Source organism: Ammodytes marinus (genome assembly GCF_949987685.1).
Source record: "Ammodytes marinus genome assembly, chromosome: 16".
Lineage (NCBI taxonomy): Eukaryota > Metazoa > Chordata > Actinopteri > Uranoscopiformes > Ammodytidae > Ammodytes > Ammodytes marinus.
Window position 1 is genome coordinate 5,799,705 of NC_137220.1, and position 72,089 is coordinate 5,871,793.

The window sequence follows — 72,089 nt, forward strand, 5'->3', positions numbered from 1 at the left end:
TTCTCATCATCATACTGTAATTACTGTGTCACGTTCGTGTTTGCACAAAGCACGATAAATATGTCAACAAAACCTTTATCTATTAAACCCAGGCAAGAAATATTCACAAGTGATTGACGGTAAATAGACTGGAATTATAAAGTGCTTGCATTGCTGATAAGTGCTTCACAAAGAGCATTTCATTTACCCACGCATACACTTGTGTTGATGGCAGTGGAGCCTAAAGCATGGCCCTCAGGAGCAACAAGGGTTTGGTATCATGCTCAGAGACACTTCAACAATTAATATCTCCTGATCCACACACACCATCAAACTGGTACTCAAAATGTACAGCTACAAATGACATTTATTTGTGAAAATATTATGATTGAAGGCTGCAGTCAGGTTATTTCTGCTATATATAATCTATGTTTAACAAGTGTATTTCTTTTTCTGCCTCGGTTTCTTATTTTAGTTTTAATTATGAGTGTTACAACCCGGCTCGGGGAAGCAACATAAAGTACTCAAACCAAAGGTAAAGGTGTAAGAAAATGGTGTTTAGTGTAACAAAGGTTTAACAAAAGGGTGAATGGGAGCCATGCTGCAGGCCCTGGCTGGAGAGAGTGAGTCAATTAAGCCTCCAGGCTTAAATAGGCAGCGCAGGTGGCAGTTAACGAGGTGAGGGAGGGGCTTCAGGAGAGGCTTCAGGAGCCCTGCAAACAAAGAGCAGATCTACACATAACAATGAGCTATAGACCTTTTACACTCTGAACCAGCAGGCTGACTCTTAATCAAGTCACCCGCTGTTCTACATACAATACGTCTATTTTCTACTTCAAATGCCGCTGACAGCAGGTGTTCAAATGTTACCGTAGCCATCACAAACCACCACTGATTAACACAGTCTGTACAGTACAGAGGTTATTAGCAAGTACTATTGGTTGTGTTGAATAATGAGGTAAGAAAAAATAGGTTCTGCTGCCTCAAATGGTTATTAAAAAAATAAATCTATGTTATAAGTTCAATCAAAAAGGTTTTGGAGCTATGTTTTAAATTTAAATGTTGGTCCTTCAAAATGAACTTGAAATGATGGCCTCTGTTTTTGCTTATTTTGTCTAACTGTTAGGCCGACTACTTAAACCAGCATATGATACAACCTGTACCCCGGTGTAGGATGGAAAAAATGAACAAATAGCCCTATCTAATATCAATTCATGCAGTATTTGATATTATTTTAGACTTTTGAATTGGTGCCATTTTAGTAAACAAATGTGGGTACTTAATATAAAAGTTGTTCAACTGTAATAAAATAATCCACTGAGCAGGTGCTGAAGCAAAAGAAGGCCTATTACAACAATACCTGTTCTCCTCTAACTAAACAGTTTGTACTTCAGTAAATGTAGTTAATGGATCAGCAACTTCTAACACCAAATGTCTTTATTCTGAAAGTTTTAGAACAGGAAGTTTTGTAATAAAGTGGTGGGTTTCACGCTGCTATGGAGACTTTCAAACAGTAGCAGCCCATAGTAGTTACCGCCTCCTCCTCCTCCTACCTGAGGGACTCACTCACCTGAAGGCAACGCACCTGGCAAACCTGTCCGCACACAGCAGCGGACCAGGAGCGACTGAACAAGGGGGAACTTTCTCTGTGCTATGGCGGAGTCTCAGATGCTTTGCATGGACGATGAGCACGTCAACGAGAAGATCCCGGAGACCAAGCCTCAGTTTTACTATAGCGAGGAGCAGCGCGCGTGCTTGGAGCAGCTGCTGCGTAACGGCGACGGCGCGTTCAAGATGCGGCTCAAAGAGGACAACGTCAAGGACTTTCTATCGGCCAAGGAAGTTAGATGTATCCGGGAAACTTTTAAACTTTATGACATGGGAAGTAGTGACCCTGATTCTGGAACGCTTGAGAAATCCAATGAGTCTTCCTCGTGCGCAGACTCCGGGGTCCACTCCACATACTGGCCCGAGATGTCCGACACAGAGGTCCCGTCTCTGGACATCGGATGGCCGGGGAGTATCGGTCACTACCGGGGGGTGACCCGGGTATCAGTGTACACACACCCGCCCAGAGAGCCAGGGCCGCACATCAAAGAGGTGGTGAGGAGGCTCATACAGGAGGCCAATAAGGTAACGACACCTGTATTAAGATGGGTAGCCTGAAGAGGTGCAAGATTAGATCATTTACTCACTGCAGTAAAAGTAGCCAATTTATACAACTACGTGTTGCCAATTAATCACAACTATCAATAGATTTATCAATTGAAACAAAACAAGGCAAAAACATTAAGCCAATTATCTTTTAATCTCTGGGCATTGCAAAGAGAAGATGACTCTCATACACAAATCTCTTATTAGATGAGTATTCCGTCATTATTGTAAAAGTAGGATTTTAGTGTTGGAGTGGGTTCAGCTGGGTTTTCATTTTGTATTCATCTCCTTGCATTGAGATGAATACATCTATTTGTCCATCAAAAGATTGATTGATGTGTTTTTAAGAATTCCAACGTGACACAATCACAATGCTTGTTTTGTCAAACCAAGAGTCCAAGGCACAACATTATTACAATGATATTACAGTTCTTCACATCAAGAATAAGCAGCACATCTTACCAGTGAGAAAAGATAGATAGATAGATAGATAGATAGATAGATAGATAGATAGATAGATAGATAGATAGATAGATAGATAGATAGATAGATAGATAGATAGATTAGTTTAAAAAGAACGTTCTAGAAGCAAGTTGGATCTACTAAATCCTTTGTGTGATCTCTTTAACAAAGATGTTGAACCTGATGACATATAACTGGCGCTGCCTTCAACAGTCTTAATGTCGTTGCCAAGTTTTAAAAAACCTGACACGCAATAAAACTTATCAGTGGCCTCTCTGTACCTCATTTATTAAAAGCCCTACAGCAGAAAGAGTCCAGAAATATTCAGAATGATTTGCTACTGATGATCATGTATCAAAGACCCTTAAGCTGAGAGCAATTACTGTCAGTCTTCTTTTCTGTTTTCTTAATTCATGAGACATCCTGTAGTTGAAAAAAAGTTTAGATTAACCCTTCTGCTTAAAGCATTCACATCTACTCAAAGAAAATATACTTCCATTTTGAAACTCTTACATGTAGCTACATGCTTTTTGAAGAATTGATATCATCATATCAAAGGCCAAATGTTGTTGGTAATTTTAATTGAGTAATAGTCAAAATGTTGGTGTAGACATCGACCTTGGTAAAAATATAGATCCTTTATAGGACAATTCGGGGCTTTTGACGTCTTTCTTGAGTTTCGTCAATCATTTTTACGATTTAAAAGTTAAAAAGATGATATTGGGCAAATATCAGTGTGCTTTCTCCAGGTATTAGCCTTTGCTTTCCAAGATATATGTAGTATTATTTAACAAGTAATTTTAGCCACAGATATGAAAAGAGGGATATAAAAATTAAGAACATGTACCTATTATAATAATCATATTTAGCACATGCAGAAAGTTCCCGTAAGGCATAAAGACGTGTAGAGGTTAACAAAGCCCAAGGCATCTATACTCAAATCTACATTAATACGAAAGTCGAGTTGTGCAAGTTTCAACAAGCTTGAGTGAAATATGGCGCAAAAAGAGAAGCCTAAGCAACTTTTTAAATGTCAACTTCACATCAGGACTTGCAGCAGCAGAGGGTTAAAGAAAGACTTGTTCCGCCTCATCATTTTTCACCCACCCACTCACTCAGGGATCTTCACAGCTCCCTCTGTCAAGTTGACCTCCTTGGAATGCAAGCTTTGGTTTAGTTAAAGGTCAGCTGTGATTGGTCGGACGGGAAGGAGCAGAGGCCAGTACAGTACAGTTGCCTGGTAGTTTAACAGGATTTAACAGAACAAAGGACATATGTTTCTCTTTTTCAAGGTGTGGACGACAGTAACATAATCCGGATTAGACAGTAGACCGGTTATTCAAAGCGGGCATGTGGCAGCGCTCTTATAAGTAAACAATTGAAAAGATACTTGGATATATAAGTTAATCCTCTTTATTATTTTCCTTTAACAGTAGCCTCCCTGGGGGCCTTGGCAGTTTCATATAAACTGATCACGTGCTGAGATTGCTCCCCCCTCGAAGGGTGAAATAAATCACCTATTAATGGAAGTCTGCCAAACACTTGAAAGAGTACTTTCAGGGCCCTGAAGTTCAAATTGAATCTTATACTGTACTAATATAAAGGCGTGCATACACTTATCTTAAATCAAAAGACAGAGCCCAGCTGTGTCAATTATAAGCCAAAGGATTGTTATCAGTAGAAAAAGGTTTTAGGCATCTCCCTGTGATGGATGGAGAAGTAGGTTTCTGGTTGAACTACATTTGACAGTAAGAGCAGCATTTCAGAAATGTTGAATCCACGTGCTGTTCTAGAGCCTTTTGTTTGAAAAAAGAAATAGTGTTTTGAGTGAAGACTAAGAGCCAGTTGTGCTTGTTCCTTTAAGTGTTATACAAAGTCGCTATACAGTAGAGTCTAAAAATTGTTACTATTGTATAGATATTTCGGTATAGAGCAGAGTGGTAGGCCTAATGCAAAAAATAACACTTTAAGTCCTGAAAGGTAATAAATATTTGAAATAACAAACTAAATCTGATTGACAAAAGAGCTCTAACACTGTATACAGAAAAAAAGTTCATAGACTTTCAAGTAATAAATTGTGGAATGGCCGTTGAAGGCATGTACTGTAACGGTCTCCTTCCCTGGACTAATGTTAATCTCAATACACACAATTTAAAAAGCAGTTAAAATGAGTATCTATTGACACGTGCGTCATTTAGAATCCCACACATTGACTTTTAATGACTGATAATTAAACGAGTAATTAAAAAGGTTTCTACCAAACTAATTCCCCATGGAAAGCTATGTGCTGTGTTGCCAGGAAAACATGTTTGCACACTGTTGGATTAGGCCCAAACACAAACATGTGAGTTCCAATAAGGAAATGGAACACATCCTCACATGATCACTTTAAGTTTCACTCAAGGATAATTCAACATAGAGCACCAGTCAAATGCTTGTCTGCAAATAGTCATCATGTTTGTTTAATGGAGTACAGTATTAAAGCTATTGTGCGTGACTTTGTCATATACAGTAAATGAATGTTGGTTACATTGAAGCTATCGCCAAACTAGTTGATACGAAGTTGATAAAGCCTATCAGCTCCACAAAACTCTGTGTATTCACAGCAGAAGGTATGAAATCAATGCACCATCACAGAAGGAGAAGCTCAAGTTGATGCGCTTACAATGTTGTCGTTATATCTCGGAATTCGTCATGGGAGGAACAGAAATTACGCACTATACTTTCAAAAATGCACTAAAAATAGGGATATGGAAAGTGCATCAGTTCAATGAATTGCAGGCATATTCCTGTGTTGTATCTTGTCTTTTGTGAATGGGTGATCTCTTTTACCACAGCTCTGCTCCTGAACTGTTTTGTGGTTTTTGAACACTGTTGTTGAAATAATTAGTAACGGAAGTTACTAATTAGCAACTGTAGCTGGACTGTGTCCAAACTGCTTAGAGTAACATTTCAATCACCTGGATAAACAGGTTCCACCCACAGAGTGTGTGTGTGCTGAAAAAAAATCTGGTGTTAATAGCCAGCCTAGGCTCTGTAAACGGGTATGTAAACAAAGGGGCCCACCATAGCTAGGACCTTGCCCGTTTACAGAGGCTAGGCTGTGTATTAACACCAGATTTTTCTTCAGCGCACACACAGTACAGACAGGTAGCGGATCGTGAGGAGATACTCACTGATTTTGACAACAAGCGTTCTCCAGAATCACTGACTCGTTTCTCAGTGCCATTATGCTCTATGTGACAGTGGGAGTGGTGAAAAACATTGATGGTTGTTGATGTTGAAATAAAGCATTTTTGCAGCGAGACACTAATTAGAACTCAAACACCCACAAATCACCACTTTTGACATTAGTGAAGTCCTCATTGCTCACAAATATGCAACAAACCTGCCTACAGACAGACAGACAGACAGACAGACAGACAGACAGACAGACAGACAGACAGACAGACAGACAGACAGACAGACAGACAGACAGACAGACAGACAGACAGACAGACAGACAGATAGATAGATAGATAGATAGATAGATAGATAGATAGATAGATAGATAGATAGATAGATAGATAGATAGATAGATAGACAGACAGACAGACAGACAGACAGACAGACAGACAGACAGACAGACAGACAGACAGACAGACAGAGACATAACAGCTGTGGGGGTATGTTTGACATAAAAAAGTTGTGTAACACTGCTTTAATATCCCCTCCCCTGTGCTTCCCAGGTGGTAGCCATAGTCATGGACCTCCTGACAGACCTACAGATACTCCAGGACTTGCTGGATGTGTCTTCACGTCGCGGGGTGGCTGTCTACATCGTGCTAGAGGACATTGGGGTTCCTCACTTCCTGGATATGTGCGGCCGGCTGCAGATCAATGCAGTGCATCTACGGGTGAGAATGACTGAGCTCAGCAAACACTGCAAAGAACAGCAAAGTGCTAAGGTTGCTAAGGCAATAAACCAAGAGCAAATAATCACTGGGAGTTTCAAGGAGATCACATGAGTGAATGTCACAGTTTGACCTACTCTAGTTAGACAGTGGACCTGACTGCAATAGGAATCATGGATTACAAGTAGAGTAATTCGATTCTGGAGAATGCTTGGTGCAAAATGCAAATTCACTTCTTGTTAAATCAGTGAATACAGTGGAGGAAATAAGTATTTGATCCCTCACCGATTTTGTAAGTTTGCCCACTTACAAAAAAATGAGCGGTCTATAATTTTAAAGCTAGGTTTATTTTAACAGTGATAGACAGAATATCAAAAAGAAAATCCAGAAAATCACATTTAAAAAAAGATATAAATTATTTTGCATTTCATTGAGTGAAATAAGTATTTGATCCCCTTCCAACCATAATGAATTCTGGCTCCCACAGATTAGTCCTTGTGCTTTAAAAAAGCACTCCTAATTTCAACTAGTTTCCTGTATAAAACACCTGTCTCAACTTGTTACCTGTATAAAAGACACCTGTCCACACGATCAACAAATCAAACTCCAACATCTCCATCATGGGCAAGACCAAAGAGCTGTCTAAGGACATCAGAGACAAGATTGAAGACATGCACAAGGCCGGAATAGACTACAAAACCATTGGCGAGAAGTTGGGTGAGAAGGAGACAACTGTTGGTGCGATTTTTCGAAAATGAAAGAAACACAAAATGACCATCAATCTCCCTCGGTCTGGGGCTCCATGCAAGATCTCACCTTGTGGGGTATCAATGATCATGAGAAAGGTGAGGGATCAGCCCAGATCTACACGGCAGCTGGGACCACAGTCACCAAGAAAACCATTGGTAACACACTATGCCGTAATGGATTAAAATCCTGTAGTGCCCGTAAGGTCCCCCTGCTCAAGCAGGCACATGTACAGGCCCATCTGAAGTTTGCCAATGAGCACCTGAACGACTCAGAGAATGCTTGGGAGAAGGTGATGTGGTCAGATTAGAACAAAATCAAGTTCTTTGGTATCATAGTGACTCGCCATGCTTGGAGGAAGAGGAATTCTGACTATGACCCCAGGAACACCATCCCCACAGTCAAGCATGGAGGTTGAAGCATTATGCTTTGGGGGTGTTTCTCTGCTAAGGGGACAGGTGGACTTGACTGCATCGAGGGAACTATGCATGAGGCCATGTACCATGAAATACTAGGTGACAACCTCTTTCTCTCAGCCAGGTCCATACAAATAGGTCGTGGATGGGTCTTCCAGCATGTCAATGACCCTAAAAATACAGCAAAGTTAACAAAGGAGTGGCTCAAGAAGAAGCACATTAAGGTCTTGGAGTGGCTAAGCCAGTCTCCGGACCTTAATCCAATAGATCTGTCGAGGGAACTGAAGCTCAAGCGACAGCCTCAAAACCTTAAAGATTAGGAGAGGATCTGCAAAGAGGAGTGGTCCAAATATCCTCCTGAGCTGTGTGCAAACCTGGTCATCAACTACAAGACACATCTGACCTCTGTACTTGCCAACAAGGGTTTCTCCATCAAGTACTAAGCAATGTTTTGATAGGGGATCAAATACTTATTTCACTCAATGAAATTCAAAATAATTTATATATTTTTTTATGTGATTTTCTGGATTTTCTTTTTGATATTCTGTCCATCACTGTTAAAATAAACCTAGCATTAAAATTATAGACTGTTCATTTCATTGCAAGTGGGCAAACTTACAAAATCAGTGAGGGATCAAATACTTTTTTCCTCCACTGTATCTCCTCACAATCCGCTACCTGTCCGTACTGTGTGCATGCTGAAAAAACAGCCTAGGCTCTGTAAACTGCCATGTAAACAAAGGGGGCCCACTGTAGCAACATGCCCATTTACAGAGCCTGGGCTGTTTATTAACACTAGATTTTTTTTTTTACAGCACACAGTATTTACAGGTAGCGGAGATATTCACTGAATCGCTTACCCCACCTTTAAGTTAGTGTGGTATATGATTAAGTATCGCATGTCACTATATTTAGGAAACTCCAGAGAAGTCAGAGTCAATATGACCTTTAAAGGTGTTTGGTTTGGTGGTGTTATAAAAACCCCTCTGGCCTGTTTAAACATGATGATGAAGGAATTGCCACATCACAGTTGTATTCCATAATTGTATGAAAACCAGTTTAAACAGCAATGACTCTCCTGCTGCAGTTGCTTCATGGTGCAAAGATAGTGGCTCAACGTATTTGAAAAAAGTTTGATTTGAGGATGATATGAAAATAAAAAATCCATAAATTGTATTAGCACACAAGTTCAAAAGATTAGCTAAAATTAATCAAATACATAATAAAACTATTTTTTTTAAACACTGGGCTTGAATAAACATTAATAATACTTACTTAATAGGAATCCATGCATGACCCACTTACAAAAAACCTAAATTTCTTAAAAAATTAAAATGGGAGTACAATTTTTAACAGCGGGTTTGGAAAATAATCTTTATGAGTACCGGTAATACCAGGAATACCTTTTTGGAAGTGCAAAAAAGAATCTTCATACTTTAATGGAAGAACATTTTCAAACTGTCCCATGTGCCATGGGAACCTGACAAATGGCGGTGAGAGCTGATGTAGATTCAGATCCAACAGTGGGTCACCATGCCAGAATGTCATCCTATCTCCTCACTCACTAAACAATACCCGGCCTTATCTGACTCTCTGTAGCTCCGCAGTCTAGTTAAACTGGAGCGCTAGAATACCTGGGCCGTTGTGGTGTCAGTTGATACGTTGTGTGAAAGGCCTTTTCAGAGCCTGGGCCTTGTTACTCTTACTTCTTACAAATGAACACTGATAGATCCTGAGAATAGATGCAGTGGCTGTAACGTAATACTTCCACACACACACTGAGGCTGGTTTAGGCAACAGGGGATCAGCCTCCTCCCAGTCTGTCCACTCAGTATTTACGTATTCTCTTCCTTGTTTCCTTTCTCTTCCCTTTGAGTAAACATACTTGACTAAAGGGTTTGAGCAACGGCGTAGGTTTGGTGTCAACATTCGGTTACCCTCTACGTCTCTAAATTCCAATATACATACAGGATATTTCTTAACAATACATTGATAGTGACAAAATATCAAACTGAATAAGAATACATTTTTGTATCATTTATTATATAATTCGTAGGGACAATTCTGTTCTCCCCAAAATATCGGTAGGGATGGGCTGTTCTCTGTGTGTCATCCCCCTCTCTCTCCCCATTTCCACTCTATCTATCACACTGTCGTATAGGAGGTTAAACCTAAACATCATAAAATATATATATATTGGTTGGGACATGTTCTTAGAGTCCATTATGCAAACCTATGCTCTTATATTTGAGTTTTAGCCTTTAGACCTTGAGAAGGTTGACTTTATGTTACAAGGTGTGCCAGCGTAAAGTTCGTCATGCTTGATATAGCGGGGGAAGTTTGATAGGTAGTGCCTGATTGAGTTTATTTAGTCCAATCTGTGTGATGTTAAGTTATGCTGTGATGTGTAATCAAGCGGGTGTTTCTCCACAGAATGTGCGTGTGCGGATGGTGAAAGGTGCAGGGCTGGCCCTCTCCTTTGGAAAGCTGCCCGGCTCCCTCTGCTCCAAATACATGCTGGTGGATGGAGAGAAAGTCATGTTTGGGTCGTACAGGTGAGCATGACTCTGCAGGTATCAGGACATGTGAATGTAACAGTAGAACTAAATATCTTTTAAAACATTTTGTAAGAGATATTTTTTTTTCTTTTTTCTTTTTAACAATTTGGAAGTATTTCTGTAATTTTTAAGGTCTTGTTTTCTTTTATCTTTTGTGTGGACCCAAAGAAGAATAGCTGTTACTACGGTGATAACTAATGGGGTTCCTAAATACAATATATAAAAAAATATCCAGCAAGGCCTTAAACCCACACTTCATAACATCAGAACTGAACACTTACTGTGTCTATCCAGATCTGGTAGATTTGTTTTTTTAAGGACGGCTATGGCTAAGCAGGTAGAGTGGTCGTCCAGGGTCCAGGGTTGGCAGTTGGCATATAATGTGCTTTTACGAAATCAATAAGTGGGCATACACAAATACAAAACTTCAGTAGATCTTGCTCAGCAGAGAAACTTCATAGTTTGCTCAGGTGTCATCAAACTGTTGGTGTTCAAACTTTCATTTTCTCTGAGCACTTTTAAAACAATAGGTCTCATACTGACAGATGTATTCATAAGTGGCACATACAAATAATTTAAGAGAACTTGTCTGAGTTATGAATTCTTTAATTGTGTAGATAATGGCATGCTTTGAACGTGGTTCAAAAGATTTGCATATCTTAAGGAGCACAATAATTATAAAAATTTCTTCACTCATTGTGTCAAACATGATGCATTGCTCTTTTTTAAACTGCAATTTGTTTTAAGAAAAATACAGCTTGTTTCATGTTGAAAGCTAGATGACAGCCTTGTATTAAAGTCTCAGATTGAAATGTTAAGAGGCTGGCGAGCGTTAACTATAAAAACAGCTTTATCTTAGAACAGCACACTGCAACAATATATAAAAATCAAGTTTGCCAGACACTGATAACTCTTCAATGACTTTCTGAAACATATTAAACTAGTGGAATGTCAGAAATGCTTTTTGCAGCCTTATCTACTGTTGGTCCTGCGCGTAAATCTAGTGTTGTGCATCAACACTATTTGTCTGTTATGATTCCTAATGGCAGCAGACGTGTAAAGCCTTTGTGAAATTATAATCACGAGAAAGCTTAAAAACTAGCTGTGCATCACCGGAGTGCTTATTTACAATGATTAACCAGGTTCAGGGAATTAATTACAGCTCTTGCATTCGTTTACCCCTCAAACTCCCATCGTATACAGACAGAGAGACAGAGCTCCTCATAAGCAGCAGTTAAAACGTATTAACTTTTACAAAACGATATTAGTGGAGAACACTTTTTGATAAAAATTTGCAGGATCCATTTTTGTATATTGTTTTACGATGACAAAACAGGTATAATATTCTTTGATTGTATTTAAAACTCAGCCTTAACACAGCCTTAAAATCAGAATTGAAGACGTCAGTTTGCTCAGAGAGAACTAGTTTACTTTGTTGACATATTGTCAGACCACATTCAAAGGCATTTTTATTATAGCTGTTCCAAACGGCCATGATTCGGTTAAATATGGCGATAACGACTCATACTTTTGATCAATATTTTCATGAAAGGCTTTAATGCTTTTGCACTTTGTTGCTAACATTAAAAGTGACAAATACCGGCATGCCTCCTGGTCTGATACCTTTGTGAGATGAGCATAACTGTTTTGGATCGTTACTTTTCAGATGCTGAACATTTCAATCTAACTTCAGCCTTGTAAAATAGTTGTCTCACAATATACTATTTTATGGATTGATTTGCCTTTCTCTACTTTACATTAGCCAAGTTCTCATCAAACTGTGGCACACATTTTTACGACCTTTTCAGGAATTCTGCAATAAAAAAAAGCTTGTATTTAGTTTTGTTTGACAAATGTTATGTTTCCATTGCACTTTGTTGCATTTTCTTAAGTTCGAAGCACTAACTTTTCCATCCCCTCCCTAAACTATCTTTCCACTAATGTTTTTAGGAGCAATTTAAAAAATATTATTCCGAAAAAGGGGACAAAAAAACTGAAGACACCTATATAGACTTTAAGGGAAAGTGTATTTACCAAGTTGTTGATCAATATAAATTCAATCTCGATTAAGATGGGTGCTGCTTATGATTTCCTGGTGTAAGAATTTTGTCATTGTAGGGCAAGGCAAGCACCAACTATTACATATATTTTTAACAGCAATTATGCTGTTTTAAATATATAATATATAAAATAAATATATTTCGTGAACAAGTAATAACAGAATATAGTTTGTTTTATTGTATTAATAGAACATTATACAAATGTATAAGGAATCCTATTGTTAAGGTTATATTCCATTTTAAAAAAGTGCTAAATGTACTGAAATGTTAGAATTTCTTGTGACAAAAAATCCCTTCTTCTCTTGATACTAAATAATACATGCCCCAGACCTGCTTGCCAAAATAAGCAGATTCAAATGTTTTGGATACGACATCTATCTATCTATATACACAATAGAATAGCTAATCTGCTGTATTCAGTAGCTTATGTCTGAACACAGGCGACATGTTTCCACACGTCATGTTCTTCAACTGCAGGCGACTTGTTGTCAACACCCTTTATGAACACATCAGTTTCATTTGACATCACAATTGCAACGCTGCATTCGTGCCAAGTGAAAGCAGCACAGTTATGTTTTGACTCATGTGTGATACTTGATTGTGAAAGGACATTTACGTAATGAAATTTATTTAGATATACTGTAAATTATTTTTAGGTCAAGTTTGCAAAGCTTTTTAAAAACATTTGATAATCTCCTACTGCTGCTTTTTAGGTCTGCCTTATTACAAAATGCTTTAAAGGAAGGTGTGTGAAGGGTGTTGAAGTCATAAATGACTATTGCAGGTGCGTGTGGTTATAAGTGATAGTTTATTTTCTCTCCGGGTTTAAGCTAAAAGTGTAAATGAAGTAGTTAGTAATATGAATCTGGTGCTTTTATTTTGGCTCGGCATTCTGAAAAATCCCATTACTTTATTTATTTGAACCTTCATACCATAAAAAAGGTATTTTCAGAGATGTGTTCACCTGTGTGAACTTTGTTTAGAAAAGTGATGGGGATACTTTTTTCAGGTGAAGATTTAAGCTTCAAAAACACATTCTGGTGACTGGAAAATAACCCAAAAAATGTTTTGTTCTTTGCAGCATTTTCTGTCAAATGACTACTTTTCTTGTCCATAACAATTTCTCTATTGCGTCTGTTATTATTAGTATTTCTAGTTGTCTTGTACATCTATTTCTTTGTGCGCTCTATTGTTCAGAACATTTTTAACAAATTATACTTTTGAAAAGTGGTAGGGACAAAATTGGCCAATTCAAAAAGTTTGTGACATGTCCAACTCTGTCTGTCTAACTCTTGGAAACTAAGCAAAAAAGTGCATTTCCTTAAAATGCTTGTGGTGTAGTGGTTAGAGCGTCCCCCTAGAGGCTCTCGCAGCAGACCCGGGTTCAAATCCTGCCTGGATCATTCTCTGCATGTCACTCCCCTCTTTGCTCCATTTCAACTCTGTTTCTCCAGAATCTGTCTAATAAAGTAAAAAATTATCTTAGAAAAATAAGTCAAACACTTAGTGTCATTATAACACCACAGTTTTTAACTAAATGCCTCTTTTTCTCCCCCAGTTTCACCTGGAGTTCGTCTCGGATGGACAGGAACACCATCACCGTCATGTCGGGTCAGATCGTGGATTCTTTCGACACAGACTTCCGGGAGCTTTACGCTGCATCAGAACAGGTCGACCTCTACAAGGAGTTCAGCATCACCAAACCTCCCATCGCTAAGCCTCCTACACCTAAGCCAAAAGTTGAGCCAATAAGGCCTCCATCCGTGTCAACTTCTCGCTTCCAAGTATCTGTCAATGAGTCCAGACAAACCGACTTTAAGGTCCCAGCTCATAAATACCACAATCCTATATACTCTTTAGTTGTTGGGAACAGTATGAACCACAATTCACGTTCACGTTCCCTACTAGACCTGTCATCTGTGACCGATTCAATGGTCGGTGGATTGGACCAAAGGAACGGTTTGCCCAACATCTCAGATCTACCTAGCAACAGGAATAGCAAGGAGAAGGTGGACCAAGTCTCGCCACAAAGCCCTTCTACGACGACAGAGGAAGATGTGGACGGAAAAGGAGGTGTTACGAAGAATCTGGTCGCCACGGTGAAGAAACGCAGTTCTTTTAGGCACTTCCTGAAAGGCAGAGGAGGAGCCAATCAGAGCACAGAGACTATAGTGGAAGGCGTGGTCACTCCTCAGAGCCCCGCCCCCGGCCATAGAGCGCCAGAGACCAACGGCGTGGCGGGGAATGAGCTGGACGACTCGTTTGAGGTGATGGTTGAGAAACCGGGGTCGCAGAAGTTCAAACTCAAGAAGCCGTCGAAGATCATGCAGAGGAGTGCGTCTCTACAGACCCTCAACACGGGAGACGAGGACGGTATGTACTCAAGTGGTCTGTTATTGTATTCAATTATCATTCTATAAATAACTAAAAATAAATACATCTTCACCTCATCACTTGATAATTGATATTGTGGAAAGACTTGAGGCAGTGGTGGACGATGCCATCTTTAGTAACTAGCTTCTTGTCTTTGGAGGCCACCTTCGCTTCTGCAAATTCTCCCAAAGGGAGGCGTTCACAAGGGAGCGTTGCAATCTAGATTCTCACCACTACATGCCGCTAAAATACTCCAATATTACACACTGTACCTTTAATTAATCTTTCCTTGTCTTTTCCTGAACAGGTTTCAAAAGTCGCCGGCGGCATCAAAAGAAAAACTGCATCCAGTCATGAGATCAAATCACAAGAGGACAGTCGGTCATGTATGAGCATCAGGTGGTTAAACAAGTGTTCACAGTATCAGCTCGGTGGAACCAGTTGAAATGGGAAGAGGCTGTGTCTCATAACTGCTTCAGTTTGAGCTGAAAGGCATCATGGGAGGAGTAATCACTGATGAGATGTTGTTCAACTAATCATGTGAGGAAAAAGAAAATCTCAACTTTATAGCCAAAGTGCTGATGGAGGGAGATTTCAAGGCCATTATTTTGTTTTTTCTATGTTTTTTTCTATTAAATTATTCTCCATTTAAGTGTTGTTTTTATATTTTTAATTTTAATTTGCTTTAACCTGAGGAGCATGGAGTCTCCCAGGTAGTGTGGGTGGATTACATCATTGTCTGCGTGGTAACCTGGTTGCTGTGGAGACAGGAAAAGTGATCAGTTGTCCCCGAGTGTCATCTTACAGAGGGGACACTTTGGTAACAGAATAAGTGTGTGTTCATCAGAGTGTTTTGTACAGGCTGTGAATAATGTACACTGTGCTAAGGGTGCGGTGTTGTTGACACAGTCCTGTATCTACTTGCTGTGTGTGTGTGTGTGTGTGTGTGTGTTAGAGGACTTAGTGTGTGTGTGTGTGTGTGTGTGTGTGTGTGTGTGTGTGTGTGTGTGTGTGTGTGTGTGAGAGAGAGAGAGGACTTAGTGTGTGTCTTTGTGAGGACTTAGTGTGTGTGTGTGTGTGTGTGTGTGTTTGGGGATTTGTGTTTTCTTTGTTCAGGTGAAGTTTGGCCGAGTTTTATAATGTGAATTCTTGAGAACCACTTGTGACACACGTAATCAAATAAAAAAAATTGTATTGTTTTTTAGTTTTTTTTAGCAGAAATGGAATTAAAGATACTTGAAAACCTCAGATACGAAGAGATGGTCTGTGTGATTGAATGTCAATTAAAGTTCTGTCAAAACAATTTAGTGAAACAGCGAGCCTAATATGTCATCTAAAACTTCAATTACCAGGTTCATTTCCCAAGATTCAGAGCAAATTGTCCCTAAGAAAGCTGTTCAGTTGATGTTTAGTACAAACATAGCAAGTGAATATATTATCTGATGGAAAATAAATGATATGGACTATATAAAGTATAAACTATAGAAACAGAAGATTTAGACTGAAGACAAAGTGCATTTCATAATATGATTGATTTAAGGGGTTATGCTTTTTTAGTAACATTTATTTATTTTGCTTTCTACAGACATTAGAGAAACCTTCTCACCTTTTTATGTGTTTAAATACAACGGATTCATTCTGCTGTATTAATGTGGCAGCAAAACAATGAGGAAGAAAAGCCAGTGTCAGTAACCTGTCCTAGTTTATTTGTCACAAGTGATTCAATACAATCACATGATGGCAGAAGACTTTGAGAGGGAAATTTATATCTCAAGATGTTTGTTTTAATAGCATCACACTACAGGAACTGAACAGTAAAACTCTACACACATCGGTTTCCCCTTAACAAGCCAACACAGGGTTTCTCTGTAAGATAACTTCCTACTTCCTACTTAGTAATACAATAATGTCAAGAATATACTCAGAGTGTCTCAATAAAAGTTAACATTTGACCCAGAAACTTCCCGATGAAAGAAGAAGTGACATTGAGCGATAATGTAGCGCCATCTGCTGGAGAAAAAGCCACACAGACAGATTTAGACTAAACCAGTTTATTTAAATTATATATATATATATACTGTAATAACAATTAGTTTGATTTGTCCATCAATCAAGTCATTAATTAATATAAACATATTTCAATGTCATTTGAAAAAAATATTCAAGCTACATTACACATACTGTACAAAAAGTATTCATAAGTTAACTTTAAAAGGAGCTTATTAATGTATGTACAAAGAGTAAAAAGCATATAAGCTAACGTTTAAAAGGAGTTTAGGGACTGAATTTACATATTTCATTAAGGGAATGAAGGTAGGAAAGTAAGAACTGTACAGCTACTAGTTAACTGACCCAAAACCCCTCATGAAACATCACTTTAGGTGTAAAAAGGTGTTTGAACCCAAACCCAACTTCCTCAATTTTTTACATTTCTGTGAAATGCTGTGTGATTAGGTTTTGGTTTGCCTTTTCTCTGAACAGTCTATATGATGATTTATAGAAAAACGTGTCCATGCTGGCGCCAAACCCAGATGTGGTTTCTGCCGATGTGTGGTGTTTCAGGAAGTGTTGCTGATGAGCTTCCTCTTTCGTAGACATACCAGGTCATAGAACGGGTCCTTGGTCATACTCGCCCTGAGAGAGAGGAGTTTAGTTTAGTTTGAAACTCAGGTCATTAACAGTTAACAGTAGGAGGAGTTTTTCAATGTGTGGCTGATTGCCGCCACAGTGACTAATTCCCCTGCCCTGCTACCTGGGGCTGCAACTGATTATTATATTCATCATTGATTAAGCTTGATTGTTATTTTAATGACTGAAATTTCTAGAAATGGAAAACACTCAAAAAAGCATGAAAAAAAGTCCCAGAACCCAAGGTGACATCTTCAAACTTTTCCAAATATCAGTTGAGTCGAAGCTGTAGGCTACTATGTTTCAGCTCTAATTAGTAACTATTAGCATCTTTAAATAGCCAACAGGTTTAACAACAATATAAGAATTATCACGTTAGCGCTGTCATTCTGTGGCATGTTCACTTTTCACTCAGAAACCACAGTCACCAGCTAACCAACAATTTAATTTGAACACACAACAACCAAGTCAAACATAGAATCCTGGAAAAATACAGACCAACGGAAAATCGACCAAGAATAAATTAAAATAAGTAGTTTTGGAAAATGCTCTTAACTGCTTTCTGGTGGAGAGTGAGATGAGAAAATCAATACCACTCTCAAAATTGTTTGTTCAATATGATGCTGGAGCCAGAAAGCAGTTAGCTTAGCTTAGCTTAGCATATCCACCCACCAACATATTTAAAAGCAAGAAATAGATCCGAACATCACCTTCCGTTAAAAAGAAACTGTGGCTTTAGATTCAAACAATGACAAATGATCAGGTGATTTTATCCTGATCATCATTTGTTGCCTGTCTTAAAGGTGCAGTCAGCCATTCTCTAGAACATTTGTTGTTAAAATCACTTATTGTCCAAATCAGTGAATATCTCCTCATGATCTGTATTGTATTTGTGCGCGAAAAAAAATGTGGTGTAAATACACAGCCTAGATTCTTTTAGCTGGTATGTAAACAAAGGGTACGTAAACAAATGGCCCCACTGTAGCTAGCAACATGCCAGTTTACAGAGCCTAAGCTGTGTTAACACTAGATTTTTTTTGAACACCCACACAGAACAGACAGGTAGTGGATCGTGGGGACAATATTCACTGATTTTGACAAAAAGTTATATTGACAAGAAGTGTTCTCAAAGAATAACTGACTCCACCTTTAACTAAAGCAAGAAATAGATCATAAAATAACCTCCTGTAAAAATGAAACAGCGGTTTTATATTTTAGAATATTTTTTCCAGATTTCCCAGGTAACTCACGAGTTCCAGTTCACAACGTCTTGATAAAAACATGAGTCACATAATTGAATCGGTCACACATCGTTCCCATGTGTTTTTTCCGACAGCATTTCTCACCTGATTGCGTCTATCCAGGTGTCCCTCTCCTCCGCGCTGGCTGCACTCAGCTTATAGGACTGGTGTTTACCCTGCACCACGCGCCCTTTGTTCTCCGTCTTGCAGGCCTTGATCTTTTGTCCTTTGGGGTTATATAGCTCCAGACAATGCTGTTCAAACACACACACACACACACACACACACACACACACAAACACACAGTACGCTGTCACTTTATCCATGTTTGTTCGGTTGGTCAACTGATAGCCGCGTGACTCACACTTTTCAACACTCAATTGACAAAATCCATTCAGCAGCTGTTTCATATGGTTCATGTGTGACAGTGTGACAAATAAAGAAAATGATAATTTACCGGTTTGCTCGCGTCTTGTGGCTTCCTGACGCAGAGGTTCTCCAGAGGGATGATCCCGATTGGGTCTTTATCCTGGAGAACAAGAAGGACATTAAAGGTGGAGTCAGTGATTCTGGAGAATGCTTTTTTGCGAAATCACTTTTTTTCAAAATCAGTAATTGGTAAATGGACTTGTATAGCGCTATATCTCCGTTTATCACAGATAGCGCTTTACATTGTTTTTGTACACATTCACCCAGTCACACACACATTCATACACCGATAGCAGCAGCTACCACGCAGGGTAGGCTTAGCACTAGGGTGCTAAGCTAACTAAGCTAACTATCGGGAGCAATTCGGGGTTCAGTGTCTTGCCCAGGGACACTTCGACATGTGGCGGGGAGACGGGGGATCGAACCGCCGACCCTGCACACCAGAGGCGAACTCCCTACACACTTCGCCACTGCCGCCCCAATGATTATCTCCTCACAACTACCTGTTCGTACAGTGCGTTGAAAAAAAAAATGTTAATACACAGCCTAGGCTCTGTATATGGACATGTTGCATACTGTGGTGGACCCCTTTGTTTACATACAGTACCAGTTTACAGAGCCTATGCTGTGTATTAACACTGGATTTGTATGAAGGCAGAAATAATTAAAACTTACTGTGGTGTATTCAAAGTAGTACAAGCAGCTGTCCGTCAGAATAAACCACCTCCTCTTCCAGGTTTTAACTCGGCCACCTACAACACAGAAAACTAAAAGTCAGACCCCAAAATAAAAATTAGTAGGACACATACTTTGCTTCACTGTAATCTCCTCTAAAAGTCTGTACGATTGCTCCATCTCACCCATCTTCAGGAGCCATCCTTCTCTGTCCGGGTTAAAGAACGTCAGCGTGAGGTCGTTCCCATCATCCTCTGGGATTTTGAACGGCTCGCTGCGGATGCTCGCGTACAGTTTCTGGAAGACAAAATCAAGACAGAAGAGGACCTCAGTTTCAACGTAACATACATTTTCTAATAATGGAATTGAAATAGAAATTTCTCCAAATTGATATTCAACCTGTCTTTGCAAAATGTCAAAATGCATTGTGGAAAAAAGGGAAAAATAATAATTAGCAGTCCCCCAGCATTTGACGCTGATAATAGCGACATATCTCATATCCCGATATTTTGGGGAGTCAAATGAATCAAATGATTCTCTTCAGGTTGACTAAACTCTGTCTACAGATAATAACGTCAATGCACTATATCTATCCAAACTAAAAACACATCCCAAAGGAGTTTACTTTCTTTCGAGGAAGTAAAGTTGTTGGGGGTATGTAACTTTACTTTGGTCCCAACAGCTTAATTAGGGGGATTTTGAGCAGGACATTTTTTATTTCCTTTTAATTAGTGTGGTGGGACGTTAGTATTAGTGTAAGCAACCGACCGTGAGCAGCTCGGCGGGCAGGTCCTCCCCGTGGTTGATCCCTCGGTTCATGGTCACAAAGCGCTGCAGACTGGGCTTGTCTTTCACGTTGGGGTTGTGGAGACTCGTGTTGAGCATGATGATGGAGAAAGACAGGATGTAGCATGTGTCTGTAAGGCAAGGCGAGGCAAGGCAATGCATTTGTATAGCACAATTCAAAGAGGTCATTGCAAAAACAAACAGAAACCTATTATAATTTGACTTCAATGGACGGTTCTCTGCATGCCCTCTTTGCATGGGTCAACTCTCTCTCTCCAAATCTGTCTAACAAAAGCCAAATATAGCTGTATTTTTTCTTTAAAAGGCTGTGTTGAACAGGAATGTCTTAAGACCTGTAATACACACGCAACACATCCATGGAACCACAGTGAGTTTCCTTCAGCTGTGTCAATGGCAGCCATTAAAAATAATAGGATTCTTTGAAAACTGCCTGAAAGCTCGTATTGAAAAACGTTTTCGCTGTGATCAATGAAGCAGAGATATGGCTTTTACTCATGTTTTTGTTGAAAGAAAATTAATTCTCCTTAACAGCGCATAACCTTTCTTGCAGTTTTTTTTTTCTTAATGTATGAAATTAATGACACAGTGACAAAAACTTTTTAATTGGCCTGTTAGAGTGAATCAGGCGCGACTAAGCCTAAGCTTTTGTGTTTGTACCCGTGGATTGGAAGACCCCGGGGTTACAGTCACAGTAGCGAGTTGCAAACGCCTCCATCATTCTGTCGATCTTCTGAGCTTCTCCCGGGAGACGGAAGCTCCACAAAAACTGCCTGCAAAGACACACACACACACACACACACACACACACACACACACACACACACACACACACACACACACACACACACACACACACACACACACACACACACACACACACACACACACACACACACACACACACACACACACACACACACACACACACAGTCAAGAAGTTTTCATCAGAAAAACAAGACTAAAGGTGAACGCTGCTGCAATATTTCAAGCAGACTTTCACTCTTCTTTGCGTAGAGTTATTGTAGTTAGTATGGTGAGAAACAAACCTCAACGCCTGCACCAGATTCAGGTCTGAGAATTCATGCAGGTCCACGAAGGCTTTCAGTACCTTCAGGTGCATTTCCTCCCTGTATACAAATCGAGAAAATAATCATCGAAAACTTGAGGTGGTAAAATAAGTGATGGAACACAAGTAAGTATAGCTATGACTTAATACACGGGAGCTTGGACTGTTCACTTGCATCCTTTCAGTAGCAGCTCCAACAGTAAAAAGCTGCTTACACATGGATACATCAGGGTTAACAATCTAATGATATCACATGTTATTATATCAGTCATGGGAAAAAAATTACTGCTGATATTTTAGGCACATTTCGCCAAAATACCTTTGTGCATTTGCTATATTTTTCTTTTAAAGGAGTATTTTTACATTGGTTACATTTGTACTTTCTCTATATAAGGGATCTGTGTCTCACATACTACTGCTATCTTCTATTCAGTCATACATGCTAGCTGTAGTTTGGTCTGGCTGTGTGAGATCTGTTGAGTGGTCTTTTGTACCTATAAATACTTTTCTGCTTTATCGTTATCCTCTATAGCTCCTCATCAAGCCTTCCAAGGTAGCTGTCTCTTTCAAAATGACATAAGTGGTGGCATCAGAGTATACTTATAATCAAAAGCTATAGTCACAATCACATGTTACTGAGTGCAAAGCGTTTTTGTGAGTTCTGTACCTTTCTCCCAGGAAGTTTCCGATGGCTGTCTTGTTCAGTCCTTCCTCTTTGTAGAGAAACTCTGCGACAGACTGAGCTCTCCATTCCAACAGCTCGTTCTCAACCAGATAATGGACGCCCTGAAGTTAGGACGGGGAATTTGGTAAGAAAAAGTGTTTGAAAACTGGGAGCGAAATGTGCATGTTTACACAAAGAAACGTGTGTTTTATGTGATGTAGAACAGTCTGTTCATGCATTAAATCGAAGGTTTAAAGCTATAGTGTGTAACTTACGTCGCCCCCATGAGGAATTCTGAGTAATTACAACAACACTGTCTGTACATCTACATGAGCTAAGCCTTCGGAGATCCCGCATGGGCTTTATACCTACGGCTGTACGTCCAGGTACGTACAGGTAAAAATGTGGCCGCTTCTTGGGAATTTTCTGAGCTCCTGCACCAGTGTCTTGGGGGGGGTGGGGGAGGGAGGGGGCACCAGTTTGTAAACGCTGCCATACTGAGAAATACAGAGAGAGTTTTGTGGAGCTGATAGTCTTAATAGAATTGTAACTTGTTTGGCGATGGCTTGAATGTAACCGACATTCCTTTATGAAAAAGTAAGTTACGCACTATAGCTTGAAAGTGTTTTTTCTAATGTGTTTAATATCAAGTTTCAGTTAAAATATCCAAAAGCTCTGAAGGCTGATTGGTACGTCATATCACACATTTAAAAAAGTTTTTTTCTTTTTCTCCATTTCAGTCACTCAGGTCCTTAATCAACAGGGCAGAGGATGAGAACGGAGGTTGAATGAATATTGCATGCTGCCGTCTCTAAAACCTCAAAGGGTCTTAAAAGGTCTAAATGCTCAAAAATCCTGACCCTCTCGTCTGAGTGCTTACACGCCTGCTGCTGCGTGGGTCTCCAAATCAATTGCACTTAAAAGACACTCTTGAACCCAGAGAAGTTTCTAAACTTTTTTAATTCGCCCACTCGAGCGTGCAGCAGCCGACCTGGGCGCCCAGCAACCACCGGCCGAGGGGACTCAGAATGTAACCGCGGACGCACGCAGAGAGGAAGGAACCAAGAAAAAAAAAGAATGGAGGTATGAAGTAGCGCTTTCTACCCCACTTCAGGGAACAGGATGTGGTTTTTCTCGCTATTCACTCGTCTGTGACTGTGTCTGTCTGTGCACAGTTTGCATTAATGCACAGCACACACACACAGACACAGACACACACACACTCAACGCTTAAATCCAATTCCACTCTGTGTGACTTAACTCCGGTTTTTAAATGACTGTTGACCTTCAGATCCAGTGACTTTCACCTACTGTACCTTTAACTGTGTCTCAGACAAACATTGGCTCTTGAATCCAAACAGTCGAATCAAATGGCAATGCAGCATGTCAGGAGCAATAAAGGCAATATAACACGCTTGGACATGTATGGGGACTTTGCTAAGGTAGCGTTTCAAAGCTGCACAAATACTGTATGCTGCAGGTCACACTAGAGTCCGCTAAAATTACAAATAACAATACTTTTCTGACCTTGACAGCATTGATACACTACCACAACATCTGATACCTTAAGACCAAAAAATCAACTGGAACTATAGACAATAACTCTTCTTTTTTTGTTTACCGTACATTAAAATATTACAATAGAAACTCACTTTTTTGGGATCCATGTTGAATTTCTTTTTCCCCCGTATGAATCTTCTGTTCCTCACGTCAGTTTTACTGTGACCAAAGTAAAACATCAAAATGTTATTGTATAATACAATACATACACTTTATCAAATACTCAGTTAATGTTCTTTTCAATTACAAATTAAACTTCAAATAAGAGTTGTTCAAAATAACATTGTTTCCTTGTGTGAATAATAGGCTTTACGACAACACATTAGACGGCTTACTGAATTTCTTCTTTTATGTAATATTTATATAACTTGTTTGGTCTTGAAGGTTGGGTGTATTTAAATGCATGTGTGCACAAATAAAGAAATGTCAACCTCTAAACAATAGACTCAAAATGATGCCAAGCAGTTTAAAAAACAAAATGATTCATGAGCCAATGCTATAAAATAAAAAGAAACACAAAATTCTCACAATTAAAAGTTTGAACAAGAAAATATTTGGTATTTTGAATTGATATTGAATCATCCTGTATCGAATACATTTCCTCACGATCAATAAATAACTCAAATAAACTCATCAGAACATGTCCACGTTGTCCTCCATATTTTATCAAGTGTTGTGTGTTTGGGTGTGTGGAGTGTTGGTGTGTGGGCAGCAATTCTGTGAAACTGTGGTTATTATGCCAGTAATACAGTCGTAGCAAAAAGCAGTGTCACGCCACTCACATACTGTTATCATATCTGAAAGCAGCAACAAAAAGCAACAGGAAGTCCAAATATGTCCACGCACCAATTACAGAAATGTTGCACAATGTTCTCTCTTCAATGTCTCTGTGCTCAGTAACTGTGTTTGTTATGCACATAGTTGCAGAACATTACAAAATGTTCTCCTACGTTACTCTGTACACATGCCAATTGTTTATTAGTGATTATGTAAATTCAAATCATACTTCTGCAGTTGCTTGGGGGTATGTGGAAACAGTGTGCATATCCTCAACTCATTAAAAAAGTCAATTAAAGTTTTAATTAAAAAGAAAAACTTTAAAGCCATATTGTTGAGCTATAACACCTTAACACCATGTATTGAGAATGTGTGAAACTTAGTTCTTAGGAGAAGTTGAAATGGTTAGCCTAAAGTCATGGATAGATCATTGATAAAGATGGATACAAGTATTGATAAACAGTTGAATAAGTTAGTTAGCAAAGAGTGATAGATACAGTTGAAATGGTAATCTAAATGAATAGAAATAGCATTAAAAAACAAAGGACCTGAAAAAGTAACTGACACAGAGTTGAAATGCTAAAAGTAATGGATCATCTGTGTAAATTGTAAGCTAAGGATGGATAAACAGTTGAAATTCATAGCAAAAGAAAATAATGGGTGAATGGTTAAAAGCCGATTGAATAGTGTGTGCAGTATATATGGTAGGCCTTTATAATATTAAGCTTTAAGTAATGGATAAATGGCTGAAATATATGGGCATGTGGGTACAAAAAGGTCAGGAACCAATATATAAGAAGCATTTTCATGTATGAAGCGTATACACATCAGCTTGAAAGGGTTTAAGTAGCTGGCTTTAAGATTCTTAGCACTGGCAGAGGCTGCATTGAAACAATTTTGACTTCTGACTCAAGCAAATAAAAACGGCAATAACCCTGCTTGAATGACTTTGTCAAAGTGTACGGAGTGGGAGTGTGAACTGCCATATAGTGGAGTGGAGGGGTCACTTAAATAAGAGGAAGAGGTTGTACACTGACTCATAGCATATAGCTTGCTTCATAGCTTTGCTCATACTCACTTCTGCTGTTTGGCTTCAGGTCTGCGGATCTCTGGCATGACGTGGTTGATCTCTAGCCTTAGCTTCTGTTGAGAAAGAGAGCAGTGTGCGATGTAATATGGGGCACCTGTTGTTGGATCAAATTGTACACGGTTCAGTGGACAATTAGCCCCTTACTGACAGTTATTATAAAATAACCATGGACAGTGAAAATAACTCTAACATCCTTCAAGTCTCAATTAAAAGTTGCTGAATGAAAAGGCCCCTTTTGTGTGCTGTCAAAAGGGCTCAGCTGAGGTTTTTTCCAGGAGTGGGTAGCATTGAAAAAAAGAATGACAGATTATAATGTAAAGTCCTTGGAGAGCGAATGTATTCACCACAGTACCTGGATGTCATCCTGCATCTCAGACTTGTGAATCTTGAAGGTTCCCGGGAGTTTTGGGGGAGCTGTGGGAACGAGAACAACACAGGTGCAGTTCAGAATAGAAGTGGCATTAATATTGTATGAAGCAGTCAGTTGTCATGCAGCGCTGTAGACCCGTTTTTGACAACCTCTTGCAGAATAAAATAGGATATCCTTTATTGGCATTTCTTTTATACAGTATATGCTTTATTAGACAGTTTGGAAGGACAGAGATTAAATGGGGCAGAGAGGGGAATGACATGCAGAGAATGACCGGGGCCTGATTCTAACCTGTACGCGGTACGCTGTTTTCGTGGACTGAGCCTTTCTGGGCGGGCGCTCTAGCCACCACACCACAAGCACCCCAAAAATATAATTTATTGTCATTGTACAAGTACAAATTGATTCAATGTGCAGCTTCTCTTTATCAAAAACACACATACTATGAAATATAACAGTAAAATCAATAAAAAAGGGATTTCAATTAGTAAAAGCAATAAAAAGACAATAAATATATAATGTACATGTAGTGCAAGTACTTCTTTTGGGTATTGTTTTGGATCAGGTAGATAGATCTCTTTAATTCACAGCATGCCTCAAAAGTAACCTAACCAAGTTTTTGATTTCTTTGCAATAAAGAACTTGTAGTAGCTTACAAGTTAATAAGCTGTCACAGAGCGCAGAGGCCTCACGTAAAAACCTTAAGCTTTGTTACATAATGACAAGGGCTAATCAGGGCCCTTCTTCTGACTTATGTACATCTGTTAGTGGAAGGCAGCCACTGATTGGTTCATGTAGTCATCAGTCTAGCCTCCATTCTGACCGGAGTCACCGGACCCTCCCCACTTTCTGTCTGTTAGTGGAAGGCAGCACCTGATTGGTTAATGTAGTCGTTGACGTCAACATGGATCGACAAATAAGCTCATGAGATCTGGCTGGTCTCACAAGACTGAATTCAATTTCAGTTTGTGTTAATTCTTGCATCCCCTTTGGACAACAGCGGTAGTGTTTTTAGTAGGTCAGCTGTTGTTCCTGGGTGAGAGTACCCATGAAAAAGGCATTAATAAAAACTATATAAAAAAAGCATTTTTGCACTGATGGTCTCGTATGCTGTTAAAAGTAATTTTTGATTATCAGAGGAAAAATTAGTTTCAGAAATAAATACTCAAATTCTTTGAAGCTACTTTAATTGTAAGGAAGTTTTATATCACACGATAACACAATGAACAAACATATAAAAAGGGGCGCTCTTAGCTCAGGAGCGGGGGCGGCCCGGGCTCGACCCGGGTTCGATTCCAGCCCGCGGTCGTTCACTGCATGTCACTCCCCTCTCTGCCCCGTTTCAACTCTGTCTCTACACTATCAATAAAGCATAAAAATGCAAAAAAAAAAAATATATATAAAAGGAAACTCTTAATGCTTACAGAAATAAAACTATTGAGAAGAAATATAGTGAGAGTTTTTAGTGACATTTTATTTTTAAATCAAGCCCAACCGTTGTTTCGTTTTTTAATTTTTTTGTGGGAGGAAACCGGAGCACCCGGAGTAAACCCACGCAGACACGGTGGAACATGCAAAGTCCTGACGCATAGAGAACCAGTTTGCTTCTGTGTGTGAGGACTAAATACTTACCCTTTGTGCAGCCCTGTGGACTGATATGGACAGCTTTAGTGTGTTATTAGGCTGTTACGGGGTACTTTTACACCTGCTGCTTTTATTTGTGGCGGTGTCTAGGCGTGATACATTTCTTAAACCGTCTCCAAAGAGAAGGCTTCTCTTTTTTGTGGAGTGTTAGGGGGTTATGGGTTAGGGTTGTGGTAATTTTTAGTGAATCTTGGGGCAGATTGGTCGTTGGGGTCTCCTGAAGTGGATTCTCTGCCTTTTTAGGTGGTTTCGGGGCTTCCATTTGTGAAGCTTGTTTGGGAGCTTGTAGTTGTGGCTGGACGGCCTCTGAAGCATCTGTGTTTGAGATGTCTCCACAGTTTTTTGCCAGGTGGGACTCAGTGGCTTTAACTTTATTGAGCTCACACATTTGGAGCTTGAGCTCTTTCACCTTCTCCTCCAAAGCCTTATTCAGCTTAGTTAATTCTAGCTGCTGGCTGTAGACATTGTTTAAGGTCTTTCTCTGCTTGACTTTCAGCTTGTCCATCTCTTTCATAAGGGCCTGGTTTTCCTCTCTTAGGTTGTGAATCAGGTTCAAATCCTTGGAAACCACTTTTTGAAACTGCTGCTGAAGTTGATCCATTGCCGTTTCAAGGCTGTCTGGCACCTGCACATCCTGAGGTACAATGGACTTTGAAAGGCTCATATTTGGCATTTCCAGTCTGAGCAACTGCACCTCCATCTCAAGTTCTAGCCTCATCTTGTTCTCCTGCTTCAGCCTCCTCCCAACCACCTGTAAGTTGGACTTTTCGACGGAGAGCTCATGTTCCGCCGCAATCCGCAATTTGATTTCCTCTTGAACTCTGCAAGTTGTGGTTTGCAGGCTCTTCCTAAGGCGTTTTAAAGAGAGCACCATTTCCACAGCCTGCGCATTTTGGTGATCCCAGCTCATGGCACCTGATGGAGTTGTTTTCTCAGTTAAATTGTTCTTAATTTCCATTGCTCTTAGAGTTTTAAAGTTAATGTTCTAAAGTTTGTTCAGTACTTGACGTCTCTGGAACAATGTGTTGTCTCAGGTCCTGTCGGTTCTGAAGTGTCTGAGTCCTTGGTAAGTTCTTGCAACAGCAAACATTCTAAATGCCTTTGATGTACGTGTGACATCACGTGATGTATTTCTTTGTGACATCATTTTACCTCTGCGAGTTTTTAAATTTTGATACATTCTATTGTTTTTCAAACATGGTTAATTCCTTTGATCTAATGGAATGATTAAAGCACAACTGTTATCCAAATATGAAGACAATGGCCGCCACACAATCAGCATTCAAAACATTGAATCAGTCCAATACTGATGAAATGGCACAACAACTATATGGAAATGCACTTATGTCACACTTCACTTTGGGGAAGCTGAGGGCAAGATGGCAGCTGGAAAGTTTGGTGTGCTTGTGGTGTTTTTAGCATACATTTTTATTCAAACCCTTTTAGACACTGGACCTAAAATTGGGGTGGAAGGGCATTTACAAAGCTTTTGTGCCCACACAAACACACTTTCACATATAAAACAGTTTGGTTATGGCAAGAAAATCCTCATGGACACTTTCCTCTACCCATGCTGGTATTCAACAAACCTGGCTACAAGCGGCATGTTAACGGCAGAAAGTTCATCATTTGCATCTGCCTGTTACTATCTGGGGATATACATCAATGCCCGGGTCCGATGCCGGAGTTTGGACGGAGAGATACGATCGCAAAAAGTCCCACGACAGGTGCGATGGTTTGCACTAGTCATCCAAACAATGGGAACCAACTTCTGTCCATTTTCCCTGAAGGAAGTGGGAGCGCATGTGGAGACGCCGGGAGACGCAGCGAAGATCCGACACTGGGAGATGCGATCCTCGGGCAGCGTGATACTGAGCAGGCCACATTGGATTGTCGGACTCCCCTTGGGCAGTCACTCGTGGAGGAAATGGAGAGCGCGGGCAAAGAGAGGCCGAGCGTGGATTCTTCCCTGTCTGCGAGAGGACTACACCTGCTTCATCTCAACGTAAGAAGCCTTCTACCAAAAATCACCGAGATCCGACACCTTAGCAAAAGTAGAAAGGTGGGAATCTTTTGTTTGACTGAAACATGGCTGGACGACTCCGTTGAGGATGCGGAAGTTGAATCAGATAACTATTTGATAATTAGGAGAGATCGCAACCGCAAGGGCTGAGGAGTGTGCATTTATGTGAGATCGGACATTGGTTTTAATCACAGAACAGACTTGTATAGCGATCAGATTGAAGCGGTGTGGTTAGATATTTTGCTACCTAAGAGTAAGCCTATACTTATCGGTGCATGTTACAGACCGCCTGATCGAACCCATTTTTATGATTTTTTAGAAGAGCTTTGCTCAAAGAGTATTGGTTTTGTTAAATCTGAAGTTATCATGATGGGAGATTTTAACACTGATATTCAGAAACGGGATGTTTCCGGGTATAAAGCACTGATTAACTTTTGTCGTTCTTTTTGTTTACATCAGCTGATTAATGAACCAACACTTGTGTTCCACTACCCAAACCACGATTGACCTCGTTCTAGTTTCAGATAAATCTAGGATAGCAGAGAGTGGGGTTATAAATTATGGGCTGAGCGACCATTCTATTATTTTCTGTACTAGAAAGATCAAGAAAGCAGTTTTTAACGTGCATTCTTCTATTAAAACCCGGTCACTAAAAAGGTATACCAAAGAAGCACTATATGACTGTTTAAAGCAAATCTAATGTACGGCAATGCATGGATGTGGATTGAGCATGGTGCTCATTTAAATGTATGTTTTAGAAGCTGTTGATAAAGTAGCCCCATGTAAAGAAATTAGAATAAAACAGAGGACAGAACCCTGGGTAAATGATGACATCCAATTATTAGGCAATTAGAGCAAGAAATAGCAAGTATGGTCAATTCAAGTTAAAAAAGGATGAGCAGAGTTGGACTGATTATAAAAAGGCGAGAAATGAAGTTAACAGATTAGTGGTTCATACTAATAAAATAGCTGAATATAGAAATGACTCAGGAAAGCTATGGAAATCCCTCAAGCAGCTTGGCTACAGTAAAAAAATGAAAACCAAAAACACTAACATCACTCTAAATCTTGGTAATAATATTACATCAGAGAAGGAGAAAGTAGCAGATGGCTTTAATAAACATTTTTCATCTGTTGCCAGCAAGCTTGTGGATAAGCTAACTGGCCTGACTGGTCAATATGGTGAAAGCCATGTGCGAGATTATTACCCCGGAATTCCACTGGCTGCGGGTGCGGTGTCCAACGGTTTTGCTCCGTGCCTCACGTCCGGCAATACCCACCTGCTCCGTTTTCAAACCAGCACGGCCAGCTCCGCTGAACTGCTGGGGTTGCGAGAACGAGGAGTTCCCGCGGTAATAAAAGTGACGGGCGATCGCTCTTGATAATATGATTCTCCTATAATATGGTATTTACACAACAACGAACGCACGGAAGGTTATTGTTCCCATCCGAACGAGTAAAAGGACAGTTTTGAGAATGTCACCTGCAGTGAACACCGAGTGTCTTATTTTGAAAATTAACCGGAGGTTTTATTGTTTTGTCGGCGCCTGTGTTCCTGTCTATCTCGATGTGTTCTGTGCTAAATTGATGCGGTGAGCTCCGGCATCCGGCAGAAATAGAAGCAGTGCGAATTTCACCGGAGAGCTGGAGCAGCAGCGGAGTAGAGAGACGGCGCAGCGGCCGTGGTGGAAACTCACCCACTGACTGCTCTTAATTGTATTTTTGTTTCTGCCGTGCTGGAGCGGAGAAGGACCGGAGACGCAGCCGGTGGAATTCGGCCTTTACTCTCAGTTAGGGATTCAGACGGGTGGCTTCCTCTTTGGAAAGGTGTCTGAGGCACATGTTCTTGAGAAGCTCCAAAGGCTAGATTGCTCTAAAGCCACAGGATTAGACTCTATTCCATCACAGTTCCTAAGGGATGCTACGGAGATCATTACCCCATGCATCACTCATATTGTAAACAGTTCTATAGAACAAGGGCATTTTCCAAATGATCTCAAGATTGCCAGAGTGATTCCGCTTTATAAGAAAGGGAGTAAACTGGACCCTGGCAACTATAGACCTGTCTCTATTTTGAGTAGTCTGTCAAAAAGCATCGAAAAGATAATTTTTGAACAAATTGACAAATACGTATCTTCACAAAATATACTTTATGAGTTCCAATCTGGCTTCCGTAAATCTCATTCTACAGATTAATTTTTACTGCTTCTAACTGATTTCATTAAAAAAGGGGTGGATAATGGTCACTTCTGTAGCATGGTCATGTTAGACCTACAGAAGGCCTTTAATACGGTTGACCATTGCGTTTTATTGTATAAATTAAAAGCCATGGGTTTTAGTGACTTAGCACTGAAATGGGTGGGCTCCTATCTGGAGAATAGAACGCAGGTGGTGGACATTGGGGGTACAATGTCTCAACCACTAAGCATGGTCTGTGGGGTTCCTCAAGGGAGTGTTTTGGGGCCACATTTCTTACTTTTATATATAAATGACCTAAAGTCTGTTTGTTCTTGTAATCTTTTTTTATATGCAGATGACTCTGCGCTGGTAGTTTCTCACAAAGATAAACATTTTATTGAAAGAACACTTTCTGCAGAACTTGTAACTGTTAGCAGGTGGATGTCTGACAACAAGTTATCACTTCACATGGGGAAAACTGAGTCCATATTGTTTGGATCAAAAATGTAACTGAAAAAAGCCTCGGATTTTAAGGTTTTAGCTGGAGACTCTGAAATTACATCCAAGGAATCAGTCAGTTACCTTGGCTGTGTTTTAGATAGTAACTTATCTGGTGTAGGTCAGGCTCAAAAGGCAATCACCAAAATAAATCATAGAATCAGTTTTTTGGCCAGAATTTCAAAGTTTCTGGATCAAAGAACAATGTTAATTTTAGCAGGAGCTTTAATTCAGCCTTATTATGATTATGCGTGTGGCTCATGGTACAGTGGCGTCACGGTGCATTTGAAACATAAGCTTCAGACCTCGCAAAATAAGTTGGTTAGGCTTATTTTTGACCACCCCATGAGAACTCATCTTGAATCTTCCCACTTTGAGAGGTTGGGTTGGTTGAAAGTAGATGATCGTGTATCTCAGATACAACTGTGTATGGTACATAGGATTGTAAATGGGGATGTTCCCAAATATTTTAGAAACTATTTTAATCGAGTAAGTGAAGTTCACAGGCATTCCACTAGGGGTAGCTCTACTGATTTTGTACCCCCCAGAGTGAAGACTAACATGGGAAAGGATTCCTTTTTTTATGCTGGAGCTACACTTTGGAATAGGTTACCCGGTACACTCAAGTTAGTCAGGAATTAAGGCAGTTTTAAAAAGGCCCTGAAAAAATGACTTGGACGCCATAATTAGGCTTGTCTTAATGGTGGTCAGTGTTATGTGTGTGATTTTTATGTATTCTGTACATTTTGTGTATGTTGATGTATGATTTGCTGCTGCTTGCCCTCTTCTCCTGCCCAAATCAGGGACCACAATGGAAATAAGCCTTCGGGCTTTTTTGTGTCTATCCCTGGCTATTTTATGTATTTTAATGTGTGACAGAGTGCTGTTCATGTTTTTATATCAAAATGGTCAAATAAAATCATTCATTCAATCATTCATTCATTCACTATGAGGACTTTTTGTCTTAGGGCGGCTGTGGTATGAAGTGACTCTTGCTGATTTAAAAGTGTTGTTTAATGTTTAAAATTAAAATAGAATAAAAGTGACAAGCAGGGACACTGGCGGCCATTTTGTTTACATTTGGATAACAGGTTGTGCTTTAATCATTCCATTAGATCAAAGGAATTAACCATGTTTGAAAAACAATAGAATGTAACTTGGCAACAGAACTAAAAAAACTCTGGTAGGTAGAATGATGTCACAAAGAAATACATCACATGATGTCACAAAGAAATCAAAGGCATTTAGAATGTTTGCTGTTGCAAGAACTTACCAAGGACTCAGACACTTCAGAACCGACAGGACCTGAGACAACACATTGTTCCAGAGACGTCAAGTACTGAACAAACTTTAGAACTTTAACTTTAAAACTCTAAGAGCAATGGAAATTAAGAACAATTTAACTGAGAAAACAACTCCATCAGTTGCCATGAGCTGGGTTCACCAAAATGCGCAGGCTGTGGAAATGGTGCTCTCTTTAAAACGCCTTAGGAAGAGCCTGCAAAAAACGACTTGCAGAGTTCAAGAGGAAATCAAATTGCGGATTGCGGCGGAGCATGATCTCTCCGTCGAAAAGTCCAACTTACAGGTGGTTGGGAGGAGGCTGAAGCAGGAGAACAAGATGAGGCTAGAACTTGAGATGGAGGTGCAGGTGCTCAGAATGGATTTAACCAATATGAGCCTTTCAAAGTCCATTGTACCTCAGGATGTGCAGGTGCCTGACAGCCTTGAGACAGCAATGGATCAACTTCAGCAGCAGTTTCAAAAAGTGGTTTCCAAGGATTTGAACCTGATTCACAACCTAAGAGAGGAAAACCAGGCCCTCATGAAAGAGATGGACAAGCTGAAAGTCAAGCAGAGAAAGACCTTAAACAATGTCTACAGCCAGCAGCTAGAATTAACTAAGCTGAATAAGGCTTTGGAGGAGAAGGTGAAAGAGCTCAAGCTCCAAATGTGTGAGCTCAATAAAGTTAAAGCCACTGAGTCCCACCTGGCAAAAAACTGTGGAGACATCTCAAACACAGATGCTTCAGAGGCCGTCCAGCCACAACCACAAGCTCCCAAACAAGCTTCACAAATGGAAGCCCCAAAACCACCTAAAAAGGCTGAGAATCCACTTCAGAAGACCCCAACGACCAATCTGCCCCAAGATTCACTGAAAATAACCACAACCCTTACCCATAACCCCCTAACACTCGCGCCAACACAGAAGTTTGGAGAGAAGCCTTCTCTTTGGAGGCGTTTTAAGCAATGTTTCACGCCTAGACACCACCGCAAATAAAAGCAGCAGGCATAAGAATACACGGCAACAGCCTAATAACACACACACAAGCTGTCCATATCAGTCCACAGGGCAGCACAAAGGGTAAGTATTTAGTCCTCACACACAGAAGCAAACTGGTTCTCTATGCGTCAAGACTTTGCATGTTCCACCGTGTCTGTGTGGGTTTACTCCGGGTGCTCCGGTTTCCTCCCACAAAAAATTAAAAAAACGAAACAACGATTGATTTAAAAATGAAATTCAATAAAAACTCTCACTATAGCTACATATTTCTTCTCAATAGTTTTATTTCTGTAAAGCATTAAGAGTTTTCTTAATATGTTAGTTCATTGGACAAGGTTCGTTACGTACCTCGGTTTTAAAATCAAATTTTAGATGATTCTTAATTTTAAACAAACGCGGTAGTGTTTTTAAGTTTCCAGCTGTTTTTCCTGTCTTCCCATTGTAGGGGCATTAACATTCACCCCTCTGTCGCTCTTTGCGCGTGCACCGGCAGAGAGACGTCCCTGTTTGTAGCGTTCTCTTTTCTGATTGGATATCAGGTTGTGGGATCCCAGAAAAGTTTATTAGCTGATTACATGCAGAGTGGGTGAGTGAGAGACCTGTGTTATGAAGCAGACACACTATAAGTGATCACTGTATGAATATAGAGCGATTTAACTCATATATTAGCATAAATATATCGCTCATTTCCCCTTTAATGCTGAAATTGCACTTTTATTCGAGAAAATTAAATGAGAACTTGAAACAGTATTTCTCTATATTTAAAAAAAATATATGTTTTTATACATTTTATTTGTATGTTCCATTTAATTTGAAGCACTTGCTGAATCGCTGACAGCGAACAAATGTTTAACTGTTTAAACTTAGACTCTCTCTCTCTATTTCTGTCTCTCCCCCTCTTTCTCTCTCTCTCACACACACGCACACTATGTAGTGCAGGTTTTTGTAATACAGTTGGCCAGGTTATTGTCATTGCACTTTGTGAGAATATATTTTTTGAATGAAACTGTTCTTGAGTATCGAGGTGCCTGCATAGAAGGCTTTTGAACGCCTATGCTCACTCTCAGAGACCAGCATCACAACTTTAACCTTCGGAAATTACAGAAAAGCTCAATGAATGAGCGAAAGAAAAAGGGGCTAAAAATAGATGCCTTTCTTCCTCTTTTTATTGAATAGGGTTAATTTGTAATGAAATGGCCATGAAAAGACCATTTACAATGTAATGTTAGCAGGGATGGATGATTTGCAGGATAACATTAATGAGTGAGGTTTCAGTGTTTGGTTAACAAATTATCATGTATCACAGGATTTAAATTATTAAAAAAAAAGTTGATTTAAAGAACTTTTAAATATGTGATGGAGTGATGATTTAAAGTAATTAAAAATTAAATTGTCCTTCTAAAAGCAAAACATACGACTGGATACTTTAGTCAACATCATTGAAATGCTTGTAACCCACACAATCTAAATTAAAAGCATTTCAAGTGAGTTCTACACACTAAACATAATATTCTAAATCATCTTAAAACATTGACATTTGTTTTTATAGCATTAAATAAAGGAATAATAGCGTACCTTTGCCCCAGAGGAAGCTGTCTTTTCTGCTTATGGCCATGTTGTTGATGTTGAGGAGTGTTTGTCGTCTGTACAGGAAACACATTCAACTACTGAGTGAAGAAAAATGGGCCGGCGCTGCCATTCTGAGAAGTCTGTGACACCGAGTTCACTCAACAATCTCTTACAACATTTTCGGATGACGTGCGTTTGCAAGATATTGACATGCAGTCATTTTAGCGAGTGTGTGGACATTTTCTTTTAGAAACTGAAGAAGCTAAGTCATATCCCACAACTACGTAACACAGCTACTACTATTATTACACATCTACGGTATTACAAATACAAGTTCTGCAAAAAACAACCACAACTACAAACACTGTGCTGCACATAACTACAAGAACATCATGTAATGCTTCCCAAAAGATTAGTATAAAAAATTTGACAAATAGGCACCAAAAAGGCAGGCACACAATAGAGGCCAAACAGCATTGTTCTACATAAGGCCGAAAGACATGTAATGTATACGCCATTTTGCCAACATGCTGCAATAACATTGTCTTGTTTCACCACAGTGATCAGGTAATTTGTTTTCTAAAGTGATAACTTAAAACCACTGTACCGGTAGTTGTAAAATGTAGGCCACCTGTGTACTGCAGTATATAGGCCAAACCACCATGTCATTTGTTTTTTAGAAGAAGTCAAATGTGTCGGCTTAAGCAGGAAGGAAACAAAACCTCAACAGAACGGGGCTCTTTCATTTGTAAATGTGAGGCCCCATCTAGCGGGGCTTCACATATCTCAACACTTCGGAGCGTATTATAAAGTAAGGGGCAGTCATGTTATATTCTTGTTCTTTGAAACTGGACACATATGCAGGACAAAATCTGTCTTCACTGAATTGTATTTTTGCATCAACTTTGAGGTTGTAGGTTGACAAAGAACAATGCAATTCATCAAATGTACAGTGTGTGTGTGTGTGTGTGTGTTTGAGGAGGGTTGTTCAGTGCAAAATAATTTTTAACTTTATGAGTAGGCCGGTTTGTATTTAAAGCAGGATGTTAGTCTGATGTGTGACGGATGATTAACTGTATCACGCTGAGATTTTCCAGTTGAGACAAAAGTCATAAGAACAATGTTTCTTTCATTTTGAATAAATGCTTGATAAGATTCATACATCATAATATGTTTTCCTGTCCTTTCACAATCTAAATTCTGAATCAGAGGATGGCCTGATCAAGTCTATCATTGGTCTAGTCACTGTTTGTGTGGACTGCTAACTAGATAGGGGTCAGTCCACAGCCTGGGCACTGCTGAGGTGCCCTTGAGCAAGGCAGTCACCAAACCCCTAACTGCTCTACGGTGCCAGGCCATTCACACAGACATTTGTCCATACATTAAATGCATGTGTGTTGGTCTGTTTCGTGCATGTGAGATGGGCCTGTGTGCTGTAAAAAACAACCATATAGTGAAACATGTAATTGGATAGTTGGATGAATTAAATAAGTCTGTCTGTCACATTTAATATTAATAGCTAAAAAAAAACAGACACACAAATAGACTAAAAGCGATTTGGCCGTTTTTCAAATCCAGATTTTTCTAGTCCAATGGCATTGTTGGACACATTAAAATAAGTTGTTTATGACTCTTAGATTGGATTAGTATGCTGATCTTCCCTCTTCGGGCCTTGCATCAGTCAGAAAGAAACGTGATTGCTGCACAAGTGGCCTCCAGCAGCTGTTGTGTCAAGCCAAGCAGTCTAACACACATGCAGTAAAGTCACAAGGAACAAGCATTAACCCTCAACTAGCTGCATAAATCGCAGGTGCACAAACAAGGTTCTGTATACTGACAACACCACAGCACTGAGACTGCTCTGGTTAAGGTCCTCAATGACATCCACTTAAACACAGACAGTGGCAAAAGCTCTGTATTAGTTTTATTGGATCTCAGTGCTGCGTTCGACACAGTTGACCACAGCATATTGCTAGATCGACTTGCAAACTGGGTTGGACTTTCTGGAACTGTGCTAAACTGGTTTGAATCATACTTAAAGGAAAGAGACTACTATGTGTCAATAGGCAATTTCACATCCGAGCGAACAAATATTACATGCGGGGTCCCCCAAGGTTCCATTCTTGGGCCTCTTCTGTTTAACATATACATGCTACCGCTAGCTCAGATTATGAACAAAAACAAATTATGCTACCATAATTATGCAGACGACACACAAATTTACATAACCATATCACCAGGAGACTATGGTCCGATTCAAGCACTAAGTAAATGCATTGAACAAATCAATGACTGGATGTGCCAAAACTTTCTTCAATTAAACAGCGACAAAACTGAAGTAATTGTCTTTGGTGCCAGGGATGAACAATCAAAAGTCAGCGCACAGCTTAAATCTGTTATGTTAGAAAGCACACACCAAGCTAGAAATCTTGGAGTAGTGATAGATTCCGACTTGAATTTCAAAAAACACATTAAATCAATTACTAAGTCAGCCTACTACCACCTTAAAAATATATCGAGAATTAAAGGGCTAATATCTCAGCAGGACTTAGAAAAACTTGTCCATGCATTTATTTTTAGTAGACTTGACTACTGTAATAGTGTCTTTGCAGGCCTTCCTAAAAAATCAATCAGACAGCTTCAGCTAATTCAGAACGCTGCTGCTCGAGTCCTCACTAGGACCAAAAAAGTAGATCACATTACCCCAGTTCTTAGGTCTTTACACTGGCTTCCTGTCACTCAAAGAATTGATTTTAAAATATCGATGATGGTCTACAAAGCCTTAAATGGTTTAGGGCCAAAATACATTACTGATCTGCTGATACGTTATGAGCCGCCCAGAGCCCTTAGGTCGTCTGGGACAGGTCTTTTAAAAGTCCCCAGAGCTAGGACTAAACAGGGAGAGGCGGCATTCAGCGTTTATGCGCCCAATGTCTGGAACGGACTGCCAGAGAGTCTGAGGTCCGCTGAGACTCTCAGCTCTTTTAAATCGGGTCTCAAAACGTTCTTGTTTCCCTTTTAACCTGTAATTTTTTTTTTTTTTTTTTTTTTTTATTTTTTTATTTTTTGGTAAAATGTTTTAATTCTTTTATTTAAATGTTGTATTTTTATCCATGTTTTAAATTTGTTCATTTTTTTTTTTTTTTTTTTTTTTTTTTTTTTGTATTTGTATTCTTTATTTGATTTTAACCCTGTGAAGCACCTTGAGTGGCCCTGTGCCTGAAATGTGCTCTATAAATAAAATTGCCTTGCCTTGCCTTGCCTTATATTGGTCATTATTGAGATGCCATCCATTCTAATTTGTCGCATCTAGAATCTTTCCTCTTGCTCAAATAGAAGTAAAAGGTGTTTTGATTTGTCATTAGGCTCCAACAATAGCAATCCTTCCCAGCCTTTCTCTGTCCCACATGCCGACACCTGACTGACATACAGTTTTACCTGAGGTGAAGGTTTGGCTTTGTATAGCGCTCCTCGTTAGCCTCCCATTCAAAGCTCCTGGTGTTTTTATGCAGTTGCCATAGTAACCTGGTATCCATAATGCAAATTCTACCTTGTCGCTTGAGAGACCTTCAGGTAACGAAGTGGAGATCTATTTACAGCCGGGGCAGGGGGGGTGTATGCAATGTGCAGATGTGACAGGATTGTTAGTCATGCGTGGTTATCGAATTTCGATGCCCTGTCATTACCAACCGAAATGCCTCAATACTTACTGATGACTACCTGATTACATATCACATAAGTGTATCATAATAAGTCTTCGCACAGACCTTGGCTGGGACCTTCCAATTATACACAATACGTTTTATGATGCTCTCTCTTTCTTTATTTCCTGCTGTATTTTCGTATGGTTCTTCATGAAGATTAACAATTAGACAACAGTAAAGTAAATTGTAGTTTCTACAGCTAAGAAAAAACCTGGACGTACAGCAGACAGCTCAGATGCGTCGACAGTGGTGATGTTATTACTCAGATTTCCTCACTGGCTGCAACAGAATTGACACACAAAAGCTTTGCACACAAAAGCATTTAGATCGATAGTCAGGCAAGGGAAAATGTAACAATGGAGATTCTTGTCAAATATAATACAACCTTAGATACCTTAAGTTAACTTTGTACCCTTGAGTAAAAAGAAATATCTTTGTGTTCATTCTGTTCACTTGCCATTGTCTATTATGCTGGGACTGTCAGAATGAAGCAGCCTGTAGAGAGAGGTCATAGCAGGTGAACAATGCAGGTGAATGGGATTCTGATAACTTGAGAGAGTCTGTTGATTGGTGGACTGGTTACTTGCTGTTGGGAATAAAAGCAATAACACTGGCTTATTCCCAGGGAAGTGCTTGTGTGTGTGTGTGTGTGTGTGTGTGTGTGTGTGTGTGTGTGTGTGTGTGTGTGTGTGTGTGTGTGTGTGTGTGTGTGCGTGTGCGTGTGTGTGTGTGTGCGTGTGTGTGTGTGTGCTCCAGATTGCACAGTGAGGATCAGTGACGTGGGTAGGGCTGATGAGGGGGAGAAATGTCCTTAAATACTCTCTTCACGCCATTCATCACACATAGTAACAAAGATATCAGCAATTTAAAAAAGTCCCCCATGTTGTGCAACATATTTTGCTGGAAATAAAAACAGGAACAAAGCACTGAGATAGTGTCTGGGAAATCACCTAAACTTACAATTGTGATTATTGTTTGATGCTATACTGCTATATTAGATTGGCAGTTGGAACCAACTTCTTTTTATATACACCGAGTGTCCTGGGGAAAGGTACCTGTTCTGGTACCTGAAGACAAAGAAGTATAATAAAATAAAAAAATACATTTTAACCTCATCCCTTGATAGTGTGGAAGACTTGAGGCAGTGGTGGATGATGCCATCTTTATTACAGTTTTTCTCAGTTGCTTTGGTGCTTTTCTCAGATCAGAATGAAAATTCTCATAACTCTTAGTTCAACCTCCGCAACATTTAGTCATTTGAGCACATCATAGTAGCAATTTCTCCTTCCTCTGAACAAATTGCAAATGCTTTTGGACATGTATCAGTTGCTTTCATACAATTATCTGCTGTTTTATAACATTGTCATTTGCTTATATCATGTCAGTCAAAATGAACTATACTTATGGATGCTGAATAGTCGTTCCCAATAAAACTAATAGTCTTCATTTCATTGCTTGAGTCATTACATACAACATTGTTGAACTAGTTATCAAATTCTGTCAAGCAAATTTTATACCTTTTCTTTGTCATAGATACTTTCCTTGCTGCATTGCAAGGGATAATATCCGTTGTGATGTAGATGAAAATATGTGGCCAGACAGACAGGAACGTCTGGATGTGCCAGAATGATTTACCTATATATGTTCAGTTACAATATGTCCTGTTATATTGTTCACATTTGTGCACAGCTCTACCAAAAGGGTGTTTTTTTATGTTTGTTCTAAATAAGTGACTGAAGTTTCTTTTTCTTTTGCACAATGCTGTAGAATTGCAAAGAGCATATACAGTAAAAATGTGAAACATACATATTCAGTGTCTTGTACTCACTTACTCCCCTAACCACAGCAATGTGCAACTTTACTGTAGTTTTCAAATGGCTGTACAAGTAGTGTATAGTGCTGTCTTGAGCATTTTCAGGTAGTGTGACCGAGTTCTGACCTTTTTTTGCATTGGAAAACACTGAGAGAATAAACTGTCATAATGAAAACATGACAAAGCCATTTGACTATCTTGTTCATAAACGATGGTGTCAAGACTTCTCATTTTGATGACACTGGCAGTTTCATTGACATGAATACTTGCTTTTGAGGAATAGACTATCCATTTTGAGCAAGTGACGTACTTTTGCAGGTTATCCACTAGGTTTTGCAGTTTGCACTAATTGTTTTGAGAAATGCACTAACTGCTGTGCCAATGTTAATAGTGATGTGAGAAAAGCACCAAAGCGACTGAGAAAAACTGTAACTAGCTTCTTGTCCTTGAAAGCCACCATAGCTTCTGTAAATTATTAGCAAGGGAGCTTTGACATCTATAATCTCACCACTAGATGACGCTAAAATTCTCCAATATTACACACTGTACCTTTAAGAGTCTGTTCTCTAAAAGGCTGTTTAATTTCTAAATCTTAAAAACTTGGGTTTCAATTTTAACTATTTCTCTCATAACATCACACATACATATTTATCAATAAATAAGCAACACTGATTTTGCCTCTGCTGTCAGGTTATGATTCAAATGCTGATTGGAGCAAATAAATGTGTGACATCACCATTTTGCCAAATTTGCCCCACCTACTTCAAATCAATATGAGAAGCACTGACACAAACAAACACAGAAAGTATTCTTGTGAAATAAGTCAAACTGTCAGCAGGTATAGTGGTGTGTAAATCTAGGACCCCAAACTGGGCTTTTCTTATATCTATATCCATATCTATTCTAAATTAGAGCAACTTTAACAAACTGAATTTTCCTCCTGGGGATCAATAAAGTATTTCTGATTCTGAACTGCTCCCCCCGAGTGAATGTTACCACCAATTTTTGCACAAGCGGAAGGGAGAGATGGAAGATGTACAGCGTCGAAAGATATGGATGGAACAAAACAGACTATTACTGCTGTTCGGGAGGGGATAGCAAAAATTGTATCCGGTATTGCATCTATCAAAGGAGACATCGCTGATATCAAAGGAGACATCGCTGTTATCAAAGGAGACATCGTAAAAATGGCTACAGTGGAAAGAGAGGATAACGATGAGTAATTAAAATTCATTGGGAAAATGGAAAGCATGTCAGTTGTGCAAGGTCAATGAATAATGAGAATGAAAATTGACTGTGTATTGGACTGCAGCTGCTTAACAAAAAAAATTAGCAAAATCATCAAAAACTAAAAATAAAATAAAAAAAACAACAACAAAATTGTGTCTTTTCTTTTTTTCTTCTTCTTTTCTGTAAATGTGTATCTGTGTATCTGAATCTGAATCTGATGAAAATCGGGGCGGGACCTGATACGCCTTTGGCTTCTTCCGTCACCCTTCGGACAACACAAAGTATGATGTATGATGTGAAAGAGATAATTGTGTATTGTGTGGAAAGAATAATAATAAATAAATAAATGAGGTTTGTACAAGTCATTTAATTCATCAGCTCCTCAAAGAATGACAAGCTCTAAACCTTGAACCAATGTTGTTTAGCACTGCAGACAGAGAGATTCTTTGGCGGAAAAATATTAACGAATTTAAACTGAATAAACTTTTGTCCTCACACATTCACTTTCCATCTCTGTTAACAGATTATAAAACGCTATAGCCCTGAAACAGATCAATTATCCCTGTCTGCTGAACCCCTGAGTGTTATTTGTCAAGTGTTCAGTAGCTTCAAAAGAATTTCACTCAATAGAAAATATAATATAAAATGGTCACTGTCCTAGAAGGTGGCGGATTCCATTTTCTATAAATCTATTCACACACACGAGGTGAATTTTCTTAACCCCATGAGGTCCGTATGAATCACCACCTGACAGTCACAAAACAATGTGTTTGTGGTTTTACAACAGTGACAGCCTTTTAAGATCTATGTCCTTCAACTTGGACAGAAAGTAGCAGAAACTAATGGAGGATATAATAGATAGATAGATAGATAGATAGATAGATAGATAGATAGATAGATAGATAGATAGATAGATAGATAGATAGATAGATAGATAGATAGATAGATAGATAGATAGATAGATAGATAGATAGATAGATAGATAGATAGATAGATAGATAGATAGATAGATAGATAGATAGATAGATAGATAGACAGACAGACAGACAGACAGACAGACAGACAGACAGACAGACAGACAGACAGACAGACAGACAGACAGACAGACAGACAGACAGACAGACAGACAGACAGACAGACAGACAGACAGACAGACAGACAGACAGACAGACAGACAGACAGACAGACAGACAGACAGACAGACAGATATGGCAAGTTTCTCAGCTCAAGCCTCCCTCCAAAGATCTCTCAAAATCACTTTTGCGAAACAAAATTGTTGATAGGAAACAGCAGTCTATTTTTTTTATTTCAATACATGTCTTATTTACACCAGTCCCATCCTGGAGAGACACTTCATTTACCTCGATTTATTACTTTCGCCTTTGATTGTGGAAGTGATTGAGTGCAAATATAACATACAGCCCTTGGTGCCTCAGTAATAAAACGCTGAGTACATTGCTGCAGTCCTAATGGAACAACTGTCGCTGCATGAAAGACTGGGTGAGAGAGTCACCGAAGTTCAGTGAGTTCATGCTCCTCCACACACACACACACACACACACACACACACACACACACACACACACACACACACACACACACACACACACACACACACACACACACACACACACACACACACACACACACACACACACACACACACACACACACACACACACACACACACACACACACACACACACACACACACACACACACACACACACACACACACACGCACAGCACATCAAAGGCCTTAACTCAATTTCACAGCATAAGATTCATGTATTCGTCTTCTGTTCGTCGCTGAAGTGTCATTGTGCCTTTTCCAGGAAAAGAAAACAAGGAATACTTGAGTGTGTTGATCCATTATCAGAGCGCTGCATCTCTCTCAGTCTGTGAAGCCGCTATAGGGCTAGTGTATGTATTGAGCGACTCTTGAGTTCTTGAGAAGCACTATATAAGAAACATCTATCATTATTATAGGGGCTCAGCTGGTGTATGTGTATAGTGTAGAAGCCAAAAGTCATGTAGAGCTGTTTTAATATACAGGTCCTTCTCATATAATTAGCATATTGTGATAAAGTTGATTATTTTCCATAATGTAATGATAATAATTGAACTTTCATATATTTTAGATTCATTGCACACCAACTGAAATATTTCAGGTCTTTTGCTGTTTTAATACTGATGATTTTGGCATACAGCTCATGAAAACCCCAAATTCCTATCTCAAAAAATTAGCATATCATGAAAAGGTACTCTAAACGAGCTCTTAACCTAATCATCTGAATCAACTAATTAACTCTAAACACCTGCAAAAGATTCCTGAGGCTTTTAAAAACTCCCAGCCTGGTTCATTACTCAAAACCGCAATCATGGGTAAGACTGCCGACCTGACTGCTGTCCAGAAGGCCATCATTGACACCCTCAAGCAAGAGGGTAAGACACAGAAAGACATTTCTGAGCGAATAGGCTGTTCCCAGAGTGCTGTATCAAGGCACTTCAGTGGGAAGTCTGTGGGAAGGAAAAAGTGTGGCAGAAAACGCTGCACAACCAGAAGAGGTGACCGGACCCTGAGGAGGATGGTGGAGAAGGGCCGATTCCAGACCTTGGGGGACCTGCGGAAGCAGTGGACTGAGTCTGGAGTAGAAACATCCGGAGCCACCGTGCACAGGCGTGTGCAGGAAATGGGCTACAGGTGCCGCATTCCCCAGGTCAAGCCACTTTTGAACCAGAAACAGTGGCAGAAGCGCCTGACCTGGGCTACAGAGAAGCAGCACTGGACTGTTGCTCAGTGGTCCAAAGTACTTTTTTCGGATGAAAGCAAATTTTGAATGTCATTCGGAAATCAAGGTGCCAGAGTCTGGAGGGAGACTGGGGAGAAGGAAATGCCAAAATGCCTGAAGTCCAGTGTCAAGTACCCACAGTCAGTGATGGTCTGGGGTGCCATGTCAGCTGCTGGTGTTGGTCCACTGTGTTTTATCAAAGGCAGGGTCAATGCAGCTAGCTATCAGGAGATTTTGGAGCACTTCATGCTTCCATCTGCTGAAAAGCTTTATGGAGATGAAGATTTCATTTTTCAACAAGACCTGGCACCTGCTCACAGTGCCAAAACCACTGGTAAATGGTTTACTGACCATGTATTACTGTGCTCAATTGGCCTGCCAACTCTCCTAACCTGAACCCCATAGAGAATCTGTGGGATATTGTGAAGAGCAAGTTGAGAGACACCAGACCCAATACTTTGGATGAGCTTAAGGCCGCTATCGAAGCATCCTGGGCCTCCATAACACCTCAGCAGTGCCACAGGCTGATTGCCTCCATGCACGCCGCATTGAAGCAGTCATTTCTGCGAAAGGATTCCCGACCAAGTATTGAGTGCATAACTGAACATAATTATTTGAAGGTTGACTTTTTTGTATTAAAAACACTTTTCTTTTATTGGTCGGATGAAATATGCTAATTTTTTTAGATAGGGATTTTTGGTTTTTCTTTACTTTTTTGCCAAAATCATCAATATTAAAACAATAAAAGGCTTGAACTACTTCAGTTGTGTGTAATGAATCTAAAATATATGAAAGTATAATGTTTATCAGTACATTACAGAAAATATTGAACTTTATCACAATATGCTAATTATATGAGAAGGACCTGTACAGTATTGGGCCAACATTGGGAATTGCATCCTTAAATACGGACTCTCGCATCACAGTGTGTGGTAATAGTGAGTGGCTAGTCAACTTGTTAGAAACTCAGTAAAATTAATGGATCTGATTTCATTGGTTTGAAAATGAGATTTTTCAACAATCTTCGGGTGGACAGGAGGCCAAAATGAAGAGAAAAATATAAAAGTGTAAACAAGGTCTCAAGTTGAGGATCTCAGTACTTCTTGTACAACTCTGTGATCCTCAAAAATTGTGCCCACTACACATTCCTTAATGTAAGATTTGATACAATCTCGAACTAGCCATCAAATAACTGCCGTATAATACATTTCAGCATCTCATCTGCGTAATCACTAAGCTGTCAGGGTTAAGGCTTGTATGTGATTGTGTTTACTTTGGAGAATAGGACTTGATGAAAATATAATATGTTGATGAAGGGTTTAACTTCTCATAACATGAAAATAACAGCAATTAAAACACATGGGGACAGAGACTAGCATTCATATCTCACTCAACGGACACATGAAGCTCAATTCTAATGGCGCCATGACAACCAGCGCCATAAGACCCGGAGTATAAAAGCAAGAGTGTTTTTGTTCTTGACACTTTATTGAATAAGACAGATAGTTTTGGGTCAAGGAAAAGATGATGCAATCCCCTCGTGGTGCACATACACACACACACACACACACACACACACACACACACACACACACACACACACACACACACACACACACACACACACACACACACACACACACACACACACACACACACACACACACACACACACACACACACACACACACACACACACACACACACACACACACACACAGTCATCTCTGCATCAAAGGCAAAAAGCTTGTTTTAGCCACCACTGGACATAGCCTAATTAATGCACAGTCCCGGCTGTATACATACTTTAATACTACTAAATTGGACAGGGTCTGCTGATAATTTCTTGGTGCTTCACTGCTGGATGCTAATTAACAAAATGCTGCTGTATATCTCGGCAAAACATGCAACAGAATATTTTGTAGCTCATTTATACGGCAAATTTACAGATTAAAACCATTTTTTTTTTACGGTGCAAGAAGAAGAAACACTTCGGCTTCAAAACAAGTATCAAGAGTTTTTTAAATGATTTAACAAGTCCAAAATGGTGATAAATCTTTTAACGTCATATGGAAAAATGTATTCATCTAAGGTCTATGAAGATGTGATCACAAGGGACTGCGGACTATAAACAGATGAAGAATTTATGGTTATGTGGATGTGAAGCGTGCTTATCAGCTTTCAATGCTCTAAAGCTAAAGCAACCGAATCAAAAGACACACACACACACACACACACACACACACACACACACACACACACACACACACACACACACACACACACACACACACACACACACACACACACACACACACACAAGATATGAAGATCCATGGCAAGATTCAATTAGCAGATACAGAATTAATGATATCCACTTGATCTTGCTTTCCCTCAGTTGAAATCCCATTTGTGTTTTTGACATTTCGAACCTGTCTCGGCTTAAATCCGTCAATCTGGAATTTAAAGAAACAGGACACTTTGAAGGTGACAGGCTGAAAAGAGAGACACTTATCTGATCGCAGTAGCAGCTGGCTGTCATCAGAGCGGATAAACGAATCAGGCAAAACTACTTTACATTTTCATTTAGAAGAGTGAGAGTGATAAGTACTCGGCATAAGCATCCGCCACAGTTGAATACACAAACAGAAAGAGATGCAGTATGGTTTCAATTTCACGAGATGGAGCAATATTTTTTTGCCCTGCCGAATCGGGATCAAATCGGGCTGGTTGTGTAGGGGATACTGAAAAAAAAAATGTTGATTACCTTGTGTCATTTACCTTGCATGTGTTAATTGACAAAATAAAGACTTAGCTAAGTCTGCCTCTGTGAATCCGTGCTTACACTATCACGATAGCCTTAATTCGAGTAAACTTAAAGCCTGCTATCTTCCTTTTTCAATTAGTTAAATATAAACTTAGCAGAAATGGATCCTCCCATATTTTTAATGTTTGTATTTTTCCAACACTAATTGCTGCCAAAATATCTAAAAAGTGTCACACACAGTGTCACCAAGGAGAATGCACAGCTAATTTCCTAAAAATGCCGCTTCAGTTGTAAGTCTGCTGTTACCATGGGGAAAAACCCAGGAGATGTCTTTTTTACACTTTCTAAAAAAGTATCACTATACATTATAAAGTTCAACATTTCTGGGCAAATAAAATTAATTTCTTCAAGCTATTACTTCCTGATGGAGCTCATAGAAATAGAAATGAATCCTGCCTCTTAACGCGACATTGGATACGCGACATTGGATACAATTAAAAAAAATAGAAAAAGATACAGCAAGAACTAAGGCTGGGAAAAATATTTTTCTATTAGTTTTTTTGCGATCCTTTGAATTCAGGGACAAACCCATTATCTGTTCAAAATAGAACATATCAGACAGACAACCAACTGCCAGTGTCTATTAAAAAAGGGATGTGTAATGTTCCATGTTCCAGTTCTTTTTCTCTTGCACAAAGGGTAAATGATTCAGACTAATGCGTCTATCAAATGCTCAACATGAATCACAGATTGTAAACAGAAATTATACAGAATATACACAAGATAATCTTCCTTTTTTGATGGGTTGATACATAGATGAATAGTTTTATTTTAAATTAAGTAGTTTGACATCTGGCCTACAAATACGCTTTTTTAAAAAGGTATCTAACTTAACATTTTGTTTTGTTTGTCAAATATGAAGCTACATTCAGCACCTCATTAGCTTAGCTTATTTTAGCACGAACAAAACAGGGGAAAACAGCTAGTCCACCTCTGTCTCTGAAGGTAACAACATCTGCCTATCACTAACCTACCTCTCAACACATTATATCTGGTTTGTTTAAAGTCATCGATTCGATCGGCTACCTGTCTGACCTAAACAAATCCAGTCCAAAATATAGACAGAGGATGGTGAGGAGATATTTAATGATTTTGACAGAACATGATTTTGACACCAAGCTAGAGAATCGCTGACTCCACCTTTAATCCATGTAAAAACAGAAGCCATAAAAACATAAAATTCTTCTCTTTTTAAACCAAGCTAAGCTAACTGGCTGCTGCAGTCTGCTTTATAATTTATGTTTTGTTGTCAGCTCTGGCTTGTGTCGATGCTTTCCCGTCTCGTTCTGAGAATAAATGTCAGAAGTTTCCTCGGCGGAGGATCCATTGATTGCTCTGTCACCCAGAGCAGCATGTTGTCTTCTCTCAGTGTGATGCTCTGACAGCAAAGGGTCAGAGCTCACAGGGATGCTGGGGCTCGTTCAAGCACACCTCAGAAAATCTCAGGTTGACATTTTAAACTTGTATTTTTTTTTTAGTTCTACTGCCTCTCTCTGCTCATTACTAAAGCAGCAGTAGTTGAAGAAGTGTTCAGATCCTTGACCAAAGTACATTTTAAAAGTACCAATAGAAAGAATGAATATACTTTTTTTTAAAGTAATGAATATACATATTTAGAAGTATAAAAAATAAGATTAGAATTAAACTATACAAAAATGACATGGTAGTACTGCTTCAGGTGAAGTGACATAGTGGTGTGATTAACAGTAAAAAATATAAAAAAAAATATTAATCTTAACAGTTTAGCTGTCAGATTAAGGAATGTAGTGGTTTAAAAAACACAATATCTTCTTCTGAAATGTAGAAGTATAAAGTGTAACAAAATATATTAAAGTACATAACAGTTAACAGACTAATTAAACCTCTATTGTGGATAACTTGCACATAAGACTAAATAATATGGACTTTCAAGGCCTTGAAGCTCTTTAGGCAGCGAGCAGAGATCTCATTAATAAGAAGATCTTTTTTGTTTTTCGCTCGGCGTTCGCCCACACCTCATCTTTCACGTCTGACTCATCAAAGTTGAAGCAGAACTTTAACAAATGGCGAAAAAAGTAATTAAATGTCAGAGATCCTCTCCCACTCCGAGACATATATATATACTATATAGCTTTATATTTCCTCAACTGATTTGGATTAAATCTAATAAATGATCACCTACACAACCCAGTATTTCAATCGCACCTTTTTATGGATGTCAATTTAATTAGTCAAACATCCCTTCTGGTGGTGAACTCAAAGTGGCAACAGAGAATCTGGCATTAGCAGGCTGAAAAGCCATTCAAGATATGTTTTAATTTGAAGGTTTCATTAATTTTTCATTCACAAAAAGAACAGGGTTTGCCATTTAAAGCGATGGGCTACGTATGTAGGCATAAGGGGACGTGGGCACAGTGTTCACGATTACATTTCTGACGCTGTTGGAGTCCATTCTCTCAGGCGCTGTGCTCCCACTCTACACATTGCAATGCTTAATGTAAGGAGAGTGCATTAAAGCCATAGTAACGTTATCTCTGCTGGCTGCAGCAGCCGTTCGCCACTAAAAAGTTTTTAAACATGAGCTCCTTTAAAAAGTTAGTGTGTATTACCGGGGAACTAGCGGCATCTAGTGGTGAGATTCTAGATTGCAACTCTCCCTCGCTAACCCCTCCCTTTTGGAGAATTTTAAAGAAGCTACGGTGGCCTTAAAGGACAATAAGCTAGTTAGGCTACAAAACATGGCGTCATCCACCACTTCCTCAAGTCTTTCCACAATATCAAGTGATGAGGTGAAGATGTATTTAGTTATTTATTCTATCATAGGTGCATTTCTGGCTGACACTCACAAGGTTGTTAATTTTTTCAATGTTGTGCTACTGTAGAAAAATGGCGTCGCGCCCCACTCCTATAATAGGCTTATTCTAAGGTAATATATTTTTTTTCATGCAATTATACATTAATTAAAACATACTTATAATGTTATATTCCATTTCTACCAAGTCTGTTCTGAAAAATGTATCAATTCTACACATTTGACCTTTAATATATTATATTGTGGTTAAACAATCAGACCAGTGAAGGTTCATGTTTTCATATGTATAGTATATAGAGTATACTTTTAAAATCAAATTAATCTATTGTTTTTTTTGTTCTAGTATTTTAATAATTTTGTTGTTTTTTTCCATCTGGTCCTGGCCATTGGTTTCTATTTATTTTTTATACAGAATGAAAATCATTCAGCTTAGTTTTGAGTTGTGTAATCCACCACAATGAACATCACATTGTTGTTGTTGTGTGTCGATGCAGTTTTGAGTCCAGATTGATTACATTGCCTCACTGCAGCTCAATTCAAATTGCAAACAAGCATGTGATTCAGCAACACTGTTTACTATTCACTCTTCTGTGTGTGTGTGTGTGTGTGTGTGTGTGTGTGTGTGTGTGTGTGTGTGTGTGTGTGTGTGTGAGCGTGCATGTGTGTGTGTGTGTGCCTGTGCGTGTGTGTGTGTTTTTATGCTCATTTTCAATGTTGGAAAAGTTGGTTTATGGATAAAAAAGAAATGTGTTAAATGCATTGGAAAATGGAAACAGACTTTGTGGATAAATTGCAACAAATTGACGTCCACTGAAGAGAAGAAAAATGTGGGCGGACAAAACCATCTGTGCGGATAGGATACATGAATGCCATATTTCCATCACGTTTTCTATACTGTATATATTCAAACATATATTATTTTTTCCCCCACCATTTGAGGGACAAGGTTCCTCATCTCATTGCACTTTTCTTCTATGATGGTTAAATGACAAGTGACTGGACCATTAGCAACACCCACTGTTTATTTTGATGAACCAGCTCATAATAATCACAAAAGATGATACGATGGAAATGCACAAGAAATGAATATTAGTGGGGATTTTTTTTTTTGAAAATAGTTTTTGGAAGTTAAACTACATTTAGATATAAACCTGGCTATTGTAACATATATGTAATAAGTTACTGCAAACACAATTAACACTAGTAATACACAAAGTGGCTTTTATTGTGATCAAAAAGCAGGAATTTAAATGTATTCGTCACAGCAGTTAGCGAACAACAAAAATGCATCTAAATCAAAATATATGGTGTGTTTCCTGTATCATTTTTAAAGCCGATTAGTTTCAAATATTGCAGGGAGTGGTATAAGAGCTTTTCATGGCATGATGGGAAAAATAATAATTATTGACCCAGTGCTTTATGAGTTTGCTTGGCTGCACTGTTAAGCTGATACACCAGTTTCCTCTTTTGTTGTATTTCTATAGAAGCAGCTACTCAAGAGAGAATAACACTTTTTTTAATCTCAAAAGGTACACAAGATGGGATGCACTATCATCATTCTACTATATCATTCAAAGAAGAATAATCCTTTATTTTTCTCCTTTTCATTCAAGCTATGCTCATAAAGAAATGGACGTGTCACTGACCTCTTACATTTATGTTTTGTTGACCAATTTCTAATGTATTAAATAAAGCTATAAGTGTTTTTTTTCTCTGGGTCTAACAATGGTGTCCATGTACTTTCAGTGTACACAGCATGAGCGCTATAATCCATCATAGTGGACATCCACGTTACATTCATTTTTTGTCATGATATTGTTAAATGGTGTAAAATTGTACACGGAATATTCAAAATAAGAGACACTAGGGTCATTTTCTACATTAAATCTGATGCTGATCACAAAAATCCATTTTGCCGGGGAGGCCTCTAATGTCCCACGTATCCACTTTACTTACTGTTGACTGTCAATCAGCACAGACACATGTATTATCCTCAAAAATATCTCTCAACAGATTCATTACAAACCAGAAAGGTGGTTTATTTAGATGAAAATGAAAGGTTTGTAACTTCTGTAGCCCCATGAGGAATTCTGACTAATATCAACAACACGGTTGGCGCATATACTGAACATTAGGTAAGCCTTCAGTTATCGCGCGTGGATTGTATACCTTCTGCTGTATGTCCAGGTTATTTTTTTCCTAACAGTAAAATCAATCAACAAATGAAACATTCCATGAGCTCTTCTTGAGCTCCTGCGCCGGTGTCGGGGGGCAACACCATTTTGTAAACGCTGCCATACTGAGAAATACAGAGAGTTTTTTGGAGCCGTTAGGCTTCATCAATTTTGTGTCAACTCATTTGGCGATGGCTTGAACGTAACCAACATTAATGTATATGAATGAAAAAGTTACGAACTATAGCTTTAAAACAAAGGTAAGTGTTTCTCTGTGCTATATGAGACATTGTCGAACAGGATATACTTTCTGTAACTGTGTGTATTTACTACAGAGGACACAGTTATGTAATGTGAATCTCATGTGACATGTTGAATGAGTCACACAACACTGTGTGGGCTGATCATTTCTGTTTTAACGACCCTTCTTAACGACAGTGAAGGCATCTTATATAGCCTTGAGTAAGGAACAAATCCTGTATAGCGGAGAGCGTTCTTTGAAAGCATCGGAGAAATGATAATAGTGAGGGCGACAGTGACAGAATATTGATCTGTTGCATCACTGTCGCCCAATCCATATACATTTAAAAAGAAATCGCTGAAGACCCCATCTGCTTTATGAGACCCGCGGCACCCATCAGCCAGATCGGTAGTAAATACTCAGGGCCAATAGCAATCTGCGGGCTGTAAAGTGGTCTGGCATGCAGAGACAGAGTAACATTTCCTCTCTTTATCACCAGCACAGAAAGACATTTTAACCAAATTGTCTGTAATCTCATGAACATTTGATGTGCATATCAGATAAGCTTTATTGCTTTTTCAAGAACCTAATATGAAATAAAATCAAAAATCTGTTGTCAATAGACAAAACAAAGATTATACACAGAAAGCATAGCATGAGGAAATTAGGTAACAATCTGAAATTCTTCTTGTCATTCAGTCGTCTGGTTGTGCAGATGTCAGGCTCTGCTGCAACATTTTCAAGCTCCTCCTGGGGGATCCTGGAGCGTTCCCGGGCCAGATGGATCAAAATATGTCATCTTTCCAGTGTGTTCTGTGTCTACCCTAGGGTCTACTAATAGGTAGATGTGCCAGGAAAACCTCCAAAGAAGGGCATCCAGGATGGTTTTAAGCTGATGCTTGCTCCATTTAATTCAATACATTAACACCTGGGTGACTTTACACAATTGATATGGCAAAGTAATTAGTAAACTGATTTTGGACATTTGTATCGTAAAGCTCATCCCTTTCGGTCAATACAAAAAACTCACAACCATCGACAGTTTTGCCTTAAGGCTCAATTCACTCTTCATCATCCCTCACAGCAGTAAAAGCAATCTACCAAAAGATTTTTCTTTTCTTTTTTTTCATCATATTTTTATTATAAATATTTAAAACTTATGCAAAGGATCTGAATCACCAAATGTTTTTAGCTTCAGCCTCATCCAGAAGTGAGAAAGAAAATGTACAGTTTTGGAACATTTTCTATCAGTCAGATTTTTAGCTTCATGTAGCAGTTGCACATGGAAAGGTTTTCACTCAAATCGTCTTATTTCAAAAGGAAAGTCAGAGTATAGGGACACCTTGACAGTCTGGGAAACACACTTGATTGCTACTAAACCCACACCGAGAAAAGCCGCTGCTATGAATGTCATCTCTTAGATAGAGATAAAGAGAGTAGTTTTCTCCTGTATAGAACCATTATGTGTCCCATGGCTCCGTTTGTTGACTCTCCACAGATTGTCAATGCTCTTGTGGGATTCAAATTGAATAGCTGAGTTGATAAATCTGCCCTAGATACGGTTGTAGAAAACATGATTATCCAGCTACATATGAGCCAGAATGGGGTGGAACACAGGGTCACTGTAGGTCACTACTAAGGAAAACCACCATTGATCTCTTTGGATGGCCTCAAATTGACATCGTAGATTCAATAGAATTCATGATAAAAGACAATCTTAGTTTTACAAGTGCAATGTTTTTTAATCTTACGGAGCAGCAGTAGTAGTGAACCATGTGTTAGCATTAGCCGTAACGTAGCTGTGATACAACGTTGAAAAGTAAACAGTCAGTTGGATATAAATGAAACTAAATTATTTTTAGCTAAGTGTACTGTACCTAATAAACTGGCTACCGTACAAGTGTAATTTTAAATGTGCATTAATGTGCATACTGCGCACTTCAGAACATTATTTCATCTTGTCATTTCTGCACAAGAATTAAGCAAAATGTGGGTCCGAATTGTATCTCGTTAAAAATGGGGAAATTAATTGTATAATTTGTGCCCACAAATTAATAAAAACATGGGAATGAACTGTATCTCGTGCACACGCAATATCATTTTAAAGTGTTCAATGTAGTAATGTGTCCTCAATAAACTTTTTCTTTCTCTATAGCCACTCCGGGGCTCCGTAATTATTTTCTGTGTAATAATGAATAATAATAAATTTAATTTCCTAAAGTCTGAATACATTTTATTTTAACTATGTAAATACAGCTTATCTAAACAGTGTGACCTATTTCGTTATAGTAGGACTAACAGGGGCGTTCTAGTGGAACCACTCTAGCATTTAATGGATCTACAGGCTAGTTGAAGGAGAACACGCGCGCAAAAACACACACACACACACACACACACACACACACACACACACACACAGAAAGAGAGGCTGTGCACACATTGCCATTGTACACGCATACACGCGCGCACACACACACACACACACGCACACACACACACACACACACGCACACACACACACACACACACACACACACACACAGAGCATAGGATTTTAACACCTCCTACTTGACTCCGCGCGTGCAGCAGGCAGAGAGTAGTTACCTAGATACAGTGGAGCCTACGGAGCGACCAGCGGAACAGAGCTGAGCGGAGCGTCTCTCACTGCGGTGCACTCACTCAACAGAAACACTCGTCCTGCTCCACGGTACTAATACAGCCTGCGGTCCTGACGGGGAATTACCCAAACAGAAGTGCTACTGCTCCTCTCGCGGTGTTTCATCACTCAACCCTTCATCACCGGCGACGCCGAAATTAGAGCTTTTTTCCTTTTTCCCATTTATTTTTTATTTTTGTTGTATTTTGTTGTCAAAGTCTTGGTGAAAAGGTAAGTTGAAAGAGCCCGTCTGAATGTTGTTTTGTGTGATAATAACATGTTCAGTGATATTTATGGGTTGTTTATTCTGCTGGAGGTCTGCCAATATTGGACCAGCAGTGTGAGGAAGGAGTCTCTCATCGCACCTGTGTTGGTTTTTAAACAACATCCAATTCAGTATCCCATAAATGCTGTTAATTAGGCTACTTGGTGGTGGCTTATAGAGCTCTGAATAGGGGGGCATATACAGCATTTAAAGAATGAAAGAACATTTGTTGAACTGATGAAAAAAAATCTATTTAACAGTTGTAGTTCTTGGCAGTAATAAACTGTAGGCTACTGGCTACATTTTAGCATTATTTAGTTAGTTTTAAAAGCCAAATGAATGCCAGATAAACTACTTTAAATATTTTAATATGAATAAATATGAAGTCATAGCTTTTATTTGACTCCAAAAATCGGACAGCCATGGACAATTTATGTGTTTTAACAAACTCTTTACAATCGTTTTGCATCTGCTTGTGGTGGTTTCACATCTCTTTGTGGCTGATATGTTTTGCTGTGTGGTCCCTCTGTCTATGTTATAGTAACTCTAGCCAACTTTGTGTGTCTGTCTTTGTGTGTGTGTGTGTGTGTGTGTGTGTGTGTGTGTGTGTGTGTGTGTGTGTGTGCGTATGTGTCTATTTACTTTCCATTCACCTCTTAAACTGAACAGAGAAATAAGCTGCAATTTTTTTTGTTCAGTTGCTTCAGCTCATTTCTTGGAAAGGTGTTAACATTCTCAGAGCTGTAGGTGCCTTTGTTTCAGCAGCTAAAGTGGTACAGCACAGCACCATAACTCACTCGATAACGCTCACTCCCCCCAAAGGCATAGAACTAATGCTCTAAAACAAAGTTATTGCCTCCTGTCAAAACTCAATTCGGCCCAAATTGAAAAGTTCCTTTGGCAAAGTGTAAACAATGGTGGTCAAAATGTTTAGGGTGTTTTGTCAGTATGGCTGTGGACCCTGCACATGTTGCTTGTATAAAACGTATAGTATATTATATATATTAATCCACATTTCAGTCTTGTCCTATTTTTTATTTAACAGTGAATATGTACTTTACTAAAATGTTATTTTTGTCAATCTACCTGAATATAAATGTGCCGGTTTTATCAGTACAAAGTTTTAAATTACACAGGTCTATGGAAATAATTATGAATGTGTCCCTGATGTAATTTGCATATTCAAAGCTTACATTTGCCCTAATGATTTCATAGGTTGTCAAATCATGCCTCATTAAACCTCTCTCGTTCTCAGGGATAAGATCTATGTAGAGATGGCCAAGAAAACAAGGGCTTTTCTGGGTGATTTATGGGACAATATCGGGAACATTCTCCTCACACTATGCTCTGATATTGCAGCACAAATTGAGTGTTATTGTCCCCCGCGTAGGCCTGGCACATTCATCCACAGTTCGCTCACGTCTCCTTCCTTTGGCCAGATAGTAACCAGCCTCATACACAAACACAAAGTGGTGAGGAATTTCAATAGCTTCCAATTCCATTATTTTCTCTGATACAATAAACTTAACACAAAAAAACTATAGATTCATAGTAGACATTAGAGTTTCTTTATTTGTCAATTTACACAAGGTATATCGAAATTCATAACCTTTTTTGACATACAGCGTTTACAGAGCCATGGCTGTGTATTAAAGGTGAAGTAAACGATTTATTTATGTTAATATAAGTGTTAAATCGCTCTTTATTCATACAGTGATCACTTACATAATGTGCGCGTTTAAAGCCATAAAGCCAATCTCTCAGTCAGCTGCTCTGCATGTAATCGGCAAATAAACTTTTCGGGGATCCCGAAATTAATATCCAATCACAAGAGAGAAGGCTACAAACCGACACCCGTCTCACTCATGGTCTCACTGCCGGTGCACGCCAGTGCAACAGATGGGTGAATGTTTATGCGCCTACAATGGCAGAGCAGGTAAAAATCCTTCCCAATGTCTGTTTTGATGGTTTTTATCACACTTATGGATCTGAGATGATGCTAGATAACTCGCTGCTTGAAGACCGCAGTGCATTAATGTGGTGACGTAGGGACGAGCGAGGGGACTGCTAACTGCAGTAACTGACAGGAAGTTAGCTAAAAGAACCATTCCACTTACAGCACCTTTAACACCAGATATTTTTCCACCACATCTCTTTTTTCATAAATCCTTTGCTCTGCGCCCCATTTACTGTAAGTAGACGTAGAATGATTTGAATTGTGATATTAAATATAGCTTTTAATGATAAACTGAACATGCTGTGATGTCACTGTTTTTTCGTAGATAACACACCAAGCATCAACACACTTTTTTTTTATAAATAATTTGTTTGAAAAGATAGATTTTGATGTTCACACACTTTTATAAATCTTTATTCACGTAAGTAACTGTAGGCTATTGCTACAAGCTTAAAGCAGAGAGCTTAAAGGTTCGGTCTGTTTTGGTCATTCTTGCAAGGTTAATTCTCTTTAGCATGCAGTGAGTCAGTGACGTAACTCCTCCCACCCCCCTCGCATGATTGTAACATCACTCAGCGTCCTCTATAAAACATGATTGGACAATCTGAAAGTAGAACCGATTGCCCAACCCTATTTCAAAAAAGCATTGACTTCTATTGACCTAATGTAATTTTACTGTATTGCTCTAAATTGAATGTACAAACATAAATAATTCCAGTATTGTCGGAGCGCATACCTGTTTTCCCTGTGAAATGTTTGGATAATTTAATACTCTGTAGCAAGGTTTACATTAGGCTGCACTCAGGGACCAGCCTTTGGCATTGTAAGGCAGAGGTAATTACATTGTGGTATTTCATCTGGGGAAAGATCTAAGTCTTTGAGTCTTCTCTTCCTTCTTTCTGGATATGTTTTCCTTTTCATGATTTACTTGGATGGGTATGTAGTGCATCTGTTTGTGCTCAAGCTCTATAAATATGTCCTGAAAAAAAATCCATATTCATGCATAGCGCCTGTCAGCTAACTTGACAGAAGGTGTGTGAACGTTTGATGTACGATGCGAGACACTCTCCATTTGCCAGTGAAGTTCAAGTCTCAAGCCATTTACCACACAGAGCGAACGATACAGAATATTACCGAGATGATATTAATGGTTTTGCAATTGAGCAAAATGATTGTGCAGTTGTTGACTCACATAATGAGAGGATTTACATGTTTTTGGAGAATGTAACTATTCAACTGAGAAGCAACATTATCAGTTTTAATCAGCGACATGTTATTAGGTTTTTAATTGTGCAAAAGGCAATTGTACTCTCCAATTTGCATGGATGATGATAGCATTTGCAATTTGTTTGCCCAGTAGTTTGGAGGTTTTGAAAACATTCATTTTCATTCGAGAATTGTGCCAAAGTGATTGAGAAATACTGTGCGGTAAGCAGTCGAAACTGAGATAAAAGTTGTCTTAAGAGCTAATGTAAAATTGTGTTTTCCTTAATAGGTGCCTTTATGCATTTGTGGAATGATAAAAAAAACAAGAGAAATGATTGTCCAAGGTTAGTAAAACACATCTCAAGAAAAATGTGCTGCATTGAGAAAGAGAGAGAGAGAGAGAGAGAGAGAGAGAGAGTAAGAGAGAGGGGTAGAGAGAGAAAGAGAGAGGGGTAGAGAGAGAGAGCAAGAGAGAGAGAGAGAGAGACTAATCATGTGTTATATGAGCAAACCAAACCATTACCAAACATAATTAAGAAATTGGCACAGTAACCTCATCAGTGTGGGTGTGTGAGAAAGTGAGGCCATGTGTGTAGGCGTGCATATATTATGTTAACACATTACTTTTAGCCCTTTGTCGGTTGTGAAACATTTAACACATTTTTTAACACCAGAATTTATTCGTAGAGATATCAGGATATTTTAAGTGTTAAATGGTGTGCTATTGCTGATCGGTTTAAAAAAATTATTCTTATATCTTAAATTATTTTAAGAGAATTACCGTTACAGTTTTATCGCCCAGCCTAGCAGAAACGTATTCTGGTTCTCCAGACCATCATACTTCATTTCATTTGTACAGAAGGTCTGGAATTGCTCAATTGACACATACACACACACCTACTCACTTGAACTCGGGTGTCTGTTGAAGTTTAAAACTATTTGATCTGCCCAGTGCCACTCTAGATCTGCCAACCAATTGCATAACGTTTGGTCGTGACATATGTCATGCGCTGGCTTCTGCAACTGAAACTGGCACACGTTATTGTTCTCCGCCACTCCCTCTGTTCGCTGATTGGACCAGTAAAAAATCTGCAGGAGAAAACCCACTACTATACCGCACACCCAGACTGACTACTGAAGGGAAATGAAAATTGGGCAGAAGTAGTTAGGTGGGAGGTGCCAGGCTAGCTGAAACATATAGTTGTTGACAATTACATTAATATCCCCTTAAAAAGAGAGAAAGATTACCAGATCCACCATCTTATCAATTAGACGTCACTCTTTATTATATTTATAGTCACACATTATTTGTAGCTGCAGGGAGGTCATATGCCTCCTAGCATAATACCAATTAGTATTTCTCAGTATTAATATTATGTTGTGCTTGTTGTGAAAAATGTATTACCACACGAGTTCAGTGAACCCATTGGTCCTTTTCTGAGAATGATAATGATTTCAGGCCAGCTTGTGGGAAGGAAATGTTCCCCACTGTGTGAGATCGAAGAGCAGCTGACATGTTCTGTTCTGTTCAGAGCCTCTTCTCCTTCTGAAGACATGTGTCAAATGTACCATTTAAATATGACATTAACGAGAAAAGATTCAGATATCATTAGTGGTGCAATTATGGAAATTCTAATTACAATGCATTCATACACTAATTGCAGAAATTATGCCATCAGCTGCCCATCCACGAAGTAAATCATACACACATTGAAATACACAAACACACACACACACACACACACACACACACACACACACAGTGGCCACGGGTGGGAAGTTAATCAGCAAAACCCACATAACTGCATAATTGATGAGGTCAAAAGGGCAGAAAAGTTTTTTCAATCTCCCAATCTAGTGCTCTATCAAAGGAAAATGCAGCATGTAAGAATGACTAAAACATTATTTAATTCAGCTACATTTAAACAGGCTTAAATGCTCTTTAACCTGTTTTCAATCATATAACATGTAGAATAACTGGCATTTATTAGATGTTAAAGTGTTGGCTTTATTCAGTGAGGCGTGTGTTAGTCGGTTCATGGCGAGAGAGAGGAAAGCATTGTACCTGTTGGAGTCTGAGAACATTGGAGTGTTTTCTGTTTTCTCACTGATTGCTCTGACAACTTGCTTTGGAAGCTTTACTTACCAGCCATTATTAGAGCGAAGCACTTACTGCTTGTAAGTGCTTTAGAAGTTGCGATTTTTGGTTCAGAGTATTAAAAAAAAAAACTAACGTTGAGATAATGGCCGTTATTATGGTTGTATAGGAGAAATATACAGATGCAAACAGACCAGGTTTAGTCGAATAAACACCTAAATGTGCATTTTGGACCTTTTATTTATTTATTTTATTTATACAAGTATGACATGTTATGGAATGTGAAAATCACAAAATTGACCAGTGCTTGAAAAACAATATTTTTTCTCTTGCAGTGTCTCACCTTAAGCTTGAAAAAGAAAATTATAAAAGCTATAGGCTCTCGGGGTATTTCCATATATTTCTTCTTTTAGCCTTTGATGTTGGCATCTACCTCACAGAGGCGATCTGTTGGAGACTGATAAAGGTCAAAAAGAGCTTACAACTAAAACCAGAATTGGATGCCAGGCCATGTGTGAATTCAAAGGGTTCATTAAGCCTGTCGGTTCAATGCCCAGAGGACAAACCTTCACCGCTCCTCTTAAGCCTCGGGATGAATTTATGAATTTTGATTTGAACGTCTGTATTAGGACAGTTACGAAACCGACCGACTGAAGAATGAATCAAGAACTTTTAAAGGGATGCTAGTCTGAGCAGCTCACGGAAAACCTATTCAGTCCAGTTCTCAGATCTCTACACTGACTTCCTGTCGGTAAATAACTGTTGGTTTATAAAGCACTGCATGGTTTTAGGGAAAAAAATTAATTTATTTTGGGGGCACTGCGGTGGCGTAGTGGATAGAGTGCGTACCATATTGTCTCAGGCCTTGTTGCATTGGTCGCGGGTACAAATCCAACCCGTGGACCTTTACTGCAGGTCATCCCCCCTCTCTCTCTCTCTCTATGGCTCCCCATTTCAACTCTGTACTCTCTAATAAAGCTTGAAAATGTGGGGGGGGGGAAATATATTAAAAAATACATTTCTGTCCAGTAATATAAAAAATTAAGGATGCAACATATTGTAGGTGTATCAAGAATTGTTTTGCAATTAAATTGTTGACTGGTGAACTTAAATCGAATCAAATCGTGAGGCAAGATTCATACCTCTAACATATGCTACAAATGCTGACTTTTAAATAACTATAATTGTGACAATATTTTTTACTTGAGCTTCTACAACAGCTGAATTTCCCTCTTGTGGTTAATAAAGGCTTATCTCATCTCATGAAATCAGTTTTTTAATTTCCTATATGAGCTCTCCCATCAGTCAACATGGGACCATTTCTTTCCCCAAAAAGTTTGTTTAAAGCACAGCAGTCTCAGGACAACGGACTTTCTGCTGAGTTTGTTGGAGAGAGAATAAATAAAGCCATCATGAAACTATTCAGCGATTCAACTCACTGACCTATTCAAGGACTGCACATTTCTTCTTAGTAACGTCAGGGACTTATTCTGGGGCTCTTGTTGTGATCAGCGACTTGCCCACACACAAACTGCACAAACACTCGCAGTACAGTATGTGTTAAAAAACTATTTTTCTAACATTCAGCTGAGCTCTTCCCACGCAAATATATAAAATAATATGCTCATAACAGTATATGCAGACACATGCATGTTGTGATGGCAACAACTGTGGGTTGACAATAGATTAATCATAGAAAGTTATTGCATGCATATATTTTTCTTCATTTCCATAGTTACTGCCGTTTCAGATATCATAGTGTGACATCACACTTGTAAAAATGTAGGGATAGGATTAACAGGACAGCTGGGCCAAGGGAAGACTGAGGAAAGACTGAGGGAAGAAAAACCTCATTGATTATATTAATAGCGATTTTATAGATAGATAGAACGCCGGTTCCGTATGGGTGAAGTATTCCTTTAATTTTATACTCAAATTTACTTTTTCTTAAGACTTTGGATCTTGGCATGTTTAGTACATTATTAAAAGCATCGGAAAATATTATAGATATTCTTTGAAACTATAACTTTTGCTTTTGAAAATACAGTTGAGAGAAAACAGAATAATTTAAGCTATAATCATTCATGATATGAGAACTGATTCACAATGTTGTTTATCCTCCAGAAAAGCTGGCAGAGTTGTTGTTGTTGTTGAAGGTTATGTGCTGTATACATGAATCCATTATTGCTGAACTTTAGAAAAAATAAGTGTGAGGCCGCTAAGCTTATGTTCATTGTGCTCTGTGAAAGAGGACGCACATGGCATCTGCAGTGCAGCATTTTCAGCTCAGACATAACGTTTTTCTAACAGACGTTCTCGAGAATCGCCTACTGCCCCTTTGAATAGTCATATTTCCCAAACTTGTGAAGTGTAGCTGTAATGTTATTATAAAGTTGTTGCACTCTTATACAACAAACACTTCAACAAAAATCTTGTCCTTTTTAAACTACTTGACGTCTTTTCAGTTCGCTTTCATTCCCTTTCAAATAAATTCAAACTTTAATGCCAGCACAAACGTCCGTACTATCAAATATGCTATTTTCAAAAAAGCTAATATATAACGGCATTCTTCTCAACTTTTGCTCACAACCTTCACTCTTTGTTGCAAGTCATTAATATAACTTTGACATTCTGCTCATTTCTGCTCAGCACCGTTTATTTTCTCTACTCTGCAAATAGCTGAACATTTCACCCTGGGCTTTTCAAGGGGAAGAATAATACAAAAGGAAAGCTAAACAGATACGCTATTCAAACAGCTCCACGGACGTCCTCCACTACGACCCTGACCTGTGTTCTAACCGCCTCGGCACTGAACACTGAATGGTCTTACGCTATGACTGGCTTTGTGAAGCAGAAAAGTACATTCGAACGATGTGGCCTTAATCGTTGAACCCTCGTGTCACAGTCAGCCTCCACTTTGCTCCAGAGAAAATATAAAACACGGTGATAAACTGTGTGTTTAATGTCCCACTTGTTCTACTGCCACCTTATTCCTTTTTTTTGTTGCTATGGTCGACTTTATTGCTTTTAGTTTAAACTTCGAATTCTGAAGAATTTAAGTTACAATAACTGATTATTTGGCAACTTTGGGGCAGTGGGAACTTGTAATTTACACATCAGGCAGTTAATGAGCAATATTATCATTCATTTATAGTCATATTTGTTTCCAACTTATCAATGCTAGTCAATTTAAATCTCTCTCTTTTTGCTCTGTTTGTGGTCTCCACCACAACTTGAGGGAAATATCTTGCGTTTAAAGCTATAGTGTGTAACTTTTTCGTATAAATGAATTTCGGTTACAGTCAAGCCCTCGCCAAATGAGTTGCCAAAAACTTGATTAAGCTCCACAAAACTCTCTGTATTTTTCAGTATGGCAGCGTTCACAAACTGGTATCGCCCCCTGACACTGATGCGGTAGCATAACAATGTTTCAGTTGTTGATTCTACTGCTAAGAAAAAACCTGGACCTACAGCAGTAGTTATACAATCCATGTATCATCACTGAAGGCTTAGCTCATGTAGATGAGCCGACAGTGTTGTTGTAATTACTCAGAATTCCTCATGGGGGTGACAGAAGTTATGCACTATAGCTTTAAGCTGCTCCACTTTGTTCACCAGCTCAAGTCTCTAACTGTCTTTCTACTGTTTGCTACTGAGCAGGTTTAGGGTAAACTGGGTTTTAAGAGCTTCTTCTCTGAAACAGCTGCCTGGTGCCTACTAATGCTAAAAATAGAGGTAAAAAAAAAATCCAGCGCCAATTTTTCACTGAATTTTCAAAGAAGCAGCAAATGACAATATGAATTATTTATTGTATATGTCTGTGTTTTTCATATCAAAACAGGAATTGATGAGAGCGATGAAACAGTAGACAGATAAACAATTAGCAGAAACTCACTTCAAAGCTCCATAGAAACCGAAGGGGAGCTGAAGATTCCACTGGTTATTCCTGCATCAGTTTCGAGCAACCTTTCACATTTTCATTTATTAAAAAAAATGTATTTTGAAAGAGTATCATTTTGTATTTGCTCCATGTTTTGTCTATCTATGGCTATGGACAGGTTAGTGTCCGAGCATATGATGGTGGTTGCCTGGCTACTGCAGGTGCTATTCTCGGCTGGCATAAACACAGAGGCTGTTTTTCAGGTATATTTCTATTTATGGTCATTAATTTCCTATAGACATGCTAGTGTTAGACATAAGTACAATAATGAGGCAGCAAGGGACAGGCTTCTATGTCGTGAAGATACAAATACAATGTTTTTTAATACTAATTACCATACTGTAAAAGGAATTTCACTTTTTAAATATGTTGCAAAGTTGAATTACGAGATATGTATTCAGACTTATATCCTATTGTACATTATATCCTCAGGTCATTTTACTCTCACATTAATGTGTCTGGCTGCAACTTATGATTATTTTACCTATTATGGTTGGATTACTAACCTGAAATTCACAATGCTTTTTAAATTATATAAATTAAATAATCACAAGAAAAAGCCAAACATCTTTAATTATCTAATATATTATAAGCACATTGTTCATATCTTCTTTCGATGATAAATTACGATCATCAAAATAGTTGCCAATTGATTAATCAAGCCATCTATTCTGCTTTAGTTTGATAAACTATTGGGTTGTTTATTTGACTATTTCCCTCTGGATAATGGTGGATAAGTAGTAGTATGATGTGGCATACCCACCATACTGTAGCTAGCAATTTTCCCGTGTCCTCACACTGGATTTTTTTTTTAGGGACAGGTAGCTGATTGTGTGGACGTGTGGACATATTTTGACAAACAACGTTTTTTTAAAACAAGAATCACTGACTCCATTTTACACTTAATACTAAAATGTACTTATGTGATCCTAAAAGAGTGGCTGGATGCTGCAGCTCCTCCCTGAAACACTGAACCTTTTGAAGCCATATAGACTCTGACCTTTGTGCTCGGCTCAGCGGTGTAGACGCTCCACGGTTGAGATGTCGAGATGTTGGCATTTCCTCTCCTGCTGATAACTGCTGCAATCAAACCTGAGTGCGATACAAACAGCCTCCTCTCAACAATTCACCCTCAGCTAAACAGCAACAGCATTCTGTTGATGTGCCATGTTCAGTTTGCAGCCTAAAGGATGTGCGGACAGAGAAGCATTTACATTAGCACCAGCGGTAATTAAAAAAAAAAAAAAAATCATAATTAACCTCCCTATAAAGCACCTACAAACACAGTATAGTATTTAATACATGTTTATAACTCACTGACTTTGTTGTAAGTAGATTTAAGGATGTTTCTGTTAGTCTTATTTTGTATATTAGCACAAGTTTTAAAAAATGCAAAGAAACAATGAAGATATGCAGGGAGAAGTAAAAAACCTCAAAAAACTATTTCCCGTTATTAAAGGTATTATGATATGACATGAGAGAAAGAAAATATGAAATAAATGAGATTAGAGTCTGTTTTATATATGCTCTGTATAGGACTTTAGGTCAGAGTGAATTATGACTGAATAAGATTAGGTGAGGAGGACACCAGCATCTAATTATATCAGTGCAAATTAACACTTTCATCTTCTTAAAACCATATTATAGCGTGTTAAAAACCATTTATTGAATATGAATATACCGCTGATGAATGCAAAACATGTGGTAATAAAGCACATTGTTCATTCATGTAGTATTTAAGAAATAACAGGAAGCGGTCAACATTAAAAAAAGGAAACACACAATCAAAATCCAATTAAAAGATTAGAAGCACAGAGAACCACTACTGACTGAAGCATGACACCTTCTTTTATTAATTTGCGTTCTCTTCAGGGAAACCGGTGTGGAGTCTGTGTTTATGACGACGCGTGGGGGTGTTTGAGTGCTTTCACTGGGAGATAACAGATCGCTTCAAACTAATTACAACAGACTGCACACAGAATATAAACACACTATGGTGTCGGATAGAGATGGAGTGATGGTAGGTAAGGGAGAAAAAAAGACTTCTTGGGATTGTTTGACTTCTGTTGATTCAAAAGCGATCGATTCAGCAGCAGACATCTTATATTGATTTTATGTTTATGTGACTTGTTGAGAACACAGCAGAGGATGATTGTTGGATTAAGGTCTCATCTAAAAGTTGTAGTTGGTTGTCAAAGGGTGGAAAGTCACTAAGTACGTACTAAGTGCTCAAGCTGTAAGGACTGACAAATTACACCTTCAGGTGGAAGGCTAGTCCACTTATTTCTACTTGAAAGTTTACAAACTTTTTTCTGTAATCAGTGTCACAGCTATTTGTCAATCAGATTTATTTTGTTCTTTTTTTTCAAGTGTTGCTTTTTAGACTAACTCATTTGGTAATCAAATGCAAAAGATTTTCCCAAGCTGAGTATTTGTATGAGTCTAGATTAGAAACATGTCTGCAAAGGTTACCACATGTTCCCAAAACATATTTGTATAAAGTTTATATACGTTTTGGTAAATATATTTGATTTAAAAAGGTAAGATAACGTGAAAGAAGTATTTTCTATTTTCTATTCATGTTCATAATGGATAATGTTACTTTTTTTTTTTTTTTTTTAAGATATTTTTTGGGCATTTTTATGCTATATTGATAGTGTAGGGACAGAGTTGAAATGGGAGAGGGGAGTGACATGCAGAGAACGACCACGGGCTGGAATCGAACCCGGGTCCGCTGCTGGCCGAGGCCCATGGGGGGGACGCCCTACCAACTGAGCTAAGGGCACCCCTATTACCTTTTCAACAGGCAAACATGTCTCTGCAAACAGCGATTATATAATACAAATGAAAATGATTTAAGTCCTAGGAAATTGTTTTGCGATCGGAAATAAAGTTTTATCTAATCATTTCTACAGTTGACTGTGAGCTCATTCAACATAGCACTTTGCTGTAGGCTTTCAAATGGTTTTGTTTGAACAGTAAAACATGACGGTGTTTGCATAATTATTCCAGTAAGATCAGAAGTGACTGTGGAAAAAAAATGTAGTTGTAATTTTTTGCTAGGTCACTTCCAAGAAACCAAAAATAACTGGCGCTCCTTCGTGATTCAGATAAGGCCGATTTGACCTTCAGCAGCTCCGATAGCTGCACGTTTGTTTTTAACCACGTCGGCACTTCAAGCTTCTTATAGTTTGTTTGATCGAGATTGTTTGAGAATGAACAGTGATAGGAACTTAGCAGACAATAAACTAGATGTTAATGTGACAGAGTACAACTTTGAGATATAAAGTAAATGATTTAATTCAAAACTATACTGGCAATTATGCAGGTACAGTGAGATTTAAATCTAACTTTAAAGTACATGCCTTTGCTTTTGTGTTTACAGAAACCTCTTAGATATTACATGAATACTGAACTAGAAACGATAACGTCACACTGTGCCCATGTCTTTGTACCGCGCACTCAGTGAAGCGCCATTCAAAGCATGGACCATATTGGAGTAGTTATTCAGGTAATTCATTCCCATTTGCAACAGATGTTATATATAATTGCCACAAGGTAAAAAAAGAAAAAATACTCAATAATTTTGGTCTGGAACTGTAACAGCACCAAAGTCTGGCTGCATGAGACCAAACTAAACTGCTGTCCTCCAAATCTGTCAGCCTTTGTTATAAAAGATTTTAAAAAAAAAATTATTTCTGCAGATAAACAAGTGTGTCATCAGTAAAAGCATGAACACAAGAGACGAGTCCTTGATACAGTCAGGCAGTCAAAAGGAACGGACATCAGAAGATTCAAATATAGATCATATGTTTCAGGCTGTGTGTGTCCTCGTTTTTCAGACGCTGTTGACACAAAGTAGAATTCTGTCTTAAGCCTCAGACAGATGCAGCCTCTGGTACAGTCAAAGCTATCATCACTCTGATTGAAAGTATTCCAGATATCGGGCGCTCCGGTGGCGTAGTGGATAGAGCGCGTACCATATTGGCTCCGGCCTTCGTTGCAGTGGTCGCGGGTTCGAATCCGACCCGTGGACCTGTACTGCAGGTCACCCCCCCTCTCTCTCTGTCTCCCCATTTCAAAATGCCAAAAAATAATCTTTAAAAAAAAAAGATATAAGACTGCAGAAACAATACCACCACCCCTTTGTGTCAATGAAAAGAAAATAGGATATGTTTGGATCAAAAGATTTGTCTCCCCTGTGTGACACTAGCAGCACATCAGATCCTTTACAGTAGAATCGGCATTGGAAGATTTTTCCTCTTTCAAGGAGCTTTAAAAAGGTCCTGAACTGCTTGGTATGTAAAAAAAATAATGAGGCAGAAATATGACAAAACGAAGGCAGATGTAAGACTGTGAGATGTGTGGGTTTTTCTGCTATAAAAAAACAGATAGATAGATAGATAGATAGATAGATAGATAGATAGATAGATAGATGGATAGATGGATAGATGGATAGATGGATAGATGGATAGATGGATAGATGGATAGATGGATGGATAGATGGATAGATGGATAGATGGATAGATCGATAGATCGATAGATCGATAGATCGATAGATAGATAGATAGATAGATAGATAGATAGATAGATAGATAGATATCCATCCATCCATATTAATACACATGATCTTGGAGGATACGGATGCACTTAAACCGTTTCACCATCTGACTAGAGTGAGACTCAAACCTCCTCCTGAAAGGGTTCAAGAGCACTTGTACTTTTGTCAATTTCCAATGCTGCTTGGATGCAAAGTTTTTGCACTAACTCTTCAAAGTTTTTGCAGTAAATCTGTCAGTTTTCTCTGTAGCCATCCATATATTATCTGTGCAGTAAATATGTCTAGGCTCCCAATGGATTTCACTAAGGATATGAATAACAACTTGAGATCTTCTGCAGACAAAACAAAGATCCGATTTAGCGATATTAAAAAAGGTTTATCTTTATGTAGATTATGAATGACATTAACTGTCTGCGATCTAATTAAAAAAATTATTTGCATACACAGTGCCAGTGGCAGTAAAAGAGACAAGGGTGAAATATTTACAAAAGATCTCCATCTTCCGGTAAGACAGGATGACGCACAGCAGCTAAATTAACCGAAAGAAAATAATGTGTTTGAATCATCACCCTAATCACAACAGATTACTTTTTACTTCTGAAATTTTACAGTTGCCATATTTATTCAATAACTATAATCAAAGTAAAGTGTGACCTTAGAGCACTACTAAGCCAATATATAGATTTAACCCTGGTCATGAATTATATTGTCCTTCAATGGCTGGATGAAGCACCAGTTCTTCTTCATTGTTTTCTTTTTATCTCCAAGGACCTGCAGATTATTGTTGTTGTTTTCTTGTCTTTGAAAATTTTTTCAAACGAGCAAAAAACCATACTGGGTTTTGTTCTGCCATGTGCTGCCGTTTATTCAGTTTTGTTTGATTTACGACGGCCATATCTGTTTTTTTTTTCTTTCCCCCTCTTCCTCTGGTCTCCATGGTGATCCAAATTGCCAATTTTAATGTGAAACGTCCGTAATCACAAAGAAATTTGGTGGATATTGAAAAATTATTAATGACGGTGTGCTTAAATCAAGGCAAATTAATACTAGCCTCACAAAAAGACCAAAGGTACTTTTTTCTCTTTTGCTGTTTCTAGTGGTTTTCAGTTTTTCTTTCTTATTTTTCATCAAGTCGTCTTTGAAAATGGACTGGAGGAAGGCTGAGATGAGACAGAATGCCTTTTTCTTTATAGACTCTGCAGCCTGTCGCCTGCATTCAGGGGACAATAACCTTTCAGTCGTTTTGTTTGATAAACTGTATCAACGGGATCAGGCCACATCTGGGGTTTTTCTCACTGATTTTTTCTGAAAGTGACAACAAAGAACCATTATAATGAAAGGGATGTTCAGAAAATATAACAGACTTTCCCTTTGAAATTGAGCTCTTGTGATGATTTTTATGGTGATATGACATTTCAAATTCTATGGTTCAGCTGTGTAGTTTATGAAGAGTGAAATTAAATGGCATGTGCTTTTATTGGAGTCACTTGAATCTCTGTACACACTAACAAATATAGTGTTACTCTTTGGTTTATGGTCCATCCATCTATCCATCCATCCATCCATCCATCCATCCATCCATCTTTACCGCAGTCTTGAACTTTCTGGTTTATTCACAAATGTTCAATGTTGTCCTCAAAGTGCATAATGAATTAAACTTAATCCAATTTTTTTCACTCCCACGAGAGA

The 72,089-nt window shown here is 38.8% G+C and overlaps 2 protein-coding genes across 3 annotated transcripts; one reads left to right on the plus strand and one right to left on the minus strand.

Annotated features, from left to right (window-relative positions):
• Nucleotides 1–1,565: 1,565 nt before the first annotated feature.
• Nucleotides 1,566–15,892, plus strand: fam83fa (family with sequence similarity 83 member Fa). Its single transcript, XM_080043934.1, has 5 exons — nucleotides 1,566–2,112; nucleotides 6,324–6,491; nucleotides 10,085–10,206; nucleotides 13,828–14,642; nucleotides 14,950–15,892. Exons 1-5 carry the CDS (start codon nucleotides 1,633–1,635, stop codon nucleotides 14,997–14,999), a joined length of 1,635 nt encoding a protein of 544 aa, XP_079900060.1. The 5' UTR covers nucleotides 1,566–1,632; the 3' UTR covers nucleotides 15,000–15,892.
• Nucleotides 15,893–16,687: 795 nt separating this feature from the next.
• cyth4a (cytohesin 4a) lies at nucleotides 16,688–36,211 on the minus strand. 2 transcript variants are annotated; one of them, XM_080043164.1, is made up of 13 exons: nucleotides 36,152–36,211; nucleotides 25,932–25,993; nucleotides 25,568–25,673; nucleotides 23,805–23,871; nucleotides 22,156–22,274; nucleotides 21,469–21,549; nucleotides 21,080–21,192; nucleotides 20,384–20,532; nucleotides 19,801–19,912; nucleotides 19,616–19,692; nucleotides 18,969–19,040; nucleotides 18,617–18,765; nucleotides 16,688–17,276 (listed from the first exon to the last, which is right to left on the minus strand). In XM_080043164.1, exons 3-13 carry the CDS (start codon nucleotides 25,603–25,605, stop codon nucleotides 17,201–17,203), a joined length of 1,053 nt encoding a protein of 350 aa, XP_079899290.1. In that variant the 5' UTR covers nucleotides 25,606–25,673; nucleotides 25,932–25,993; nucleotides 36,152–36,211; the 3' UTR covers nucleotides 16,688–17,200. The 2 variants fall into 2 exon arrangements, with proteins under 2 accessions (XP_079899290.1, XP_079899289.1); XM_080043163.1 differs by having other exon boundaries at nucleotides 25,568–25,632; nucleotides 36,152–36,205.
• Between the last annotated feature and the right edge of the window lie 35,878 nt (nucleotides 36,212–72,089).

Excerpts from the sequence above, each read along its gene's own strand:
- fam83fa (XM_080043934.1), top strand. The coding sequence starts at position 1,633 with ATGGCGGAGTCTCAGATGCTTTGCATGGACGATGAGCACGTCAACGAG. Across the intron at positions 6,492-10,084 it reads TCAATGCAGTGCATCTACGG|AATGTGCGTGTGCGGATGGT; the intron begins GTGAGAATGACT and ends GTTTCTCCACAG. Across the intron at positions 14,643-14,949 it reads CAACACGGGAGACGAGGACG|GTTTCAAAAGTCGCCGGCGG; the intron begins GTATGTACTCAA and ends TTTCCTGAACAG.
- cyth4a (XM_080043163.1), bottom strand. The coding sequence starts at position 36,191 with ATGGCCATAAGCAGAAAAGACAGCTTCCTCTGGGGCAAAG. Across the intron at positions 21,193-21,468 it reads AATCTGGTGCAGGCGTTGAG|GCAGTTTTTGTGGAGCTTCC; the intron begins GTTTGTTTCTCA and ends GTGTCTTTGCAG. Across the intron at positions 19,913-20,383 it reads TGCCCGCCGAGCTGCTCACG|AAACTGTACGCGAGCATCCG; the intron begins GTCGGTTGCTTA and ends TTTGTCTTCCAG.